At 34.8% G+C, this 72,089-nt stretch overlaps 1 pseudogene; it reads left to right on the forward strand.

Moving 5' to 3' along the window:
* Nucleotides 1-14,851: 14,851 nt before the first annotated feature.
* On the forward strand, nucleotides 14,852-15,333 carry LOC116633597 (annotated as a pseudogene).
* The last annotated feature ends 56,756 nt before the right edge of the window (nucleotides 15,334-72,089 follow it).

Raw genomic sequence — 72,089 nt, forward strand, 5'->3', positions numbered from 1 at the left:
AAAATAGACTCCAAATGGTTGAAAGACCTCAATGTGAGACAGCAGTCCATCAAAATCCTAAAGGAGAACACAGGCAGCAACCTCTTCGACCTCAGCCGCAGCAACTTCTTCCTAGAAACATCGCCAAAGGCAAGGGAAGCAAGGGCAAAAATGAACTATTGGGACTTCATCAAGATAAAAAGCTTTTGCAAAGCAAAGGAAACAGTCAACAAAACCAAAAGACAACCGACAGAATGGGAGAAGATATTTGCAAATGACATATCAGATAAAGGGCTAGTATCCAAAATCTATAAAGAACTCATCAAACTCAACACCAAAAGAACAAAGAATCCAATCAAGAAATGGGCAGAAGACATGAACAGACATTTTTCCAAAGAAGACATCCAAACGGTCAACAGACACATGAAAAAGTGTTCAATATCGCTCGGCATCAGGGAAATCCAAATCAAAACGTCAATGAGATACCACCTCACACCAGTCAGAATGGCTAAAGTTAACAAGCCAGGAAATGACAGATGTTGGCGGGGATGCGGAGAAAGGGGAACCCTCCTACACTGTTGGTGGGAATGCAAGCTGGTGCAGCCACTCCGGAAAACAGTATGGAGGTTCCTCAAAAAGTTGAAAATAGAGCTACCCTATGATCCAGCAATTGCACTCCTGGGTATTTACCCCAAAGATACAAAAGTAGGGACCCGAAAGGCTACGTGCACCCCGATGTTTATAGCAGCAATGTCCACAATAGCCAAACTGTGGAAAGAGCCTAGATGTCCATCAACAGATGAATGGATAAAGAAGATGTGGTATATATATACAATGGAATATTATGCAGCCATCAAAAGGAATGAGATCTTGCCATTTGCAACGACGTGGATGGAACTGGAGGGTATTATGCTGAGCGAAATAAGTCAAACAGCGAAAGACATGTATCATATGACCTCACTGATATGAGGAATTCTTAATCTCAGGAAACAAACTGAGGGTTGCTGGAGTGGGGGGTGGGGTGGGAGGGATGGGGTGACTGGGTGATGGACACTGGGGAGGGTATGTGTTCCGGTAAGCGCTGTGAATTGTGCAAGACTGTTGAATCTCAGATCTGTACCTCTGAAACAAATAATGCAATATATGTTAAGAAAGAAAAAAAGAAGAAGAAGAATGTAGCAGGAGGGGAAGAATGAAGGGGGGGAAATCGGAGGGGGAGAAGAACCATGAGAGACGATGGACTCTGAAAAACAAACTGAGGGTTCTAGAGGGGAGGGGGGTGGGAGGATGGATTAGCCTGGTGATGGGTATTGAGGAGGGCACGTTCTGCATGGAGCACTGGGTGTTATGCACAAACAATGAATCATGGAACACTATATCTAAAACTAATGATGTAATGTATGGGGATTAACATAACAATAAAAAAATTAAAAAAAAATGGACAGGAGTCCTGAATAGATATTTTTCCAAAGAAGACATACAGATGGGCAACTGACATATGAAAAGATGCTCAACAGCACTCATCATCAGGGAAATGCAAATAAAATCCACAATGAAATATCACCTCACATTAGTCAGAATGGCTAGTATCAAAAAGACAAGAAGTATCAAGTGTTGGTAAGGACTTGGAGAAAAGGAACCCTTGTGCATTAATGATGGAAATGTAAGTTAGTGCAGTGACTATAGAAAACAGTATGAAGTTTCCTCAAAAAACTAAAACTAGAAGTACCATACGATCCAGTAGTTCCATTTCTAGGTATTTACCTGAAGAAAATGAAGACACTAATTCAGAAAGATACAGGCACCCCCATGTTTATTTTAGTGTTATTTACAATAGCCAAGATGGAGAAACAACCCAAGTATCCATCAATAGAAGAATAGATAAAGGAGATGTGATATATCATATATATATATATATATATATATATATATATATATATATATGCACACACACTATGAAATATTATTTGGCCATAAAAAATAAAATCTTGCTATTCACAACAACGTGGATGGACCTAGAGGGTATTATGCTAAGTGAAATAAGGCAGACAGAGAAAGACAAATACCATGGGATTTCACTTATATCTGGAGTCTAAAGAACAAAACAATGAACAAAGGAGCAACAACAAAGAGAGAAATAAACTCATAAATACAGAGAACAAACTGGTGGTTGTCAAATGGGAGGGAAGCGGTAGGATGGGAGAAAGGAGTGAAGGGGATGAATGGGTACAAACTTTCAGTTATTAAAAAAAAAGCTCATGAGGAGGAAAAGTACAGTATAGGGAATCTAGTCAATAATACTGTAATACACTTATTGTGGTGATCATTTTGTAATGTATATAATTTTTGAATCATTATATTGTATACCTGGAACTAATTTAATGTTATATGTCAACTATACTCCAATTAAGAATAAAAATATTTAAATCAAAGCAATTTGAGTTATAAACTTTAAGAGGTTATTTTTTATAAAAATAATCCATGATGCAATAAATAGACAAAGAATAAATATATAGAGATATGCATAGCTAGATACATAGATAATACAAAACTTCTTGGATATGGCACTTGTTTTAGGATTATGTCATTTACTATAAAAGGGGGGCATTTTTAAAATTTTTTACAAAACAAAGATGATAGTATGTACCATATGAAGTGGTTAGATATCTTTTAATCATAGTAGGGGACTTTATCAAAGCATCATAGTACTTTAATTAAATGGGAAAATGAAAATGACTATGATAATTAAGTCACACCAATTATCAGAAAAGACTCAAAGTCTGAATATTTCTAAAATAACAATTACCCTTTTTCATTTAGAAATTAGTAGGAGATATATTCATTAAAACAATTAGTAACTTTGGATTTGCGTACATTTAAAGGAAACATCCAAGTATTTAAATATTGAGAAATATAATTTATGTAGCATATGTATGTGAAAATTATGGATAGAAAAAATCAAGCATATATAAGAAGCATATTTCTCCCCAGACTTACAGTGTCATATTATATTATATTTATAAACTTATACTTCTATTTTTCTATTTTTATTTCTTGTATTTGCAACAGCTTCAAGCTGAATATACTTACATTTATAAGGATGATAAAAATAGATTGTTAAACATTTTCTATAAGCTTTAATATAAAAAGCTTAATCTACTGTATTAGTTATATTCACTATCTTAAATATATAAACAGCTAAAATACAAAAAAATGTGTGTTCATAACATTTTGCATTGTATAATGCATATCTTAGAACATTTCACCTTACATGGACAAATATGAATAAATATCAATTGAAATATTTATTTTATATATGAAATTCAACTAATTATCAAGTCTCAGAGGAAGGCAATCTTTTTTTTTTCAAGAATACAAAAACTGCAGGAAAATAAACTTTAGAGTACACACACATATATAAACATTCAATAATTATTAATAAATCAATAAAAGTTTTAATAGATGAAAAATTCATAGAATTCTCTATAGCCATGCAAATCAGCATAACTATAAACTTACTTGGAAAAATTAACTGTGCTATTTTTATAATTATGTAAATTTAATTAGCACAACTTTCTCATTAAAATTGTTATTTACCAACAAAAGATTTTGGATGTGCCTAAATTGCTATTGCATTTGGCAAATGAAATTAATAAAATAAGACTGGGCAAATAAGAAACATAGTTTTATTCCTCTCTCTGAGTTTAATAGCAACTGGCAAGTGGCCTTGGCAAATCACTTAACCTCCCTGAACCTCAGTTTCCTCCACTGTAAAATGAATTTCTGTGCTAAATGCACATCACATTCACTCCTCTCCCTGAGACTTTCTGTGCCTCTGCAAAAGACCTCTGAATGGTAGTTTGTAAAAACTATGATAAATTATTAAAACTCACATTTCTATTTATTTTGTAATATGTTTATTTCCTAAAAATTTTAAACCATATTTGTAGATGTCTATTAGGTTTATTAACTGGATTTTCAGGGTTAAAATATCCTAAAGCAGCATTTTGAGCATGTGTATCTTCCTAGAGTTTGGAAAGTTTCTCTCAACTTCACTTTCATCTGACTCACTGTTGCAAATAATTAAATGTCTCAAGATGTCAAAACTAATTTGTTCACAGTAAGATGTGGTTTTGGTTGTTCAGGGTCCCTGAAAAGGGAAAGACTAAAAGGGCTGGCAAATGGATTGCACCGTGAAAAATGAGGAAACTATGGTCTTCAATTGCATATATTTAAAACTTTCTTGAGAAAATAAATTACTTTTTGTTGGAACTTTAATATGCTGTGTTACAGGTATGAGGATACACAAGTTAGAACAGTGGCATCTTAGGAAAATAATGTGTACTCTTAAAATGTTCTGTTATAATATGGATCATTCAGATTATATGCAGATTAAAGACAAAGTAACAGAGATTGTTTTAATTGTTTGGCCAAGCCATTTTCTTAGTGTTGGAATCACACAATTGGCATTATATTAAATGCTGGGAGGGAAATAGAATATAGTATACACTCATAAAAAAAACCCCACTTCCAAATATACATACCCAAATGTGGAGAGAGGTCCATAACCATTTTTTAAAAATCTATGGCTTTACTTAAAATAGGTCAACAAAGTAAAGCCCTGAAAACTGGAAACAAATTCTACTTTACCTTTTTGCAGTTTTCACATCTTATATCCATGTTTCTAAAATCTGTTATTTCACATATATTAATTAATTACAGTTTAAGTTTATTTCATGTTTCTAAACTATAAGTAGAAATTATTTATATACTAAAATAGTATATTTATTGCTTCAGATTCGTGAATGAATTAGACTTTATTAAAGCAATTTAATTCTAATGTTTTCTTCTGATCATATGAATATGAACATTCTATTGCTTTCCACTAGTCAAAGTAGAATATCATTACTTTGGTCCTTAAAACCAATATACCTATGGGGCGCCTGAGTGGCTCAGACAGTTAAGTGTCTGCCTTCGGCTCAGGTCATGATCTCAGGGTCCTGGGATCGAGCCCCGCATCGGGCTCTCTGCTCGGCGGGGAGTCTTCTTCTCCCTCTCTCTCTGCTATTCCCCCTGCATGTGTTCTCTCTCTGTCAAAAATAAATAAAATCGGGTGCCTGGGTGGCTCAGTCGTTAAGCGTCTGGCTTCGGCTCAGGTCATGATCCCAGGGTCCTGGGATCGAGTCCCACATCAGGCTCCCTGCTCTGCGGGAAGCCTGCTTCTCCCTCTCCCACTCCCCCTGCTTGTGTTCCTGCTCTCGCTACGTCTCTCTGTCAAATAAATAAATAAAATCTTTAAAAAAAAAAACAAATAAATAAATAAATAAATAAAATCTTAAAAAAAAAAACAATATACCTATACACAATTAATCTTGTGAAGCAGAATTTTTAAGGGTATTATTTGCTTTTGACTGACCAGAGCATAAAAGTTTGGTATGTTAAGGTTGGGGGGTTTCTACCCCTTTCAGGTTTCAAAATATGAGATTCTACCACTCCAAACCACATTAATATTACAATGATGATAATAAATTCAGCTACATAATGAGAACTAGGATCCTAAATATATCCACTTTATGGAGTTAATCATGTTATAGATATAATTTTTAATCCTCACAAAACCCTTCAAGTAGGTATTTTTCTTTTTTCATATTTCAGTTCAAAGTAATTAAGTAATCTACCCAAAGGCATGCAACTAATGGCTGAACCAGTATTAGAACTCATGATGTCCTCAATTAAACCCTCTTTCCACTTCCCAGATACATACACTAACATGAAATCACTATAAATAAAGTGGTCATGTAACCTGCTTTGCTGAGGAGAGTCCTGTTTTTCACCTGTTGCCTTAGAGAAATATGAATAGAGCTTCTTTTCATTATTAAAAAAATCTTGTTTGAATGATAAATTACATGGTCTCCCTAAATATAGAGAATATAAAATGGGTTTGTACTTTAATATCTAATCAACAAGGACTTTGTGAAAATCATTATATCAGTATAATATGTATTCTGATAAAGTCTAGCTGTCATTTTCTCATTACATCTGTGTAAGAATGCCAGTCTATTTTATCAGGAAACTTATTACTGAAATCATGATTGTTTATTTTATGTTGTTCCATGCATAGTTCTTTAAGTACCAAATTGTTCATAGATTTCTAAGGAAGACTGCAAATTGCAGGCTGCCTGCTCTTACAATTAAAGGGTAGGGGTAAAATTCAGCTTTCTGTTTAACAAAGCAGCCCATTTTATAATTGTTATAGTTGTACATTTATGGGGTTTTGTTTGTTTGGATTCTCTGTGTAGATACTGTGGGGTCAAAGTTCAGCATGCTTTTGGGATAAGGGGTATGTTTTAAATTTCTCCTTGCAGTGTCAGTTGAAAAATGGATCTCTCCTCACATAGTGCCACAAGTCTCTGAAAAACACCACTAACCCTCACCCAGTCGCAGCAGCTAAGGAGTAATACTGATTAATGACACAGTCACCTGCTTGGTGCAGGTTATCACATGTAAACCTCCATTTCTTGGAAGAAGCACTCTGGAGGTCAATTTTCTAGGCCTTTGGCCTTGAACAAAATTTATATCTTCACATTTCTTCTTAAAATACTTAAGATTCACAATTTGTCTAACTAAAGGATAAAAGCAGAATGCAGGGTATGAAGAATAGAGCGTGAGTCACATAGATATAATTGTTAATCTATGTGCTGCCACTTAGTAGCATGTGACCTCAGGTAAATTGCTTAACCCCCTTAAGCCCCTGACTTCTTACCATTACATAAACATTTTAATGCGTAATATATGATTGTTTGAGGAAAATGTGAGATAACGAATACACACATTTATCTCAGTACCCGAAGAGAGTACTTAATAAAATGTAGCTACTACAGTATGATTGTTATTGTACATACTCAGTGGGGTTTTTTTGTTTGTTTTATTGAGAGAGAGGTGGGGGGAAGGGCAGAGGGAGAGAGAGAATCTTAAGCGGGCTTCATCAGCACCGAGGTTGACACAGAGCTCCATGCAGGGACTTGATTTCAGGACACTGGGCATTGAAGAGAAGCCATATCCTTTAATTTGCATGAAAACTGGGATTTTTATGGAAAGAACAGGAACCTGCTCTACATTGTTATTCAGGCATTTTTGGAAACTATCATGTGTGATGTCTTTGCAGAGTGAGACATATACCAAGAAAGGAGCTTAAATACCACTTGCAATTTTGTTTGTCCAGTCTCCAACTTCGCACACCATTTCATTGCTTCTGTTCTCTGATGAAGAGAGTGATATGGTTGTAATAACTAAGTGTACTAGGATGGCAGCAGTGATACTTTAGGAGCCCGTAACCCCCTGTGAAAGCAGGTTGCAAAAAGAGGAAAAAGTCCAGATAGATAACGCAGCAACAGGGAACAGTGTTTAAGAGGCAATTAGCAGCAGCACTGGCAGCAACCCACGAAGAGCAGAATAATAATAATGTCAATGGAGCAGTACGACGCTCTTCTACATTCCTCCATAAAGGTCCGTATTTTCTGAGATTTCTAAAGAAATTAAAATAGAGTAAAGAAATAAACAAAATTTCCAATTTATCAATTGGAATATTTGATGTAAAGTTGAAAATTTTCTCCAAATTCATCTATAGATTAAATGTAAGCTTAGTTGAAATTGTAGCTGGATTTTTAAAAATATGAGAAACTGAATCTAAAGTCAGAGGTCCTAGAATACACAAAATGATTGGTGAATGGAAAATATCTGGAGGACTTATTATATTCCCTGATTATAATGCTCACTATACAGAGCAAAATAGAGTGCTGTCTGCATATGGACTCATACATAAATTAGTCAAACACAACAGAAAGTCTAGAAATACACTCACTCTTACAAGGTAAATTGGCATCCTACAAAGATACCAAGGTTTTTATCCATACCAAATGTTCGGCAATTTTTATAAGGCCAAATAAATATCAAATGACCTAACAATCCCACTCTAGGAACTTAACCAAGTGAAATGAAAACCCACGTGCACATGACACCTATACCAAAATGTTTATACCAGTGTTTTGTCACAGTTGCCAAAAACTGGAAACAACGCAAATGACCTTCAACTGAAAAGTGGAGAAGGAAATGATTGTGCGTGCATGCTGTCAGGTGCCATCCAACAACAAAAAGGAGTTGACTATTCATGCCCACAAAACACGGATGAATCTCAAAAGCAACAAGAAAAGTGGAAGAAGCTAAACTCAAAAAGCTACACACTGGGTGAACCATTTATATGGACACGGAGAAGGCAAAACTATAGGGATGGAAAAGAGATCGTCCAGGGTTACTTCCAGGATTAGACATGAGGAAGGCATTTGACGGTAAAAAGCAGCACAGAGCAATTTTGAGAGGTGACCAAACTGTGCTGTATCTTGAGTATGATAGTGTTTCATACAATTCTATGTACTTTCCAACACTCACAGGGCGGTACCCCTCAAGTAAGTGAGTTTTACCATACGTAAATTACAAGATAATTTTTTTAAAAGCAAAATATAATGCACATTTCTGCCTGTTCTATTTCTTGGTGTATCTTCCTCACACTCTCCTCCAGTTTCTCTATCCAAGAACAGGCAAATGTAATATATAAGATTTAACCTGCAGCGTCCTGCCACAAGAAAAAGACGGAGAGTTAAAGTTGTTCACAAAATGGTGGGTAGGATTTAGATAAAACAAGACAAATGGGAGACCCATTGCCACCTTTAGGCCTGAAAGAACAAACTGAGGCGTAGTTACCAGACTCGGAGAGAAAGTCATATGGCAAGTGATGCCTTACCAAAGCTGTGGTCTTCAGTGCAGGGGGTGACAGGGGTATCATGAGTTCACTCTTCTCACTGCAGGGGATTGCCATCGGCCAACCTTACCTGGAAATTACAGAGTAAGAGGTCTCGCCAGTGTAGTCCATGCAGGTCAGCCTCACCAGGCACCGAGAGGTAGAAATTGGGGATGTTTATCTTGATGGGCAAATGGAGGACATTCAGCATAAACCAGTAAGTTTTTGGAGGAAGAGAATCCATCTTATTTAAAAAAAAAAAAAAAAAAAAAAAAACTAAAAAAATTAATAAATATTTATTTATTTATATTAAGATTTTGTTTATTTTAGCACATGCACGTGAGAGAAAGAGAGAGAGAAAGAGAGAGAGAAAGAGAGATTGAGAGAACAAGAGAGGTGGAGGGGCAGAGGGAGAAATAGACTTCCCACTGAACAGGGAGCCCGATGTGGGACTCGATCCCAGGACCCAGGATCCCAGGATCATGACCTGGGTAGAAGGTAGAACTGTAACTGACTGAGCCACCCAGGCACCTCAAATATTTAACATTGAATTACCCCATTATTTTTAACTCCTAAGGAGCTCCTGGTATTTCAATAGTATCTATTCACAATAAACCTTGTATCACAAGGAAATTATGTGTAAAAATGCATACCACAACATTATTTTTAAATAAAAGTAAAATTTCATAAACAAATATTGAAATGATCAAATACGACAAATTATCGATCAATCATCTATCTATTTTTAGTGAAAGCTATTACTTGTATAGTAATTTCCTTGTACTTCTATTAAAGCAGACCATACCTTAAGACACTTTTTTTTTGGATAAATTTCTATCTAATAATAGATGTGAAGTTTCCCATGGTGTTTTTTTCTCCCCTTGGGCTATCACTTTTTATCCCACATCCATGTACTTTGAATATTTCATCAATTTCCATAGCTTTGATAGTGATCTGTGTGTGTGATGCATGAATCTTAATCACTCATCTCCATCTGTTTTCATTTTCAGGTCATAGCTCTTCAGTGGATGACATTTCTACCTGATGTACTGACGTCACATCCTTATCCAAACAGTTCAATACCAAGCTCATCGTATCTTTTTCCCATTAATATTTTTTTTTCCTTCTTCCTACAAATAGAGATTATTTCTCTAGCTTCTCTTTTCTTTTAATATTCTATAAATAAGACATGGGGCAACTATCTGTGGCATCTTTTCAGAAGGACTGCTATGAAGAATAAAGATAATGTATGTGAAATATTCTGCTAACACTAGAGAAGTTAAATATAAATGGTTTGAAAATTTAGATTCCATATTTGTAATGAATAATAAAGATTGTCTTGGGCTAGGGGAACTAGATTTATTTTTCAAACACATTCGGTGTCTTTAGTGTTTATTTTTATGTTGTTCATGCTTAAGACATTTCAGAATTTAAATTTCCAACATTTGGTATTTACTTAACAACTTATGTAATGTTTATAGTAATTTGCTCACCAAGAGGTAGTGGATATTTTTACACATAAGTCATATTTCTAAAATGTATTTGGCCATTTTCTATATTTGTATCTTACTAAATTTCTTTCAAAATTTTAATGAGCATGCTTATTTACAGAATTTTAGCATCTGTATAATATGGTTCTGTAAATATTTTATATTAAAATGTAAATAATAGATAATATCTTTAATAAAAATTAAAATATCTGTAATAGTATTACAAATTCGATATTTTCATGTTAAATTGGCTTTATTATGTTTCCAGATTATTTACTTTTTGTAAAAAAATTACATTCTATTTACTTAAGTTAAATTTGGTGTCTCTGCCTTGATTCCATGTTCTCTGCTGTCAATGTTTCCTACATTTGATCTTTAAAAAAAACTTTTTTTGAGGTGTCTGGGTGGCTCAGTCAGTTAAGTATCTGCCTTTGGCCCAGGTCATGATCCTGGGGTCCAGGGATCAATCCCCACCTCAGGCTCCCTGCTCAGCGGGGAGTCTGCTTCTCCCTCTCCCTCTGTCTCTTTCCCTCTGTCCTCTCCCTGCTCGTTCTCTTTCAAGTAAATAAATAAAATCTTAAAAAATAATAAAAAAATAAAAAACCTTTTATTTGAATTCCCAATGCTTCTAATTTTAATATGACTATCATAATTTCATAGCTAGTAGAATATTTTCCACATTTCCAATTTACTGTGCCCAATGGAATACTCTGGTTTCTCTTCAGATCGCATAAATCTTTCGCCTTTTACTGTGCCCAATGGACTACTGTTGAAAATTCTACGAGACTCTGAATAGTTTTAGGATTAAAACTGAAGCTCCTTCCAGTGGTATTTTTAACTAAATATCCTTCCCAGTTTTGTCTGTCCTTTTTCTCTAATCAACAGAGAAAGAAGGAGGAGAAGGAGGCGTTGGAGGAGGAGGAGGAGAGGAAGGAAGGAAGGAAGGAAGGAAGGAAGGAAGGAAGGAAGGAAAGAAGGAAGGAAGGAAGGAAGAAAAGAAGGGGAAAGATGGAAGGAAGGAAGGAGAGAAAAAGAAGGAAAGAAAAAAAAGAAGGAAGGAAGAAAGGAAGGGGGGAAGGAAAAAAGAAAAGAAAGAAACAGAAGAAAGTTAGTTCACTTGAAGTATACACCAATCACCAAGCCCATTATTTCCTGCCCTCAGCTTAGTGTCAGTTTTGTGATTCTCTATATCTCTCTTTCTTGGAATATGTACTTTCACACACTTCTATACCTATGAAACCCATTATATACTTCAAGGCGAAGTGATACCATGTCCTGTATTAAATTCAACTTTCTTTCTTCTAAAAACCAGATCATTTTCTACTATTCCCCTCATCATATATAGCCTACTATATAAAAGCCTCTATAACAGCTTATTGCCTAATAAAGCCTAAATTCCTTCAGTGAAGACAAAGTTTTCCCTATGTACATATTAAGACTATATTATAAATATACCCATGCATAGATATTTAACACAACTTGATCTGATTCAACTATAAATCATTTTCTACTACTTAAATGTGTATTTATTGAGATCCTACTCTCGCATATTGTTTCTTAAAAAATCTTATTCTTCTCACACGACTGAGCTACACATGGACAGTATGACTTATACAAAGTCCTTAAAGTCTTAATCAGAGAGGCATCTTGACTCTATGCTTTTTTTAAATTAATTATTTTTGATGTAGCGTTCCATGATTCATTGTTTGCGTATAACACTCAGTGCTCCATTCAGTACGTGCCCTCTTTAACACCCATCACCAAGCTAACCCATCCCCCCAACCCCCTCCCCTCTAGAACCCTCAGTTTGTTTCTCAGAGTCCATACTCTCTCATGGTTCGTCTCTCCCCCTGATTCCCCCCCTTCATTTTTCCCTTCCTACTATCTTTTTTTTTTTTTAAACACACAATGTATTATTTGTTTCAGAGGTACAGGTCTGTGATTCATCAGTCTTACACAATTCACAGCACTCACCATAGCACATACCCTCCCCAATGTCTATCACCCAGCCACCCCATCCCTCCCACCCCCCACACTCCAGCAACCCTCAGTTTGTTTCCTGAGATTAAGAATTCCTTGTATCAGGGGCGCCTGAGTGGCTCAGTCGTTAAGCGTCTGCCTTCGGCTCAGGTCATGATCCCAGGGTCCTGGGATCGAGTCCCGCATCGGGCTCCCTGCTCAGCGGGGAGTCTGCTTCTCCCTCTCCCACTCCCTCTGCTTGTGTTCCCTCTTTCGCTGTGTCTCTCTCTGTCAAATAAATAAATAAAATCTTTAAAAAAAAAAAAAAAGAATTCCTTGTATCAGTGAGATCATATGATACATGTCTTTCTCTGATTGACTCTATGCTTTTTAAATGCAATTTTAAATTAAATTTGGGTATGATACATTTATTTTTTGTAATAAAGCTTTTCACTTTTAGTCTAAAGTGACTCCCAGAAACTAAATTTTTGTTTACTTGTCATGTTTTTTTTTTTTTAAGATTTTTTTTATTTATTTGTCGGGGGGGGGGGCTGGATCCCAGGACCCTGGGATCATGACCTGAGCCAAAGCAGACGCTGAACCGACTGAGCCACCCAGGTATCCCCTACTTCTCATCTTTGATTGGATATGTTCATAATTTAGGAAATTATTTCTTCTTACAATTACCACTATAGAATCCCCAGCCCTCACAGCCCTGCACTACATTCTATAACTTTATTCCAGAATATGTAAACCTTTATATAGAACAATTTGTATTAAATATAACCTATAAATCTTACAAACCCATGAGTCAGATACTGGAAACAGAGGGAATAGTAGGTATGCTTAGCAGATATTCTTTTCAAAAACAGTCTGCTAATCTCCTAAATTTTCTTTACAAGGAGAAATTCTATTGTCTGGAGGTTCTGTGTTTCTTTTTTGTTAATACATCTATACACCTTTAAGATTCTTCTCTGAAATCCCATGCTACCCAGAAAGGATGCTGACCTTTTTGCTTATTTTTATTTTTTGTCTGACTTTACAGAGGTTTACATCTTATATCTAATGTTGATACCTATGATTGCTAATAATGCCAGACCATCTTTAAGACTCCTTTTTCACAAAGCAGCATTTCTAAAGAGATAGGCAATCTTAGAGTATCTTCCACCCTCCCTTGATTTTCCCTCTATACCAACAATACTAGATGAACAGCTGCTGAAGTGATGTCTATCTGTAATATATTTTGTTCATATTAGTATTCAAATCATTTCATATCACTTAATTATACCCATGTCTACATGGTGATGGCCATCATGATAGCTCCTAAACATGCTCGTCTGCTTTCTCACCTTGTCCCTCACCACTCAGGAGGCAGAGGCAGATTCTCTGACCATTGAGTTGGAAAGAAAAAAAAAAACATATTTTGAACAACAAAAATACTAAATATGCAAAAGTCATACATGCAACAAAGAATGTGAAAAATAGAGCAGGATAATGAATTAGAGAGTCCCAGGTTAGGACCTGATACAACTTTTAAATAGTAAGGTAGGAAAGTCTTCACTGAGTGAATGGCTTTCAAATCAAAACTTGAAGGAACTGAGAGAGCAGGCATATGGATATTTGGAGAGAGAGCCATGCATTTTGCCAAATTTTATTAATTTTGTTTTCTCACTAAATAAATTTCACTTAAATTTCTTTAATGTTTTTTTCCTTGCTTTTCTGGTACCTTTTTAAAGTTATTCTGTTTCTGACATGCATAATTGTTTATGGTGCCAATTATACATTGTATATATACAAAAATAAAGAATTATATATAAAATATATGTTCAATAAATATTTTCTTTTGTATATTAATCAATTCATTAGAAATATTAGGGGCGCCTGGGTGGCTCAGCCATTAAGCGTCTGCCTTCGGCTCAGGTCATGATCCCAGGGTCCTGGGATCGAGCCCCACATCGGGATCCCTGCTCGGCGGGGAGCCTGCTTCTCCCTCTCCCACTCCCTCTGCTTCTGTTCCTGCTCTCACTAACTCTCTCTCTGTCAAATAAATAAATAAATAAAATCTTTAAAAAAAAAAAAAGAAATATTGTAAATTCAGCTATTTTGTGTAGAACTGAATTCCAGAAAGGTAACATTAGAATTATCAAAAGCTATTAAAGCAGCTATAAGATGTGCTTACTTGCTCTCTCTCTCTCTCCCATTTGATTCAAACCTTCAAACTTATTCTTTGAAAAGCTAGGGAACAAACTCTAATTTAAAAAAATACTTAAGTGGGGTGCTTGGGTGGTGCAGTCAGTTGAGTGTCCAACTCTTGGTTTTAGCTCAGATCACGGTCTTGGGGTTGTGGTCTCTGGGTTGTGGGGTTCCACAATCTGTGCAGCCTCTGCTTGGGATTCTCTCTCCCTCTGCCTCTCCCCCACGCCACACACACATGCCCTCTCTCAAACTTTCTCTCTCTCAAATAAATAAATCTTTAAAAAATAAAAAAAAAATACTGAAGAAAATCATGCTTCCTTTTTTTTCCTTTTTCAAATATCGTGGACAAATCATATATGTTTACAAATTTTTAATTTATTGGTTTTGCAAAAGAAGACACTATCTTGGGGCACGGCTCCGAGCAAGAGCCAATATGGCGGCCGAGCGCAAGACGAAATTGTCCAAGAACCTGCTGCGCATGGTGTTCGTGCAAAGGGGACTGGACTCGGAGACCAAGAAACAACTAGAAGAGGAAGAAAAGAAAATCATTAGTGAAGAGCACTGTGGATTTGCCAGAGCTTAAAGAAAGAGAGTGTTTCATAATAGAAGAGCAGAGTTTCTCGTTATGTGAAGATCTTCTCTATGGAAGAATGTCATTCAGAAAATTTAATCCTGAGGTTGAGAAATTAATGCTCCAGATGAATGCTAAGAACAAAGTGGAAGAAAGTTAAGGTGAAGCAGTGGAGCTCGATGTGTCAGATGAAGAAATGGCCAGAAAATATGAGACCTTGGTGGGGACAATTGGAAAAAAGTTTGCCAAAAAAAAGAGACCATGCCAATTATGAAGAAGTTGAAAATGGACATATAAAACCAACAGTTAAAGTAAAGAAGATGTTTCTAAAGCCCCAGGATTAAAGTAAATGCTTTGAGACAGAGCTCAGGAAAGCCTCAAAAGAGTTAGCATATTGTGGAACTCATTCTGAAGGCTTCTCTGTAGTTATTAATACTATAATGTTTATTTGTAAAGAAATGGATAATTTTGGTAATATGCCATTTTTGAAACAGGTGTGGTGGATGTTATACATCCTTTACTCAACGGTGCTCATCAGGAATGGATTTTTAGCCCTCGATCTTCAAATATACAGAGGTATGTGGTTGCTTCCTAAAGATCTTTTTGACCTCAGATTTTTTTTTAATAGAGCTTTCCAGTCGCAGACCTTGAATTGACACACATAAATTAAACCAATGTTTAAGTTGCCCTTATGTTTATATTTTACTTTAAATCATTAATCATGTCAAGCCAATTTATCCATACATTTTGGAATCGAATGTCATAAGGACTTAGCATATATAAATTAAGAACAAACATGCCTCTCCAGCCTGAAGTACTTGCATGCTGCCAAGTCATTGTTAGTTTGTGGAATTATGGATTTTTGTTTAAAGCTTGTATTAATAAAAATTGTTCTGTAATAAAAAAAAGAAGACACTGTCTTATTCAGTATTTGTAAAAAAGAAAAATCATTTGTTTAAAAAGTAGTTTGCAGAAGACTCAGGTCATCTGTAATTCTCATTAAAAGAACATCTGGCAAATTAAAAAGGAAAAAATGCAGAGGGCTTGAGTGAAGCATGTTTGATTGTCTAGGTAACTGCAATGGAACCTGGGTCACTGGAGTAGATCAGGAGAGATGAGAGTCAAAAAATGAGATCAGGAGGTAACAAAAAGTTTGATTTGCAGGGCCCTGTAAGTCACTGTCAGGAATTTGCCTGTATTGTTAGAGCACCTGAGAGCCCTGGAGGAGTACTGAGCCATAGAATGACATGATATGACCCACCTTTTAAGAGGATCACTATGACTTTTATCTCAAGAATAGAATACATGGAGAGAGAGTTAGAGATTATTACAATCATACAGGCAAGAGAAGTGGTGTCTTCATCCAGGGGGTTAGCAGTTGAGTACTCAGATACAGATTCTGAATAAACTCTAAGAACAGAGACAACAGAATTGAATGATTTTATCAGGGACTTGAGAGAAAAAGAGGAGGCAGAGATGACTCCAAGGATTTTTCTTGAAAAACTGAAAGGATGGGCTGTCATAAAATATTGAAATGAAATACGAATAGTGCCGAAAATAATGTTATACAGCATTCATTAATAATGACATTAGTGTCTACTATAGTAATATCAAAGAGATGATCATCTTCCTATGCTAAATGAGTTTATAAAAGCTAATAAACCTTTGATACAAAAATTATAATAGAAAAACCTTAAAAATAAAAAGATGTCATTTATAAAATTTAAGCTATTTTCTTCTACATAAATCTCTAATTTATATGTGGACATTTTATACACACTATTAAATTAACTAATTAATCTATCATTCGTTAACCAGTATTAATGAGTACCTACTATAGGCTAGTATTCTGTGATCCAGCAGTAAAAATGCCTACCTAAACTCTAGTGAAGATAAGAGGTTACTTAGATAATTTTAAATAGATAGTTATACAGTGATTTCTTTAAAGATTTATTTATTTATTTTACAGAGAGAGAAAGAGAGAGAGAGAGAGAGAGTACACATGCAAGTGGGAGGAAGAGACAGAGAGAGAATCCCAAGCAGATTCCCCACTGAGTGCAGAGCCTGACAGGAGGCCTAATCCCAAGACCCATGAGATCATGACCTGAGCCCAAATCATGAGTTGGATGCTCAAATGACTGAGCCACCCATGTGCCCCATACAGTGATTTTTTTTTACACTTACATTATTAATTCTTGGAGTTTTGCCATTAATTATGTTAAATATAATGTGCATGCAAATATGACAATGAGATATTTTTGATATTGATAATTGATAAGAGCTTCAGGATTTACTGGATATTTAGGATGAAACAAGACAGAGAAGATAATAATTATGATAGACCTTGAATACCTAGGGGAATATCATGTTTCAGAAGATGATTTTATAATAAAAGCAGGGGGTAAGAACTGAAGAGGAATAAACAGGGAGCTGAAATGAGTAAAATTATGTTGAGAAATGATTTCACCTAACAACATAAAATATGAAGTGGTAGGGATTGTACTGAGACACAATACAAGAGCTCTGCTTAAAAGGTTACTGCAGAAAAAAAAAAAAAAAGACTGTTGCAGCAAAGCAGACAATATATTTTGGAGATCTCTACTGTCTTTTAGTGATTGAGTAGCTTTGGAGAAGAGATTACCAAAATGAAATGGAGGGTCATTGTACTTATCCAATTAAAAGAATAACTTTTTTTTTTTTTTTAAGATTTTATTAAATTATTTGACAGAGAGAGAAACAGCGAGAGAGAGAACACAAGTGGGGGAGTGGGAGAGGGAGAAGCAGGCTTCCCGCTGAGCAGGGAGCCCGATGCGGGCTTGATCCCAGGACTCTGGGATCATGACCTGAGCCGAAGGCAGATGCTTAACAAGTGAGCCCCCCAGGCGCCCCCCCCAAATCACTTTCTTTAGCAAAACATTGGGCATGTGGCATTGTGACTGATTCCTATATTTTGGCATAACTGACATTCTCCGGAGAAGGCTGATGGAAAGAATAACAGATTTTTGGAGACACTGGAAGATAACCTTATTCCTATCTCCTTTCCTTCTTTCCACATACCAAAATCTATCTGATAGTGGCAAATTGTATGGAACGTGAAAAATATTTTTATAACTGGTCTGAAGTACAGGCTCTAGTACCTGCTTATTTGGGAGAAAGAATAAAACTAGAGAATCACCTTTAGCAGCTCTTTTTCAACAGGGTCTATAAATAAAGGAATCCACAATCTGGGTTCTAATGCTGGCCCTTCCACTATGCAGATGATGAAAGCATTCATTTATTTTAGAAAGCTTGAAAACATTAGAGCTAAATTAAATTGTATGTGAAGTCGAAGCCCATGTTTGCTCCAGTGACCACTCAGATTATAGCTACAGTGTGTTCGCGGGAAAATGAAAAGAATCTTTAGACTATATTTACATACGTAGATGATACATGTATAACAGTTTCAACAAATACTTTTAAACTACTCTTCAAAATCTTCGAATGAGAATGAAAAATTGATCTTAAGATGGCTGACTTATTAATGATAAAACACTAAATCAGATATATTTAGAAATGTGTTTCAAATTGTATAATTCAGCTAAGGCTTTTAAAATGTGGCTGAGAATTGCTGCATGAAAATAAATGAAAAAGTATAGATACGTACTGTTGTGTAATCCCTGATTTTCATCACAGGAATTTAGCTGTTGGTATTTTCTTTGTAGCATTAAATTGTTTTGTTTAAAACACTTTGTATAATTTGTGTTTTTAATTTTGTAAACACCATCTATGTTGTGATGAGAAGTACTTGGAAAAATCATTAAAAAGTTGTTTATTAACTTGCCTTGACTTTTTGAAAATGCCTCAATATTCTGCACGTTAAGTGTGCTCAGAGCGATCAGCAAGCTGAGAGCATTCTGTTAGATATCAGACCAGTCCTGAACATCTTAAAGGAAACCTACTAATTAATTTAATCTTGATTTTTTTCATTTTCTCTTTAAAAGAGTTGTGCTTTACCAAAGCTTATAATTGTGCATATTTTTGTTTCCCGATTTCAATATACATTTGTAATTAATATGGTACCTGGTACATCTTGAAATAGACAGGAACAAAAACACAATGGTCACTACTCACTAAATTAACTGTTTGGATTTGGGTAGTTTTACAGGTGAGCAACACCTGAGAACACAGACACTAATTTAAAAATCTCACAAATAAATACAAAATCTCAGCTGGGATGCATGCCCTGAAATATAAGCATATGGTATCTTGAAACCTCATTTTAGGAGATATGACTTAAAGAATTTCTGACAGGACTCCCTAAGGAAATAGAAATTGATCTTAGAAAAGTAAAATTAGTACAGAAAGGGCAGGGGGAGATCTTCACACAGAAGATGCAGCATTTGCAAAACTCTGTGGCAAAATGGAGCATACACCAGTGCTGAAAGAAGGTCAGTATGTCTTGAGTTCATATAGTGGGGGGGGGGGGGGGGATATGGTACAAGATGAAATAAGGAGAAGCATGGAGCAGTCAGAAGATTAACATTTTTGAAGACCACGATTTCTTTTTTTTAATCTTGGAGAAGATAATACTTGCCTTATTACCACAGAAAAAATACAGCATAAGAAATTTTATAAGTTCTGAAATATATATAAGAAAAATGAAATAAAAAATGCTTCCTATTTCATCAGTCTCAGCCATTGTAAACAGAGCAGTTTTCTTAATAGTTTTACTACCTTGAGCATATTAGGATACATTAAAATGATCAAATCATTATTTTGATAATAATATTTTGTGTTGAAAAAAGAAAAACCAAAGAGATATAATGCTTCTAGCTTAGGAAATTAGTGAAGAGATAAATTTATTATTTCACAGAAAGCCAGAAGAGAGATGAGCTTCTGTTTGAACAAAATAGATTAGAGATTGGAATACCTAAATTTTCAACAAAAATGATGGCGTGATTATAGAATGGATAAATGTCTACTGAGTGGACATTGTATATTGTTGTATATGTAATTAATTACTTTAGGTCATTAATTTCATGCAGTGAGCTGGAGTGTGTGGGAAGAGGCTGAGGAAAGCTCTGATTTCTGCAGTGATGTGTCTGTGGTAGCCATGGGTAAAGATTTCATTCTTTAGTGTATAGATTCCCATAGTCAGGATGGCAATACTCACTGGAGAGACTCCTTCCAGACAGTGAAAAAAGAAACTATCTGAAAAACTTAAGAGTGGTCTTAGTATAGAGTAAATTTATCCAACTGGCCTAAAAAAGAGGAAGTACTGTTGTGACAAAGAGGTAATATCACAGAAGAAAAGCAGTGATATCACTAATAGTTACGTTGAAATTTACAGATCATTTGCTCATACATTATTTTAGTTGACTGTCAAAACAAGCATATAAGGAATGACTTATGTGGCCTCTATCAATTAACTTATTGTTACTTGTGTGCCTTTATAATATGCATTCTGGTAATAAATGAATAGCTTTATCAAGACAGCTCCTACAAGAGAGTGCTGCGCTATATAAGAATAGAACACCAAAGAAGAATATCAGATTGCTGTTGGCGGGGGGGGGAGACATATTTTCCCTAGGTAAGTTGACAATGTAAGAATCTCTTTGATGTCTGGAAATCCATTTCTTATAAAGCATAAAGCTAAAGTTTTCAAAACCTGTCCTTGGGCGCCTGGGTGGCTCAGTTGGTTAAGCGACTGCCTTCGGCTCAGGTCATGATCCTGGAGTCCCTGGATCGAGTCCCGCATCGGGCTCCCTGCTCGGCAGGGAGTCTGCTTCTCCCTCTGACCCTCCCTCCTCTCATGTGCTTGCTCTCTCATTCTCTCTCTCTCAAATAAATAAATAAATAAATCTTTAAAAAAAAAAAAAAAAAACCTGTCCTAATAACTTATCAATTTTTTGAAGTACTCAAAATATTTTTTTTAAATATTTCCCTGCTTGGAGACACATGATATCTGTATATGGTTGTATATGTAATTAATTACTTTAGGTCGTTAAGTGCATTTCATTTTCAAATTTTGGAGTTACTACTATAAAAAACAAATTCTTTTTTTTTTTTTAAGATTTTATGTATTTGAGAGAGAGAGAGATAGCACAAGTCGGGGGGGCAGAGGGAGAGGGAGAGAGAGAGAGATTGAGAATCTCAAGCACACTCCACACTGAGCCTAACGTAAGGCCTGATCTCATGACCCTGAGACCATGACCTGAGCCGAAACCAAGAGTCGGATGCTTACCTGACTGAGCCACCCCGGTGCCCCAAAAATCCAAATTCTTCATCTGTGATTTTCACCAGCAACCAGAATGATTTATTTTTCAATACTACTACTACTTTTTCAGTGATGATATACCATCAGTCATCTCTACTCTTACTATCAATATAAATGCTTCCTTTCCCTGACTTCTTCCCCTCAGCAGATGAGCAAAGTCAAAATCAACCTATGTTAAAATATCTTCCCCATCTTCTCATTTTGTGATTATATCCTTTAAAATCCTTTTCGAATTATGTTTATTCCAACCTCCCTCATATGTGCCACACTGGCCAACTGGCTAGTCCTCAAATGTATCCTGAAATCATGTTCTGCCCTTATAATGCTATTGTTCTTCCCTTTGGGCCCATGCTCCCTCTCCCCTCTCCCCATCTTGGCCCATTAGAAATTCATTTATTCATAAAATTCCAATTAAAATACACATCATCAATTAAAGATAACCATATATTCTCAACCAGAGTCAGTATCTCAAACACTCTAGTTTCATCATTTTGTTTCTCCACGAGGTAGCTTGATCCTCACTATCTGTTTAGAGTTACTGCCATTTATGTTTGATACACTAAGCAACAGGGATTCTGTCTTGCTTATATTTACGTAGGCTTCACTTGCTCACATAAGGTTCTTGCAAGAACCTTGCTCAAAATTGCTGCTGAGCAAGAATCTGCCATGTGGCATTGTATCAGTCTCCTTCCAGCTTTGAGAGTTAACATTCAAGAATGCTTCTTTATGTGCTTTTGTACTCAACAGCCAATTGTTCTTGGGTTCTGGTTTTGAGCCACATAGTCTTAGATTCTGATACTTATTTATTTATTTATTTATTTATTTATTTTAAAGATTTTATTTATTTGTTTGACAGAGAGAGACACAGCGAGAGAGGGAACACAAGCAGGGGGAGTGGGAGAGGGAGAAGCAGGCTTCCCGCTGAGCAGGGAGCCCAATGCGGGGCTCGATCCCAGGACCCTGGGATCATGACCTGAGCTGAAGGCAGACGCTTAATGACTGAGCCACCCAGGCGCCTCTAGATTCTGATATTTAAAGGAAAGAAAACATCTTATTCTCAATCTGAGAAACCAAAACACTGTGGCTTTCCAATGTTAAGTGTTTCACTGGGTCAAATATCTTAATAACTGCACAAACCAGTTAATTCAGCACAGTTAAGCAATACTTACGATTTTCTATCTAGAGAGTCATTGCTACTCTGACAAATGTTTCTCAAATAAAAATACCTCATGTGATACCTCAATTATGACATCTCAATGTGTTATTTTTATACTTGGGTTTCTAATGCTTTATTTTATTTTATTATTTTTTAATGTCTCTGTTCATTTATGTGGGATATCTAATGTAACACTTTATATGAAATGCTGTGTAAATATCTAGATCACTTTTGTAACAATGGTCATGAGGTGTGTTCTGGATTTAAAAATTTATGCATTTATTTTTCAAGAATATTTCAGGGTCGCCTCGGTGGCTCAGTTGGTTAAGCATCTACCTTCAGCTCAGGTCATAATCTCAGGGTCCTGGGATCAAGCCCCACATTGGGCTCCCTGCTCAACAGGGAGTCTGTTTCTCCCCCCCTCCTTTCCCACCTACCCACTCATGCATGTGCTCTTTCTCTCTAAAATAAATAAATTTTAAAAATCTAAAAAGAAAAAAAGAATATTTCAAATCCCCACTTGTTCATTCTTTATATGGACTTGTTATGTTTTCTCCCACTATTTCTCTTATTTGTTTTTGTATACTTGATTTATGTGGTTTTAAGGTAATTTACTTTCAATTTTAAGTTTTATTCAAAATCTAAAATATGAGTAATTTATGATCTCATATTCATAAATTCAAGCAAACACCATGTGTCAAAATACCCTAATTTGGACAGAACACTTTGTTTTTAATTGTACAAGTTGTTTTTCTTAAGTAACGAATAGAGAAAATTTGACATGGCATATGGTAGGTGGGTGGACACCCTGTAGGCACAAACTATCTTGGAAAACTAGACGCCATGGAGAGTGACTCTGGATAAATTGGCAATTAATTGGATGATCTATAGACAAAAAGACTGGTGTGGCATCAGAAATTTGAATCCAACATTGATGGAAATCAAGTACTATTTCTTAGCACTGCGCCACTGTTTTAAGCATGACTGAACCACATTCTTTGTTATATATTAATACCTTTTCATGATTAATAGCTTTAGAGATAGTTATCCATTATCCATATTTTTTGTATCCTCTTTCTAACAAAAGAAGCTTTGTAAAAGATAGTGGACTGTAAGTATATTTACTTGATCCAAAGAAATGTTCTATTTTAAATGTTTAAATATGTTAGGAAAATGCAGGGCTGTCAAAGTGTATACAAAGGGAATATATACATTTATGTGCAAGAGTTTATTTATGAAAAACATAGGGGCGCCTGGGTGGCTCAGTCATTAAGCGTCTGCCTTCGGCTCAGGTCATGATCCCAGGGTCCTGGGATCGAGCCCCACATCGGGCTCCCTGCTCTGCCGGAAGCCTGCTTCTCCCTCTCCCGCTCCCCCTGCTTGTGTTCCCTCTCTCGCTGTGTCTCTCTCTATCAAATAAATAAATAAAATCTTAAAAAAAAAAAAGAAAGAAAAGAAAAACATATATTTATATGCAAGAGTTTAAGGTAAAATAATCTAGATATGCTGTTAAAATTTTGGTCAGGTACCATATTTTTCTTTTTGATACTTTTCAGTTTCTTCCTGAAGAAACAAAATATTACTTATATTATATAAGGCAAGTATGTATTATCCCATGTAAAGTTCTTCGGGTAGTGCTTTCCTATGACCCATGCTCAGCCAAGTATTACTTATAATTTTTAATAAGAACACCAGGAGACTAAATAAGTGTTATAATTAGTTTTCTCTACACAGCTGAATATGAATTTAAAATATTTTAATGTTAACTCTGAATATATTTTTATTAAATGTTACTATGGCATAAAATATATAAGTTAATTTTGAAATATTAAAACTTCTTCACCCTTACTAGGAACAAAAATATCTGATGGGGCGCCTGGGTGGCTCAGTTGGTTAAGCGACTGCCTTCGGCTCAGGTCATGATCCTGGAGTCCCTGGATCGAGTCCCGCATCGGGCTCCCTGCTCGGCAGGGAGTCTGCTTCTCCCTCTGACCCTCCCCGCTCTCATGTGCTTGCTCTCTCTCATTCTCTCTCTCTCAAATAAATAAATTAAAAAAAAAAAAAATCTGATGATTTAGAGTAGTGGCTCTGGAACCATATGATCTTGTTTCAGATTCCTGATTTGTTACTTAATACCTTCATTATATTATATATATTATTTAATCTTTCCAAGTGTCAGTTTCCCATCTGTGACATTATGATGACATCAGTGTCTATTTCATAGAGTTGTGAGGATTACATATGTAAATATATGTAAAACACGGCCAGCCAAAGAGTAATCATGCAACAGATGTTAGTTATAATTTTAATTAATATTTCACTTTAAAATTTTACCGAAAGATAAATGAAGTTTCTTTTTTTAAAAGACTTTATTTATGTATTTATTTGAGAGACAGAGCGAGAGAGTAAGGGCAGAGGCAGAGGGGGAAGGAGAGACAGATCCCAAGCAGATTCCCTGCTGAGCACGGAGCCAGACACAGGGCTCTATGTCAAGACCCTGAGATCATGACATGAGCCGAAACCAAGAGTTGGACACTTAACTGACTGAGCCACACAGGTGCCTTGATAAATGAAGTTTTTATGTCCCTTTTCCATATTATATAAGAAGATCTGAATATTCAATATTTAAGAGCACGTTTATAAATGAATTTATTGAAAATTAGATTATTTGGCATTTAGAAAACTTGTCCTGAGAGGTTTTTGACACCAATTTACTGAGAGTAATTAAAACCAACAGAAATCGAAAACTGAAATTCACAAAAATTCTTCTATTAGTGTTTGGGTAGAAGAATTCCATAGTTTCTAAGTCATTTAGTAAAAAAACAAAACAAACAAAAAACACAGCAATTTCAAATATAAGATACAAAATAAATGCCATAAAATATAAAATATATGCATTGAGCATATGATATATTTCTAACATGGGAACACAAAATATTTCATTTCTGGAAATAAAATAGGAAAGATTAATTTATTGAAGGCCTTTAATATTTCTTCAATACTATGCAAGGAAGCCAGGAGTTCTAAGACAATAAAAAAATCACATATAGGAATTTGCTGAATATCTATTAGTTACATCTAATTTCTGTGTCTTGTTAATGTAGACATAACTTAAGCACTAAGTTTTGAAAGTAAAATAGATCAAGTGGAATCATATATCAAGACTCCAAATGAAAAAGAAATAGGGAAAAGAAATAGGGAGGAATGTGGCTAATTAAAGCTAAATGCTTCAAATTGAAATAGAAGTAAAAAAAAAGTTAAGCTACTTTATTTAGAGGAAATTGGTTCACTGCATTGTCTCTTTAAAATTTTTCAACAATCCATGAGATAGATATTATAATTATCATTCATGTGTTATAAGACCTGACATATACAAAGCTCAAATAACTTATTGAAAGTCATACAGCTACTTTCCATCAAAATGCAATTGCTACCAAACTCTGTATGATCGCTATGTTTTCCAAATAAATAGAAACTGGTAATACTTGTGGAAATATTTGAATATAAAGGTATAGCCCAAGGAAAAAACTGACCAGTTTCTTGAGTGTCTATCAATAATTCTTATCTAAAACAGAAATAGTGTATCTTAAAATCCAATAGCACATTTATTCCTATTATACATTAATTATTTCCTTCCTCATGACTAAAGAATACATTCATTATTTGGAATATAAGGCAAAGTATTTTTTAATGTTTAAATAAAGTACCACTGAGGAAAGAAAACAAAAAGAGAAAGTACATATCCAGTCATTTATACCATTTATTGAACCCTAGCCTATGTCCAATACCTAGGATACATAAAGAAGAAGCCACAATAACCTAATCAGGTCAGTGTCTACTTTATAGACTAGTAAACAGAAGTTTAGTGAGTCTAGACATTCCATGCAAACATGCACACAATGAAGGACAGAGATTTAAGTTTCAGAGATGTTTGATTTTACAGTCTATGGACTTTTCAATGACTATTACCCATGAAAAACTTAGTTTCTCCAAAGTAGTGCATTATAATAAAATATGCTCTGCAAAGAAGAACCTTACTGGTGCAATGCCTGTACTTTCAATCTCATGTAGTGATTGGTGTGATTAGAAGAAGAAATTATTGTACTGTCATTGTATCAAGAGTGGAAATAGATCCACAAGATTAGTTTAGCATGAATAACCTAATAAAAATGATTCTGTAGGTGAGAGAGGAAGTAAAGAAAGAAAATAATGATGAGAGGTAATGAAAACAAAATTCACATATTCAGCAGATTTGAACTAGAGGACCTGGGACACAGGAGAAGTTGAATATGTATTTGTATTCAGTGTAGAAATCATTACTTATCTGAAGTATGAAACTCCATTACCACCATCTTAGTTTCTAGAATTCCAAAGTTATTAATGATTAGGATATTATCCTTCCTTGAATTTCAGCCACAACATTTAACTCAATAACCCACAATGTCAGTTAAATACTGTATAAAGAAATCCTTGCCTTTACATGAACCATCAAAGTAAAGGAATGTTCCTTTACTTTGCATTATTACCCATAGCGATTACCAATTAATTTTATTATCATAGGCATAATTTTTAATTCTTTCCTATAAGATCTTCCTCAGTTTTCATCCTCTTAGTTTTGTGCTTTTTGTTGTACTTAAATTCAATTGACCCCCCCCATATAAGTAGTTCATTTCCTTTTAATAAAATATTTACTTGGTTTTTAAAAATATTGCTGTTTGATATTTCCATCAACCTAAATTAGAGGTAGTATTTTGCTTTTTTTAAGTTTTATTTAAATTCTAGTTAGTTAACATAGAATATTATATTAGTTTCAGGTGTACAATATATAGGGATTCAACACTTCCCTACAATACCTGGTGCTCACCACAAGTGCACTCCTTAATCTCCATCACCTATTTCACCTATCCCCCCTCCTCCCAACCCCACCCCCCACCTTCCCCTCTGGTAACCATCAGTTTATTCTCTATAGAGTATGTTTCTTAGTTTTCCTCTCTCTCTTTCTCTTTTTTTCCCTTTGCTTGCTTGTTTTGTTTCTTATATTCCACATACGAGTGAAGTCAAATGGTATTAGTCTTTCTCTGACTGATTTATTTCACTTAGCATAATACTCACCTTCATCCATGTCATTGCAAATGGCAAGATTTTGTTCTTTTTTATGGCTGAGTAATAGTCCATTGTGTATATATATATATATATAATATCTTCTTTATCCTTTCATTAGTTGACCGATACTTGTGCTATTTCCAAAGTTTGGCTATTGTAGATAATGCTGCTATAACCATCAGGGTACATGTATCTCTTTGAATTAGTATTTCTGTGCTAATTTTTATATTTTGGGTAAATACCTAGTAGGGCAATTGCTGGACAATAATTTTTTAAGTTTTTGAGAAACCCCCATACTGTTTTTCAGAGTGGCTTCACCAGTTTGCATTCCCACCAATGGTGCAAAAAGAAGATAAGGCCAAGGCCAGAGATCTAAGTGAAACAGATGTAAGTAACATGCCTGATGGAGAATTTAAAACAACAATCATAAGGACACTCACTGGACTTGAGAAAAGAATAGAACACATCAGTGAGACCCTTACCACAGAGATAAAAGAAATAAAAAGGAATCAATCAGGAGTGAAGAATACAATACACAAAGCTGGAAACAGGCTTGATGCAATGAATATCAGGCTGGAAGAATCAGAGGAATGAATTAGTGACCTAGAACACAAAATAATGGAAAATAATGAAGCTGAACAAAAGAGAGAAAGAAGAATTATGCAACATGAGAATAGATTTAGGGAACTCAGTGACTCCATCAAATGTAATAGCATTCATATTAATAGGAGTCCCAGAAGAAGGGGGGTGGGGAACAATAGCTGAAAACGTCCCCAATCTGGGGAAGGAAACAGACATCCAGAACCAGGAGGCACAAAGGACTCCCAACAAAATTAATAAAAGCAAGCCAACACCAAAACATATTGTAATTAACTTTGCAAAATATAGTAATAAAAAAAAAAAAAATCTTAAAAGCAGCAAGACAAAAGAACTCCTTAACTTACATAGGAAAACCCATATGCTAGCTGGAGATTTCTCCATGGAAACTTGACAAGCCAGAAGGGAGTGGCATGATATATGCAAAGTGCTGAATAGGAAAAATCTGCAGCCAAGAATACTCTATCCTGCAAGGCTATTATACAGAACAGAAGGAGAGATAAAGAGTTTCCCAGACAAACAAAAACTAAGGGAGTTCATGACCACTAAACCAGCCCTGTAAGAAATATCAAAGGCGACTCTCTTAGTGCAAAGGAGACACCAAAAGTGACAAAGACACGAAAGGATGAGAGAAAATCTCCAGAAGCAACAACAAAACAAGTAATGAAATGTCAATAAATGAATATCTATCAATAATTACTTTGAATGTAAATTGACTAAACTCTCCAATCAAAAGATATAGGGTGTCAGAATGGATAAAAAAAACAAGACCCATCTATATGCTCCTTACAGAGTCTCATTTTAGACCTACAGACAGCTCCAGATTGAAAGTGAGAGGGTGGATAAACATTTACCATTCAAATAGATGTCAAAAGAAAGTTGGAATAGCAATACTTACATTAGACAAAGTAGACTTTAAAACTAAGACTGTAAAAAGAGATGAGAGGGCATTACATAATCATAAAAGGGAAAATCTAACAAGAAGATATAAGAATTGTAAATATTTATGCACCCAACATGGGAGCACCCAAATAGATAAAACAATCAATAACAAACATAAAGGAACTAATTGATAATGCAGTAATAGGGGACTTTAACACCCCACTTACATCAATGGACAGATCATCTAAACAAAAAATAAACAAGGAAACAATGCCTTTGAATGACACATTGGACCAGATGGACTTAACAAATATATTCAGAACATTTCACCCTAAACAACAGATTCCACATCCTTTTCAAGTGCACATGGAACATTCTCCAAAAGAGATCACATATTAGATCACAAAACAGGCCTCAACAAATACAAAAAGACTGAAATCATACCATGTACCTTTTCAGACCACAACTTTATGAAACTAGAAGTCAACCACAAGAAAAAATTTAGATGACCACAAATATGTGGGGTTAAACAACATACCACTAAACAATGAATGGGTCAGCCAGGAAATCAAAGAAAAAGTTTAAAAAAAAAAATACATGAAAACAAATGAAAATGAAAACATGATGGTCCAAACCTTCAGGATGCAGCAAAAGTCATCCTAAAAGAGAAGTATATAGCAATACAGGCCTACCTAAAGAATCAAGAAGGATCTCAAATAAACAATCTAACCTTACACTAAAGAAGCTAGGAGAAGAACTAAAAACAAAGCCTAAAGCCATCAGAGGGAAGGAAATAATAAAGAATAGAGCAGAAATAAATAGAGAAACTAAAAAACAGCAACAACAACAACAAAAATCAATGAATAGTTCAGCGAAACTAGGAGGTGGTTCTTCAAAAAAATTAATAAAATTGATAAACCTCCAGTCAGATTTCTCAAAAAGAAAAAAAAAGAGAGAGAGAGAGAGAGAAAGACCCAAATAAATAAAATCATAAATCGGGGAGGAGCAAGATGGCAGAGTAGGAGACCTAAATTTCATCTGGTCCCAGGAATTCACTAGATAGGGATCAAGCCATCCTGAACACCTACAAACTCAACAGGAGATTGAAGAAAAGAATAGCAGCAACTCTTTGAACAGAAAAGCGACCACTTTCTGGAAGGTAGGACATGCGGAGAAGTGAATCCAAGGCGATATTCGAGAAGACAGACGGTGTGGGGAGGGAGCCTCTGTCAGCCGCAACTGGCAAGTGATAGAGCAGCAGAGCACAAAATTGGAATTTTTAGAAGTCGGCTCTGCTGAGGGACGTCGCTCCAGTGGCTAAGCGGGGTGTGGAACCCTCACTGGGACAGTGTGGTCTCAGGACCCTCAGGGTCACAGAAAGACTGGGGGTGCCTGAGAGCAGCAGAGCTCCCAGGTATCAGAGCAGGGAAGCTGGCTACAGAGATGGAGCTGAGGAGTGGGCTTTCAGCTCGGGGTTGCCATAAACCGTGATCCGTGGCACAGTCAGGCCACTGGCTCTTCCAGCAGGGACCCAACAAGCGGCAGATCCGGGGAGACTCCCCTTCCTGCCCCAGGAGGAGCGGCGCGGGAGCACACCACAGGGATCTGCTGGGTTTGAAGACTCTGCATGGGATTGTGTGACAGAGATAGAAACGCTCAGTCACAGGCGGGGTGAGCATGGACTGTGGCCGGAGACCGAGGAAACGGGAGTGATTGACTGCTTTTCTCTGGGGGCCCACTGAGGAGTAGGGCCCTGAGTTCTCGGCTCCTCCAGGGCAGAGTTGGGAGGCCCCCATTTTCACTCTCATCCTCCAAAGTTGTATGGAAAGCTTGCAGGGAACAAAAGCTCCCAGCCCAAACCGGAGCAGATTACTTAGCCCAGCCGCTGGCAAGGGCGGGGCAATTCCGCCTCCAGCAAAGACATTTGAGAACCACTGCAACAGGCCCCTCCCCCAGGAGATCAGCAAGAACAGCCAACCAAGACCAAGTTTACCAATCAATGAGACTGGCAGAACGCCAGCACTAGGGGAATATACCACATAGGGTTCATGGCTTTTTTCCCCCTGATTCTTTAGTCTTTCAAAGTTAATTTTTTTAATTTTCTTTTTTCCTTTTTCTTTTTTTTTTGAATTTTTTTTCCCTTTTTCAAACATCTTATCAATCCTTTTTTTAAAAATCTTTTTTTTATTTTTCATTAAAAAAAATAGAGTCATATTCTATCCCTTCAAAATAGTTAACCTTATATTTGGTATATATATAAGTTGTTCTCTCTTTAAAATTTTGGGATACAGTTTCCTCTACAGACCAAAATCTATCCTAATCTCTAGTGTATGGCTTTGTTCTAGTCTCCTGCCTGATCACATTCTCTACTTTTTTTTTTTAATTCCTCTTCTTTCTTTTTTCAACCAACTTCTTATCTTATCAATTCCTTTTACAAAATCTTTTATAGTTTTCATCTTTACAGTCATATTCAATCCAATCATCGTATTTACCCTTATTTTTGTACATATGTAAGTTTTTCTTTCTTTAAAATTTTGGGAAGCACTTTCTTCTATCAGACCAAAATATGCCCAAAATCTAGTGTGTGGCACTGATCTATGCACCAGCCTGATCATATCTGATCATATTTTTTTTAATTTAATTTAATTTTTAATTTAATTTTTAATTTAATTTAATTTAATTTAATTTTTAATTTAGAAAATTAGAAAATACAAAAATTGTAAAGAAATACAAACAATTATAAGAACACATTATGAGCAACTATATGCCAGCAAATTAGATAATCTGGAAGAAATGGATGCATTCCTAGAGATGTATCAACTACCAAAACTGAACCAGGAAGAAATGGAAAACCTGAACAGACCTATAACCACTAAGGAAACTGAAGCAGTAACCAAAAATCTCACAACAAACAAGAGCCCAGGGCCAGATGGCTTCCCAGGGGAATTCTACCAAACATTTAAAAAATTAACACCTATTCTTCTGAAACTGTTCCAAAAAATAAAAATGGAAGGAAAACTTCCAAACTCGTTTTATGAGGCCAGCATTACCTTGATCCTAAAACCAAAGACCCCATCAAAAAGGAGAATTGCAGACCAATATCCTTGATGAACATGGATGCAAAAATTCTCACCAAAATACTAGCCAATAGGATCCAACAGTATATTAAAAGGATTATTCACCACGACCAAGTGGGATTTATCCCTGGGCTGCAAGGTTGGTTCAACATCCGCAAATCAATCAATGTGATACAATACATTCATAAAAGAAAGAAAAAGAACCATATGATCCTCTCAATAGATGCAGAAAAAGCATTTGACAAAGTACAGCATCCTTTCTGGATCAAAACTCTTCTGAGCATAGGGATAGAGGGTACATACCTCAATATCATAAAAGCCATCTATGAAAAACCCACAGCGAATATCATTCTCAATGGGGAAAAACTGAGAGCTTTCCCCCTAAGGTCAGGAACATGGCAGGGATGTCCACTATCACCACTGCTATTCAACATAGTATTAGAAGTCCAGGCACAGCAATCGGACAACAAAAAGAAATAAAAGGCATCTGAATTGGAAAAGAAGAAGTCAAACTCTCACTCTTTGCAGATGATATGATACTTTATGTGGAAAACCCAAAAGACTCCACCCCAAAACTGCTAGAACTCATACAGGAATTCAGTAAAGTGCAGGATATAAAATCAATGCACAGAAATCAGTGGCATCCCTATACACCAACAACAAGTCAGAAGAAAGAGAAATTAAGGAGTCAAGCCCATTTACAATTGCACCCAAAACCATAAAATACCTAGGAATAAATCTAACCAAAGAAGAAAAGAATCTGTATTCAGAAAACTATAAAATACTCATGAAAGAAATTGAGGAAGACACAAAGAAATGGAAACAGACACATAGATCAAGGGAACAGAATAGAGAGCCCAGAAATGGACCCTCAACTCTATGGTCAACTAATCTTTGACAAAGCAGGAAAGAATGTCCAATGGAAAAAAGACAGTCTCTTCAACAAATGGTGTTGGGAAAATTGGACAGCCACATGCAGAAGAATGAAATTGGACCATTTCCTTACACCACACAAAAACAGACTCAAAATGGTTGAAAGACTTCATTGTGAGATAGGAGTCCATCAAAATCCTAAAGGAGAACAGTGGCAGCAACCTCTTCGACCTCAGCCGCAGCAAATTCTTCCTAGAAACATCGCCAAAGGCAAGGGAAGCAAGGGCAAAAATGAACTATTGGGACTTCATCAAGATAAAAAGCTTTTGCACAGCAAAGGAAACAGTCAACAAAACCAAAAGACAACCGACAGAATGGGAGATGATATTTGCAAATGACATATCAGATAAAGGGCTAGTATCCAAAATCTATAAAGAACTTAACAAACTCAATACCCAAAGAACAAATAATCCAATCAAGAAATGGGCAGAAGACATGAACAGACATTTTTCCAAAGAAGACACCCAAATGGCCAACAGACACACGAAAAAGTGCTCAATATTGCTCGGCATCAGGGAAATCCAAATCAAAACCTCAATGAGATACCACCTCACACCAGTCAGAATGGCTAAAATTAACAAGTCAGAAAACGACAGATGTTGGCGGGGATGCGGAGAAAGGGGAACCCTCCTACACTGTTGGTGGGAATGCAAGCTGGTGAAGCCACTCTGGAAAACAGTGTGGAGGTTCCTCAAAAAGTTGAAAATAGAGCTACCATATGATCCAGCATTTGCACTACTGGGTATTTACCCCAAAGATACAAATGTAGGGATCCGAAGGGGTACATGCACCCCGATGTTTATAGCAGCAATGTCCACAATAGCCAAACTGTGGAAAGAGCCAAGATGTCCATCAACAGATGAATGGATAAAGAAGATGTGGTATAGATATACAATGGAATATTATGCAGCCATCAAAAGGAATGAGATCTTGTCATTTTCAGCAATGTGGATGGAACCGGAGGGTATTATGCTGAGCGAAATAAAGTCATGTATCATATGACCTCACTGATATGAGGAATTCTTAATCTCAGGAAACAAACTGAGGGTTGCTGGAGTGGGGGGTGGGGTGGGAGGGATGGGGTGACTGGGTGATAGACACTGGGGAGGGTATGTGCTCTGGTAAGCGCTGTGAATTGTGCAAGACTGTTGAATCTCAGATCTGTACCTCTGAAACAAATAATGCAATATATGTTAAGAAAAAAAAAGAAGATAGCAGGAGGGGAAGAATAAGGGGGGGAAATCGGAGGGGGAGAAGAACCATGAGAGACGATGGACTCTGAAAAACAAACTGAGGGTTCTAGAGGGGAGGGGGGTGGGAGGATGGGTTAGCCTGGTGATGGGTATTAAAGAGGGCACGTTCTGCATGGAGCACTGGGTGTTATGCACAAACAATGAATCATGGAACTCTACATCAAAAACTAATGATGTAATGTATGGTGATTAACATAACAATAAAAAATTAAAAAAAAATAATTCACCATGATCAGGTGGGATTTATTCCTGGATTGCAAGGGTGGTTTAATATTTACAAATCAATAAACATGATACTTCACATTAATAAAAAAGGAAATGACCATATGATCATTTCAATAGATGCAGAAGAAGCATTTGACAAAGTACAACATCCATCCATGATAAAAACCCTCAACAAAGTAGGGATAGAGGGAACATACCTCAACATAATAATGAATTTCATGTATGAAAACCCCTCAGGTAATATCTACAATAGGGAAAAACTGAGAGCTTTTCCTCTATGGTAAGGAACAAGACAGGAATGTCCACTCTCACCACTGTTACTTAACATAGCACTGGAAGCCCTAGCCACAGCAATCAAACAACAGAAAGAAATAAAAGATATCCAGATTGGCATGGAAGAAGTCAAACTTTCACTATTTGCAGATGACATGATACTCTATATAGAAAACCTGAAAGATTCCACCAAAAAGTTGCTAGAACTAATAAACAAATTCAGTAGAGTCACAGGATACAAAACGTACAGAAATGTGTTGCAATTTTATATACCAATAATGAAGAGAAATTAAGGAATCAACCCCATTTACAGCTGCACCAAAAACAGTAAGATACATAGGAATAAACCTAACCAAAGAGGTAAAAGACCTGTACTCTGAAAAGTATAAAACACTAATGAAATAAATTAAAGATGACACAAATAAATGAAAAAAAAAAAAATACCCCAGGCTCATGGATTGGAAAAACAAAAATACCCCATGCTCATGGATTGGAATAAATGAAAAAAAAAAAAAATACCCCATGCTCATAGACTGGAAAAACAAGTATTAAAATGTCTATACTACCCAAAGCAAACTACACATTTAACGCAATCCCCACCAAAATACCAATAGCATTTTTCACAGAGCTAGAATAAACAATCCTAAAATTTGCATGGAACCACAAAAGACCCCAAATAGTGAAAGCAATCTTGAAAAAGAAAAGCAAAGCAAAGCTGGAGACATCACAATTCAGAACTTCAAGTTATATTACAAAGCTGTAATAATCAAGACAGTATGGTACTGGGATAAAAATAGACAGATAGATCAATAGAACAGAATAGAAAACCCAGAAATGAACACACAACTGTGTGGTCAATTAACCTCCGACAAAGCAAGAAAGAATATCCAGTGTGAAAGACAGTCTTTTCAACAAACTGTGTTAGAAAAACTAGAGGGAAACATGCAAAAGAATGAAACTAGACCACTTTCTTATACCATATATAAAAATAAATACAAAATGGATTAAATATGAGACCTGAAACCATAAAACTCCTAGAGGAGAACACAGGCAGTAACCTCTTGGACACTGGCTGTAGCAACTTCTTTCTAGATATGTCTCCTGAGGCAAGGGAAACAAAAGCAAAAATAAACTCTTGAGACTTCATCAAAATAAAAAGCTTTTGCACAGCAATGTAAACCATCAAAAAAACTAAAGGCCATCTATAGAATGGAAGAAGATATTTGCAAATGACATATCTGATAAAGTGTTAGCATTCAAAATATATAAAGAACTTATCAAACTCAATACCCAAAATATGAATAACCCAATTAAAAAAATGGGCAGAAGACATGAATAGACATTTTTCCAAAGAAGATATCTAGATGGCCAACACACACATGGAAAGATGCTCAACATCACTCATCATCAGGGAAATACAGATCAAAACTACAGTGAGATATCACCTCATACCTGTCAGAATGGCTAAAGTCAACAACACAAGAAACAGCAGATGTTGACGAGGATGTGGAGAAAGGGGTAGTATTTGTTTTTTAAATTGTATTTTAAATTTTGAGTTATTTTAAATATATAGTAAGGTACAGAATTTGATAGATATTACTATCATGTTCTAATGAATCAGAATAAAGAAATTTAAAATATTGAAATACATGTTTTAGATATGAAAAATCTTAGTTTTATCTAAAGCCATATGAAGTCTATTTCATATCAAGTCCCAGATCCATGATTATAAATAACAAGGCTAGATCGTGTTGGACCTTGTAAGCTCTTAAAAAAAAAAAAAAAAAAAAAGTTTAGTTTTAAACCAAAATACATTGGGAAAGTATTAGACAATTTTGTACTGAGCAGTGGTATAATCTGATATGTCCAATGGAACCACTATGCTATTATATTTAGAAAAGATTAAAAGTGAAAAAGGGAGGGAGAAGATTGACCAATTAGGAAGTTTATTGCAATATTCTAGGGAGACAATGGGGCTAAAACAGAATGATAATTGTGGAAATAGTGAAGAGTAGTCAAGTTAAATATAGGGATTAAATTATTTATTTACCTGATTGATGGAATCTGACACTAAGTAGAGGCTTAAGGAAATGATACAATTATAATTATAGTTTTTAGTTTTTTGTCTCATTTCATTTTTGTTTTGTTTTTTTTGGTCCTCTCAATCTGGAAGGATGGTGTTGCCATTAATTGTGATCGAAAAAGTTGTGGTTGGACCGGTTTATGAAAAAAGGCTTAAGAAAGCATTAAGATGTTTTAAATTCTTTTTCTTTGTCTTTTGGGGTCTTCAGTTTCTATAAAATATTTCTAAGTGAGATTTATTCTTCTGTAACCTGTCCTAAACTATGTGTTAAGAGAAATCTGTAGGGTAGAGCAATGTAAATCTAATCACCAATTATAAATAAAAATGAAGAGTGCTTGAACATGGCAGCATTTGTTGTTTAGAATGTATATGTACAAAAATACACAAATCATATATGTACTAAGATCTTTATGTTTTCCTAATAGATTTCTTTAAGGAAAAAAATCACTTTGTTGAGCTTCCTAAAAATGTTAACTTATGTCTCATATTCAGATTACTTTGTAATTATTTTGTTCCAAAAAACTGATAGCACATTAAACACATAAAGCCTCAGGAAGGAAAGAATATGTGCCATTCAAAAAATATATCTACAGAATACTTAACCACTAATGAGTGCAGCAGCTGTTTTCTCCATTTCTCCTCTCTGGATCTTCCTACACACTTATTTTACCTACCACCCCACACAACTGAATTCTAGGCATCTTCTACCATGTGAAAATATACATTATGACAGCTCGACATGAGGTTATTAACTTGTAAGTCTACATGAACTTTTGAGCTTGGATCTCTGCAGACAAAACTTACATTCTGAGGAATAAAATCTAATTAGCTCAGAGTGGCTGAGAAAGCAGTCTATAGTGGCAAAGGCAATAGGATAATGGGGTGCTTAAGGAAGGCAATTTTGCTAAGAAGGAACATAAGTGAGGTGCATGTTATTTTGTATCTCTAGTGTAAATTATAAGCAAAATAATTTTACTATAAAAATTAGCAAAAAAATTACTTATTGATTTTAGCATATATATGTTTTTAATAGTACTTTCAGAAGTATTATTGGTTATTAACTGTTTACCTTTTTCTTTATGAATAAACTCCCAGATATACAACCCAGGATAGTGCTTACCAATGATATAAAAATACCATTCTGGAGACACGAATATTAGAATTGCTACACAAAAGGTTAATTTTTCAGGTTGCTGAAAAATATGAGATAAATTTCTTCAGCCATTTTTGAGTTAGATCAACTGTAAAATAATTATAAGTTTCTCCAAGTCTCTATAGGAGTTTTGTCTGAAATAACTTAAAGTGGAAAAGGTCTAATATTGCAGATATCACATACACTTAATCTTCTCTAATCAATTGTGCAAACTTAGAGCAAAAACTATAACAATGTTGAGTCAAACAATGATTTCACACCTATATTCATAACAAAAGTCTAGTTTATAAATAGTATTTTAGTATTTGTAGAATACTGTCATGAAAATTATGATGTCTAAAAATCTTTCTTATCTTAGTGTTAGAAACATTCAATCATTTTTTAAATTAATACTTCAAAATCATAATAAAATGTGGGTATATAATAATATTAGCTTTCACTATTACTGCTTGAAATTTCATCATGCCATTAATGGTAAATTATTAATTTTAATTCTTCTAATTTTATCAGAATAAGTTGAAAATTTGCTTTAAAAAGGCAAAGATGATGTTGATATATAGCTTAATATTACATTAATTTCTTTTTATCATAGTTTTCTATTTATTTAAATTATATTTGCATAATATATATCACATAATTAATGTGACCTTTATAGTCAGTTTCATATATGTTATCCAGAGAACCATTCACCCTCACACTTTTCTGCATCATTATAGTCTCTTTTTGTATTGGATTCTTCCTTTCTGCACTTCATTATTTATGTTCTCAATATGATACAACAAAATTAAAAATCAAATCATTTAAAGTTGACAATTCTATATCTCCAACATTCCTATTCTTTAGTTGACAAATCTCGTAACACTGGTTTCCTTAACTTCCTATAATCTGGGTTCCATACCATTCTAAATATATATTATTTAATTCAGAATCAGATTTAATTCATCATTCAGATTCAAGTAACATTATTGAGCACTTACTTTAAACCTTAATGTATATAATATTATCTTTAATTATTATAAGTGCGCTTTATTATCCAAGTACCTATTAAATAGAAGAGTAAACACTCTCAGAAATTTGAAAGCATTTGGCTTAAGGGGAGCTATGTATTTGATTTAGGTTTTGATGTACAACAGTTAGAATCAATCATAAGAGAGAAATCACACCATAATTTGAATAGGGAAAGTTTAATATAAAGAATAATTATCCATAATAAGAGATTAAAGTGATAAGGAGTTATCTACTAAAAAGTAAAGAGAACTCTACAATTTTAGAAATTGCAGATATAAAGAGCAATCACTATTCCTAAAGCTAAGTTGCAGCACCCAAGAAAAGAGACTCCCTGGAGTAGGACGCAGACCATGTTAGAGAGGGAATTTGTGGCTCACTGAATGGCAGAGAAGTCACCGTGGTGCCATGTCAGTGTTAGATCTTGCTGAAAAGCCTAACTCTGAAGTTTGCTGAAGTCTGCTCTCTATGTTACTTTGGAAAGATATTCATGGAGTAGTGTATCACCAGAGACATTCTGCTACAAAACTGTCCAAGGGGGATGTGGAGGAAAGCTAATGCCTACTGGATGCTGCTATGGTCCATGCATTGTAGGAGCCAGGCATTGGAGAAGCTGTCAGTGCTGCAGGAGCCTGTGGCTAAACAAGCTGTGAGTCCTGCACTAGCTAGAGGCCCTCTTCCACAAAAGTGGTAGGTCTTCCAGGGAAGCTGCTGACCTGAGTGCTGCTGGCCTTGATGCCCTGTCAAAGCCAAACAATCGAGAAGCTGAGAGCATTTAAAGAGGCATGTGCTGTGGGAGCCTACAAGTGAGCAGGGCCCAAACAGGAGGCAAAACCCTTTCCTCCGGCAGTGCCTCTCCAGCATCCTCCACTGGCAAAGCGTCAATGCCAGCTAGTAAAGGAAAAACATTTACCAGATCAAGATTAATTTTTTCAAAGCAGGCCATATGAGGTAAATGTAGAGCTGGGAAGCAATGAATCGATAATTGACATTATTATACAAATCCAAAATCTTTATTTTCAGGTTAGACATGAATTTTAACTTTTCATCTCCCATTTCAGATTTATGTAATTGGAAATTTCTTCCCACCACAACACTCAATTCTACCTCATGATAATGTTGAACAAATATAGAGAAATAACCCAACTGAACCCATGCCACACCCCAAGGATCCATAATTATTAGGAAAATTAATGTGCTCAGGATCAATAATGGATGTATACATCACCTAGTTCTCTTTTTATTTTTAGATCAATACAAAAGGATCTAGCAGGGAAACAACACTTGGGCTATGAAAGTTTAAATCACATATTCAAAAAAGCACCAGCACTTCCTTCCATGTGATATTCATCATCAGTGTGACATGGCAGAAACTGGGCTCCAGACATATTCAACCACCTTAGCTTTTTTGTCCAAGGAAGTCTCATTCCCTCTCTGGCATGATTAGGAGTTGGAATTAAGCCATGATACTGAGCTGTTCATCATAACGGGACCTGTGGCCTGAGCAGATGCCTTAGAAAACTACAGGACTGATTGTTTTAAGCATTTCCTGTGGCCATTACCATGGAGATTTTGGGGAGGCCAAATTGCATGGAATAAAACCTGGACAAGTAAACTCTTAATTCTCACAGATTGGAGGAATTCTATTCACACTGGCTACTACAACTTCAATTTTTCTTAGATATTTCAGCCAAGATTTGCAGTTTTCCTTGTGGCCACCTCTTTTTCTTCATACCAATTATCAAAACTTTGTATGGTTTTGATCATCTTAAAGTTCTCCCATTTCTGTGGACTCCAAATATATATTTAACCCGTAACACTAGATTTTTAGTTTTATCAGATTCAGTTGAAGCTATTTTTATTTTTTAGTAGTGAAAGACTATTGAAAGCTAAGGAAGTCCTGCTTATGAGACTTAGCCCTATCACTTGTATATCAATATCACATTACTCCACATACATAATTTTCTCTTCCTAGATTTTAGTTTTCTCCTCTCAAAATGAGCATCAAAATAAGTATCTAAGGCAGTTCCAATTTCTAAGTAGTGGGGCAGAGAATCAATAGATAAAGTGGTACATATTATTACTGCTCTTCAATATTTCTGGCTCTCTTCCCCATCTGGGCATACCAGAGGACTGAAGTTTCTAGTCATCTGGAAGTTAGACATAGTCAGATGACTTTTTGACTAATAGATTGCTATCTGAAGTATGAATGCCATTTCTAGTTGACAGCAGTTATGATAATTCTTGTCATGCCACTCTGATCTTACACATAAGCATTCATATGGTGGTGCCTCAGATCAAAGCAGCCTGGAATGATAACCCAGTATATGGAACAAGTGCTATAGAGAGCTGCCCTAAACACAGTGGGAATTATGTAAATAAGAAATCAACTCTTGGGGGACACCTGGGTGGCTCAGTCATTAGGCATCTGCCTTCAGCTCAAGTCATGATCCCAGGGTCCTGGGATCGAGCCCTGCCTTGGGCTCCTTGCTCCACGGGAAGCCTGCTTCTTTCTCTCCCACTCCCCCTGCTTGTGTCCCCTCGCTCGCCGTGTCTCTCTCTGTCAAATAAATAAGTAAAATCTTAAAAAAAAAAAAAAGAAATGAACTTTTGGGGCGCCTGGGTGGCTTAGTCAGTTAAGCGTCTGCCTTTGGCTCAGGTCATGATCTCAGGGTCCTGGGATGGAGCCCTGCGTTGGGCTCCCTGCTCAGTAGAAGTCTGCTTCTCCCTCTCCCTCTGCTCTCCCCTGCCTCTGCTCATGCACTCTCTCACTGTCTCTCTCTCTCTCTCAAATAAATAAATAAAATCTAATTAAAAAAAAGAAATGAACTTTTGTTATTTTAAGTTAACTGGCTTATTTGATACCACTGCATAACATAAAATTTTTTTTAAAATATTAATGTAGCTAGCTAGGTAAGAAGCTAGAAGGATACTTACATAGGCAGATAGAACAAAAGAAGGTAATTTATTTAGCACTTACAACAATGCCAAGTACCACTCTAGGAGTTTTACTTACTATCTCATACATATTTACCCCAACCACTTAAAAAGATAAATTTATGATTCCTATTTTATAAGAAATCCTGAGAACCAGAAAGTTTAAGTAATTTCCTCAAGTTCAGAGATTACAAAATGAAATGACAAAACGCATATTCTGAAAACATAGCTCTTGTTTTCTTAGTCACTGAAGATAGCTAAATCGATGGGGATTTCTCTAAAGAGAATTTCAAATAATATATTTGAGTGGTACAGCAAAGGAATGTATTTTGTAAGAGGAAAAGTTTCTCATTTGTAACATGGTATGGATTTGGTCAAAAATGCTATAATGAATCATCAATATATTATAAGATATTTAATTTTCAACATCCCATCTATTACATGTTGAAATAATAGAAGATATAATAAAGTGGGCGCCTGGGTGGCTCAGTTGGTTAAGCGACTGCCTTCGGCTCAGGTCATGATCCTGGAGTCCCGGGATCGAGTCCCACATTGGGCTCCCTGCTCAGCAGGGAGTCTGCTTCCCCCTCTGACCCTCTTCCCTCTCGTGCTCTCTATCTCTCATTCTTTCTCTCTCAAATAAATAAAATTAAAAAAAGAAGATATAATAAAGTAAGATAATAATTGAGTAAGATAAATAATTTAATGCATACTGAATGGTCTTGACTGATGTTTTGAATTGTCCTCCCAACAATTCTTTCTCAGTACTCATTAAAATACTTCCAGTTGGCAAAGCCTTAATGAACTTAGCGAAATCTACTAGCCTGAAATACCAGACCAAGAACAACTCAACTGAAAGTCAAATCTGGGTGATAACCATGATGTTTATAATTGTATACTTTGAAATTTAGTTATCATTTTGAAATTAAAACAAAATTTGGTTTTGGCCTAGAAAATCTAAATCTTTCTGTATTTACAGTGAAGTACAATATGCTGTCACCTTAACTGAAATTGTGCTACTTGAATTCAACTGTAACACTACTCAACAACAGAGACCATAGTGCAATAAACTTCTACTAAATTAAATAGGCAAACAAAATGGGCTTTTTTCTCTTCCCCTTCTTTTGAACGTTATGTTGGGCTTAGTACATATTTTATGTTGAAACTGTTTCAACATATTGGCAAATTTCATTGCAAAGTATTTAGAGCTATTTTGAAACTTTCTGTAGAATTAATATAAAACAAATTTGACAGTATATCATTTTTTGGTCATTTTCATAAAATCAAATGTAAAAACTAAAATATACTAGGTGATCAAAAGTGCCAGCAATGACAGGAGAAGAAGAATGATAAAGAGTTACCAATAATTACCAAAGACATTGTTAATAGTGGTAAAGATGGTACCCTGATGATATCTTTGAGATAACCAATTTCACAGTTCAGTTTCCTGAAGGGTTGATAGTTTAGACTAGTTATACTCTAGATTAGAGTTGGGTAGACTAGAAAGAATACCTCATGACTGAATGCACTCCTGCAACTTCCACTTCCCTGATTAATTGAACTGTGAAACACACACATGCACACATGTACATGCACACACACACAATATACTAAATAGATTGGCTTCTAAAATATGTTGATAGAACACTAATAAATGTTTTGGATAATCTAAATATACAGACATAATCATCATGCAAAACACTATTGGCTTCTGAGGTTACTTCTTTATATTGTTAAAAAGTGCAGATTATTGTGAGAATTTAACCTGATGAAAATCTGCCTCATAAAGCATAATCTGTGAACAGGAATATTAATAAATAAAAGCTTATATTATTTCTTTGTAGTATAAAACTGGAAGTACAGAGCCACCCAGGTGCCCCTCATCACTGTTTCTTATGTAAAACACTATGGAGCAAACATAGAGACAAAATAGAAGAGAAAATAAGTCAAAAATAGAGACAGAAGCATGGATATGATTGGTAAATTCAATTATCTTATTTATTTTTTTTTTTTTTAAAGATTTTTATTTATTTGAGAGAGAGAGAATGAGAGAGAGAACACATGACAGGGGACAGGGTCAGAGGGCGAAGCAGACTCCCTGCTGAGCAGGGAGCCCGATGCGGGACTCGATCCAGGGACTCCAGGATCATGACCTGAGCCGAAGGCAGTTGCTTAACCAACTGAGCCACCCAGGCGCCCTCAATTATCTTATTTAAAAGTAGTTTATTTAGGAGTGCCTGTGTGGCTTAGTCGGTTAAGCGTCTGTCTTAGCCTCAGGTCATGGTCTCAGGGTCCTGGGATCGAGCCCCGCATTGGGCTCCCTGCTGAGCAGGGAGTCTGCTTCTCCCTCTCCCCCTGCTTGTGCTCTCTCGCTCTCTCTCTCTCTGTCAAATAAATAAATAAAATCTTTAAAAAAATAAAAGTAGTTTATTTAGCACCCATTTTCTTTTTTTTTTTTTTTAAGATTTTATTTATTTACTTGACAGAGACACAGCGAGAGAGGGAACACAAGCAGGGGGAGTGGGAGAGGGAGAAGCAGGCTTCCCCCTGAGTAGGGAGCCCAGTGCGGGGCTTGATCCCAGGACCCTGGGATCATGATCAGAGCCGAAGGCAGACGCTTTAATGACTGAGCCACCCAGGCGCCCCAGCACCCATTTCCTTCCTTCTCTCAAAAGACATTTGGAAATAATATTTAAAAAAAATCTTAGCATCACTGGGGCATAGGAGATGGTGTCTTCAATGACCAGAATTTTGAGGAATTTCTGGAAGACATGAAGCAGATGGGAACAGATGGAGGACAAAGCTGATCAGTGTGGAATAGCCTTGGATTCAAAGTAGCCAAAAGGAGAAAACCTGGAGGAATAAGCGAGCTCAGTTTCTAAACTGAGCCCTGAAAACAATCAAAGCTCAGAACAGAAGGGACTGGAAACAAGGCAAGCTGGGTAGAGAAGCTAAAGGGATTTAGATTCTAAGCTGGCTATTCCCATACAAGGTGGCTGGTACAATCTCAGTTGCCAGGGACTGTTTAAAAATGAACTGAGGGATATGGCACTGAAATCTGTCAGTGTGGGCAGCAGAGACAAAGAGAAGAAATTTATGACAGGAAACATTTGGGTACCATTAATAAAAATTGGAAGAAAAAAGTGATTTATCATATTTGAAAAATATCTTGAATCATCTGGTATTTTCTTTCCTATTGGACCCTTGGAACTAATACTCTAGCTGGACACAAACAACCCTAGTATCTCACAGTTTGGAAGATTGGGCAGCTTGGGGAACAGTCAGAGAGATGAAATACAGGACATTTGGGATCTCTTCCCATGACCAATACAATGAACAGAGCTAACCATGGGCTATACACTCAAATTTCACTTGGTGTGAAAAGCAGCTTAAAAGGGGATTGTACCATTTAAGGAACTCCACAGCCAATCTCCTGATTGAAGAAGCTTACCATCTGCTGGAAGGCTTCCAAATAGATCCAAACTCTCATGTCAAACATCCAACACACACATAAAAATTCCCATTGAGCAAAGCCCTTGACTGGTCACTAGTTTGGGACTACATAAACAGGATGGATAGGGAAGTAATCTTTTTCATAAACTCTCACTTAAATGGATGATGAAATAGGTCAAATACCTAGTTTATTAATTTTAGTTTTCTGAAAAGTTGTTAATATGATTTAAAAGGGGATTATGTAAAAGTTTTGCATATGGTATAACCCAGTAATATTTATTAACTTCTTTTCACTATATTGTACAAGGCAACCAGAAAATAATTTAGTTCTGCATAACTGAATAGATACTAAAATTGATTAAGCATTATGAGAAGAAAGAACTTGCTTCAAAAGAAAATTATCGGGACAATGATCCATAAGGGTAGGATTGGCTTACTGAACATTCTGCTCATTTTGATGACATCCTTTGCAATTAGTGTGTCATTTTTGCTTTTTGGGAACCAACATATTTAATGGAGACACAAAATAATGTCAGAATATATAGTCCAGTATGTGCAATTTACCTTCTAATTGTTGATGGGCTCAACTGTGCCAGGAAAATGAGAGCATTCTGCCTTAGGGACACGAGTGTGACATCAGTCACTAGACATTTACTACGACATCTTTGCTCACGTTGTTATCAGCAGTTAATAAGTTTAATCATAGTTATTAACTACCTTATGTTAAGCATGTTCTATCTATTTTCCTCTGAAAGGATGTGGAGAGTTAGAAGTAAGATTTCTTCCTTTTTTTATCAGCTTACCTTGAAATAAAAAATGTATTCCTGCCCCTCAGAATGTTGAACAGTGACATGATTCTTGAAGAATACTAAACAAGCCATCAGTACACATCAATCTAGGTTTTCTTTTCCAAAAAAAGAACATACCTAAAAAAATAATAATCAGGCACAAGAGGAGGAATGAGAAATTTTCAAAAAGGGTGTGTAATGAGTGACTTACTTAGGATAATTATCTAACAATAAAAGAAGCTGAGTGCAGAAAACAAGAAAGGACTTTTAATAAAAACAACTCTACCTAAGTACTTTTCTCAAGAAGCAACCACTACGTAAGTTTGGAGAAAAAGAGTATTTTTGGAAGTAAAATGTATGGTGGTCAAAATAATGGGAAAGAACTTGGCAGAGGAACTGAATGGGTAATACTGAATAGTGACTGTGATTTTGAAGATCAACATTAGAGATTATACTGGCATACAGAACAAAAACACAAAGAAGAAATTTAAGTATTGAGCATAAAAACCATGACACATGAGATCTAGAACATGCAAATCAATAGAATAATAATTCCAGGATTACAAAATAGAGGATGAGGAAGTATAAAATAATCAAATTAATGGTGAAAACTGAAATAAAGAGTTAACTTTTTAGGGATGCATGGGTGGCTCAGTCAGTGAAGCATCTGCCTTCAGCTCAGGTCATGATCCCAGGGTCCTAGGATCGAGTACTAGGATGGAGTCCTGGGATCAAGTCCCCCCCCCGCTTGTGCTCTCTCTCTAACAGATAAAATCTTAACAAAAAAAAAGAGTTAACTTTGAATACCAAAAAGGCCACTGAATAATGAACATTAGGACTGAAAACCAAACATCACTCAGTGACAGTCACATATTCTAAGAACTAAAAGGAACCTTACAAGCTTCTTGACTGGGGGAGAGGGTTACAAAGGAAAGAGAATCAGCTTAGCATTAGAAATCTCCTCCAGAATATTAAACTCTAGAAGATAATGTAAAAGAAAAATTATAAGGTCTTTACTAGAAAAACATTGTGACTTTCAGATTCCATGTTGGCACAAATGGGACAGGATGTAGAAAAGATCTTCTCATATATGCAAAGACTAAAATATATGTGATCTATAAGTACAGTTTTTGTTATGTTCTGTCTTGTAATTATTCTGGTAGAACGCTGGAAGGAGGAAAGTTGCTCTATTCTACTTCAGCCATAGCTGTGTTGAGAAATATTATCTCATTAGCTGTCCAAAAAGTCTCAGGTAACACAAGTAGATACAATTATACCACCCAACTTACCAGATAAATTATTCCAGGAATGAGCATGGACTCAAGCTAAACGTATGCCTTAGTATTTTTTCTCATTGAATTTGATGGAAATATTGTCTTTTAATTTTTTTCCACCATGTAATATTGCCAACTGAGGAATAATAGTTCTAAATTTGTGATGAAACTTAAAATAATAAAGTCAACAAATGAAGAGAAGTATAAAATAAAGAAACACATATTGATAGCTAGATGATAGATACATTGACTAAATAATTTCTGTGACAAATCTATACCTCTGATATTTCAGATAATAAGGAAACTATTTATTCATTTTTTTGGGTTATCTCTTACTTCATGGTGAATTCTCCACCCATTGCAACTGAAATATTCTTTTTTTTTTTTTTTAAGATTTATTTATTTATTTATTTGACAGAGAGACATAGCGAGAGAGGGAACACAAGCAGGGGGAGAGGGAGAGGGAGAAGCAGACTTCCTGCTGAGCAGGGAGCCCGATGCGGGGCTCAATCCCAGGATCCTGGGATCATGACCTGAGCTGAAGGCAGACGCTCAACCGACTGAGCCACCCAGGTGTCCCTCAATTGAAATATTCGTGACACATCCAAAAATATACTTGAAAAATAAGTTTGGTAAAACAAAAACTAAATAATAAAATGCAAATCAAGAAATGGAATAACGTAGGGGTGCCTGGGTGGCTCAGTCATTAAGCATCTGCCTTTGGCTCAGGTCATGATCCCAGGGTCCTGGGATCAAGTCCCGCATCGGGCTCCCTGCTCAGCGGGAAGCCTGTTTCTCCCTCTCCCACTCCCCCTGCTTGTGTTCCTGCTGTCGCTATCTCTCTCTCTGTCAAATAAATAAATAAAATCTTAAAAAAAAAAAAAAGAAAAGAAATGGAATAACGTATATAGGAAGAAATGGGAAAAACCAAACCAACAAAAATAATATGTAGGGCTCTGGTTGGTGATGTAATTTTTTAAATTTGATGCAAAAAAAATCCAAGTAAAATTCTTTTTTATTGAGATGTAGTTGATATCTTAAATCAAAAGTTTTATAATGATAAATATGAATAAAGATTCTATATGGTTTTTAATGTAATTATTTAGTGAATATTAAAGAAATTATGATCAAATCTAATTGATAAATATTTCTGAGTGACTGATGTTAGAGAAAATATAATTAGATAAAATATTCAAAGCAATAGTAACAATGAACTAAAACATTTGATTAATAAATGTGAAATAAATTGAAAGGGAAACTACAAAAATGAAAATGTACAGATTATAAGAATAAAGCTGAACTTATTTATAAATAAATAAATCACAAGTGAATAAAACCCACGAGTTAAATGAGAAAATGCACAAATTGTATAAGCAAACCAAAATGCAGACAAACCAAACATGAGTGTTAAGTTAATATTAAATATCACAAACAGTTGAAAATGGAATTGACCAGGATATACAAAACAAATGCAAGCAAACAAAATGCAGAAAGAGAAATATTAACATTATGCAAAGATTATTTCAAGAAAACAATGGTTATCTTGGGAAGATAAAAACATAGTATTGAAAAAATGCACTATACCAAGAAGATAAAATAATATATAATATATATATATATATATATATGTATATATAATATTGCATGAAATTAATTTTAAGGTAGAAATATGGGGATTTTTACAAAACCAAAATCATAATGAAAAACTCACTCTTCCTTAACAAATCAAGAGATCAATTTCACATTTCAGTCAATAGATACTTGGGCGGCTTCCATAATTTGGCTACTGTAGATAATGCTGCAATAAACATTGGGGTGCATGTATCCTTTTGAATTAGTATTTTTGTATTCTTTGGGTAAATACCTTAGTAGTCTGATTGTTGGATTGTAGAGTATTTACATTTTTAACTTTTTCAGAAATTTCCATAGTGTTTTCCAGAGTAGCTGCACCAGTTTGCATTCCCACAAACAGCACAAGAAGGTTCCCCTTTCTCCACATTCTTTCCAGCACCTGCTGTTTCTTGTGTTGTTGACGTTAGCCATTCTCACAGCTGTGAGGTGATATCTCATTGTAGCTTTGAATTTCATTTCCCTGATGATAAGTGATGTTGAGCACTACTAGGTATTTACCCAAAGAATGCAAAAATACTAATTCAAAAGGGATACATGTGCCACAATGTTTATAGTAACATTATCTACAATAGCCAAATTATGGAAACAGCCCAAGTGTCCATCAATTAATAAATAGATACAGATGTGGTGTGTATATATACACAATGGAATATTACTTAGCCATAAAAAAGAATGAAACCTTGCCATTTGTAGCAACAGAGTTGGAGGTAGAAAGTTTTATGCTACACAAAATAAGTCTGAGAAAGACAAATACCATATGATTTCACTCATATGTGGAATTTAAGAAACAAAACAAATGAACAAAGGAAAAAAAAAAGAGAGGGAGAGGCCAACCAAGAAACAGACTCTTAGCTATAGAGAACAAATTGATGGTTACCAGAGGGGACTTGGGTGGGGGGGATGGGTGAAACAGATAATGGGGATTAAGGAGTACATTTGTTGTGATAAGCACCAGGTGTTGTATAGAAGTGTTAAGTCACTATATTTTATACTTGACAATAACATTACACTGTATCTTAACTGAAATTTAAATAAAAACTATTTTTTTTAATTTAGGGGCGCCTGGGTGGCTCAGTTGGTTAAGTGTCTGCCTTCTGCTCAGGTCATGATCCCGGGGTCCTGGGATCGAGCCCCGTGTCAGGCTCCCTGCTCGGCGGGAAGCCTGCTTCTCCCTCTCCCACTCCCCCTGCTTGTGTTCCCTCTCTCGCTGTGTCTCTCTCTGTCAAATAAATAAATGAATAAAATCTTCTAAAAAAAAATGAATAAAAAAAATAAAAACTATTTTTTTAATTTAAAAAAGAGATGAATTTCATAGGAGTTGGGAAAAAGTACTACAGAGCATAATGAACAAATAAATGATAAACAGACCCAATAAACCAGAAGACTCAAATCTAAATGACTTTATGAAAAGAAATTTAAGTATTGCTTATGCTATATTAACTACATGGTTCTACTATGCAGCTTGTCTGTTCTTCATTATTCAGGATTCAAAACTAAAAAATATTCAGTCTTAACATAACTTTCTGCTGGTGAGGCAGAAAGGGGAAAATGGCTAATAATACACTCACCCTCAAAAAAATCTACCCTGAAGCAACGAACTTCACTTCTAATCACATTTTATTATCTAAAACTAATTTCCATGGCTACAGCTAATTCCAAAGAGGGCAGGAAAGTTTTATTTGTCTTGAAAGCAGAGAGTGAGAAATAATTCATGAACACTAATGACTAACACACTCCATCTTTTTGGTCATCAAAAAGATGTCTCACTCTCCATTCTGAAGACAAAATAAACTCAACTCTCTCAGAGAAATACAATCCCAAAGTCCATTTAGACAGCTTAAAGCTCAGCAGCTTAAAGCTCAGCATCTTTGAGCAACACACAGTTCACTTCTTGACATAATTTTCCTATCTATTGTATTTCTTTGCTTTTTGTCCCCAGACCCTGCCCTCTTTGTTTTTCTCTCTTCATCTATAAATTTATTAGGCTATGGTAAGAGAGTTATACACCCTTGGCCTCTTTTCCATAAACTATTTTTGTTTAATTGGTAGACTTTAATATGGCACTGGGTGTTATACGCAAACAATGAATCGTGGATCACTACATCAAAAACTAATGATGTATTATTGTATGGTGACTAACATAATAAAATAAAATTTAAAAAATATTGCCACTTTAATTCATTTTTTACAATATAATAATGAATTCCTTTGATTTGATCTCATAACCAATTCTAAATTTTCATTGGCTTTTGATGTTTGAAGTCCTCCTCAGTTTATTTTTTCCTCTGGGAGTTGAACAGAATTTGTCTTTTAGAAATCTGCAAGTCCTTGCATTTCCAGCCTTTTTCTTTTCTGTTTTCATTCTTCTTCAAATTTCCCATATATTTTATCCTGCAGTCATCTTTTTTTTATAATAGTATTTAATCTATTGAAACCATTGGTTTCATACATCCAGACTAAGTTTATGTTTTCTAACATCTTCCCCTATAAATAAAAGCTCAGTAGTACATTACAATATTCCACTTTATCACAGGGACAGTTTTATCAAATCCTCTGTCACTATATAATATTTATCATTCTCCTTCTAGACTCCATTATTAATTTCTTCTAACCCTTTAAACCAATTGACTCAAACCATTGTTATGGTTATTATGTGTGTGTTGTTTTTGCCATAATAGCACCTACTTCAAGCATCAATTTTTTTTTATATCAGTCTTGCTACAGTAACAGATAAGCCTAAACCTCATGGCATAATACAGCAAATAGTTCATCCGTAGTCATACTACTCCCTGTCACAGAGGCTCTGCTCATGTTAGTTGGTTAGTTAGCAGGACAGCTTCTACTTTGACACATGCATCCTAAATCTCCATAGAAAGAAAAGGCTCTTAGAGCTTCTAAGAGACAAACATCACATATGCTCTCATTTTACTGACCCGAAGAAGTCTCATGATTTAATCAATATTGTTGAAAGGCAGTAGAGAAGTACAATTCGAGCATGTGACAGATGCTATGCTAGGATTCAAGTATAAGGAAGTAAACCAAACAGAAAAAGTTCTTAACATCTTTGAAATTTTTTCTTTTATTTAAATGAAGGCAAAGTGAATTTGCTTTTGATTTTTTAATAAGGTAATTTTAGAAGTTTTTTTTTTAATTTCTTATGTTTTGTTTCTTTTATTTAAAACTTCTGGTTTTTTAACAAATTTCTTCTAGATTCAATATGTCATACTCAGCGAATGCAATGGGTCATTGCCTAATTTTAAGTGCATTATTAAGTGTATTAGTTTTCTTTTTTTTTTTAATTTTATTTATTTATTTGAGAGAGAGAGTGAGACAGAGAGAGAGAGCATGAGAGGGGGGAGGGTCAGAGGGAGAAGCAGACTCCCCGCTGAGCAGGGAGCCGGAGGCGGGACTCGATCCTGGGACTCCAGGATCATGACCTGAGCTGAAGGCAGTCGCTTAACCAACTGAGCCACCCAGGCACCCAGAATAGGTGTATTAGTTTTCTATTGCTACATAACAAATTACCATAAGTTTAGCAGCTAAAATCAATACACGTTTATTATCTCACAATTTCCATGGGTCAGGAGTCTGGGGTTCTCAGTCAGGGTTTAAAAAGGTTGCCGTCAGATACCGGCTTAGTTGCAATGTCATCAAAGGCTTGAAGGGGGAAAAAATCTGCTTCCAAACTGCAAGATTTTGGCAGAATTGATCTTCCTGCTGCTATGACCTGTCCTCTTGCTGGCTATCACCAGCTGCTGCTGTCAGCTCCTACATGTCACCAATGGTTTCATGCCACACGGCCTTTGCCCCAGGCCCTTGGAGAAAATGGTGTTTCAATTCTGCAAAGTCAACAAGCCAAAGAAGCTCCAAGATGGTCCAGTTCCTCTTTTAACATTTTTCAATTTATTAAGTCAGTCCCAGACATGATCATTTTGATTAACATAAAATCAAAAGTCAAAAAGTAATAGGATGGGACTAGGTTACAAAAAAGATTGTGACTTTCATTTTGATGGCACCATCTCTGGTTCTCACTTACTAATTCTGATGAAACCAGCAGCCATGTGGTGAGCTGTCTCAGAGGCACAACTGGCAAGTAATTAGGGCAGCTTCAGGTCAACAGCCAGTGAGGAACGGAGGCCTTTTGTCTAAGAACCCGTGAAGAACTGAATCCTTCCAACAAGAACATGAGTAAACTTGGAAGTTGAATGGCCTGGCCTCCCAGGTGAAACTCCACAGGCACTTTGCCTACAGTCTTGTGAGAGACCCAGAGATGGAGGATTCAGCTTAATCACATTGAAATATCTGACCCATAGAAACAGAAGGAAAATAAATGTTTGTTTTACTAATCCTTTAAATTCTGGGGAAATTGTTACACAGTGATAGACAGTTACAGAATCTTTTGCATGATCATTTTTTTTCCAAATATGTGTCAAACATATATTTCCCTGCATTAATTGTTTCCAATAGTACATATCTCAGTCTGTCTATAGAGCAATCATCAATGTTCAGTAGATGAGTAAACAAACTAATATCTAAAATGCTTCATTGAGCAAGAATCAAGGTTTTCAAAAGTGAAAGCATAGGGCGCCTGGGTGGCTCAGTCGTTAAGCGTCTGCCTTCGGCTCAGGTCATGATCCCAGCGTCCTGGGATCGAGCCCCACATCGGGCTCTCTGCTCCGCGGGAAGCCTGCTTCTCCCTCTCCCATTCCCCCTGCTTGTGTTCCCTCTCTCGCTGTGTCTCTCTCTGTCAAATAAATAAATAAATTCTTAAAAAAAAAAAAAAAAAAGTGAAAGCATATAAATGAATTCATTAAGCTCAAATAATTATACAAAATTTGGGAATTATTTTTAGTATTTTAATAAATATAAATTTATGTATATGTTATCCATGAAATACTTTTTAATTTCTGAATCAAATTATAATAAGTAATAAAAATTTATTCAGAAACATGAAATGCTTAAGATACAAAAAATAAAATTAATCTGAATTACATAATTAAATTTGTTTTCTTGAAACTAAGAGTATTTAAAAATAAGTTAAATTGTTCTACTAAGCCAAGTAGACATATATCTACTTTAAAATACAAGGAGTAGTCAATAAGTAAATACCACGGAAATATTCTTTAATCTGATATTATTTATTTACATTTTAAGATTTTACTTATTTATTTGAGAGAGAGAGACGGCATGAGCAGGGGGAGGGTTAGAGGGAGAAGCAGACTCTTGGCTGAGCAGGGAGCTCTATATGGGGCTTGATCCCAGGGCCTAGGATAACGACCTGAGCCAAAGGCAGACGCTTAACTGACTGAGCCACACAGGCGCCCCTCTAACCTGATGTTATTAAAGCCAGTGTTTTCTTATAGAGTAGAAGTATGCATTTAAATTTTACCCTAGACTCACTCAGTGAAACTGGTTTACTATATCGGGAATTCCCTCAGCTCTGAGTAGGTTTATTTCAAGCTATTAAACACTTGTGCTCATTTCAGCTGACATTTAGTAGTGTGCAAGCTCTAACAGCTCAGTAAGTCACATGAAAAGTGCAATTGCAAACATCCAAAGAGTGGAATTTGCCATGATTCATAAGAGCAAATATTGTATGCCACTAAAAATATAGGAACATTGCCAAAATAATATAGCTGATGACTACTCTTATTTCCCAACGCCTATAAACTGTGTACTATGGGAATTACTAGCAATCCTCACATTTTTATTCTCTTGCTGAATATCATTGTGTAAAGTTCAAGAACTAGTAATCATAGAGAAGTTAAGAAAGAGACATCCTGGCATAAATATTACAAGTACTTCTCATGACATTATAGGGATGATTTTGTACATGATGATATTCATAAGGAAAAACTATAGGAAACTATTCTGTACTTAATATCAATCCATGTTGAAAATACTACTTGGCATATTTACATAAATATTTCACATAGTTATTTGGCAATACATAAAATAAAGCTATACATAATACGAACATATATTTGTACATTTTGAGGTTTTCTTAAACTCAATGTGTATGTGCAATGTTTTATAATAAGTAAAATAGTTAATTTAGTCATATTCATAGTATCTGATATACAACATAATAGTTATATTTTGTATATTTTTTTAAAGATTTTATTTATTTATTTGACAGAGAGAGACATAGCTTGAGAGGGAACACAAGCAGGGGGAGTGGGAGAGGGAGAAGCAGGCTTCCTGCAGAGCGGGGAGCCCGATGGAGGGCTTGATCCCAGGACCCTGGGATCATGACCTGAGCCGAAGGCAGATGCTAAATGACTGAGCCACCCAGACACCCCTATATTTTTATTTAAATATTTATATTTATTATCTTCTTCATATACTATTCATCACTGTACATCCTATACATTTATGCATGTACTATTTATAAAATCATATACTAATACCCATGAGTTCCTTTATTTCTACTATATTATTTTTGCTTCAGATGGTGACCTTATTTATTTATTATTATTTTAAAGATTTTGTTTATTTGGGGGAGGGAGAGAGAGAGTGAGCATGAGTGGGGGGAGGGTCAGAGGGAGAAGCCGACTCCCCACTGAGCAGGGAGCCCAAAGAGGGGCTTGATCCCAGGACCCGGGGATCACAACCCCAGCCGAAGGCAGATGCTTAACAGACTGAGCCACCCAGGTGCCCCCAAATGGTGATTTTAGAACATAATATAGGAATAAATTCTACTATAATTTCTTCCAAAATGTTTACTGTAATTTAAGTTTAAAAAATGTATCTCAGGACACCTGGGTGGCTCAGTTGGTTAGGCGACTGCCTTCGGCTCTGGTCATGATCCTAGGGTCCCAGGATCGAGTCCCATATCGGACGCCCTGCTTGGCAAGGAGTCTGCTTCTCCCTTTGACCCTCCCCCATCTCATGCTCTCTCTCTCTCTCTCTCTCATTCTCTCTCTCAAATAAATAAATAAAATCTTTAAAAAAATAAAATAAATAAGTAATGTATCTCTGGCATAATATGGATTTGGTAAATTCTCATAAGAAAATATATAATGCTTCATTTTCAGGTAATACTATATAGCAATGTTACAAAAATATCTAGATGAGGCATAAGTATCGATCCTTCATTTTATGCCAATGCAATATATATTATTACATAATGATGAGCTGCAAGATGATTGGAGATGAGGGCAAAAGTATGTAATTATGTAGTGGAAAAAATTGAAAATCAAATAGAGAAGCATGTCATGTTCATAAGACATACACATCAAATTTTATATTACAAATTGAAATGTGCATATCATTACATTCTTGTTTTTCTATCATTTTCTTCTAAATCTGTATGTTCAAAAAAATGTTTTCACCTCAGAGTCCTTGAAATAATTTTCATTCTTCTACTTTCAGTACAGGCCTAAAATTAGAGGTTGAAAAATTTTTGAGGGTCAATGTATATCTGAGATTCTTTCTACAGAAGGAAAATATTATTAAAACATATCATACTCACTCATCATTAAAACTGCAGAATTAATCTCAGTGCTCTAGAGCATTCTTATTTAACCCTAATATCCTTTCAACCAATTATCTATTACGACAGTATATTTTATAGCTAGATTTTATATAGGGTACATGAAGCATAGTAACAACAAAAAAGTTATTAAAAAATATGAGGGGAATCAGGATAGTGGTCTTCTCTAAAAGGGAGTCAGCAGAATGGAATGAGACAGATGTTTATGTGGGTTTATAGATGAACATATTGTGGCGGATTGTTCATTATATACCTATATGTTGCCTGAATTTTAACTAAATATTAGTACATTTCTATTATTTCAAAGTAGGACAAAAATCCACAGTTAGCTGTGGAAAAAGAATGGTTAAGGTTATTCACACTAACTAATGGAGTATAAAAATAATTGCAGCTAGATTTCAACAGAGCCCTAGTTCCAAAAGCTTCTGTAGATGGCCAAACGCTTCATAACGACAGGGGCTGCCATTTACCCAGGCTACAGTATGAGTTGTAACCCCCAGAGTTGAGCACTGCAGTGGTCTACTAGTTGCTACTCTACATGAGCAGTAACTAGTTCAGGAAAAATTCAACCACTCTATGTTGAAGAAATAAACAAAAAATAATGAAATAACACAAATTAGTAATGACATAATTCCAATAATTCCAGAGATTAAATTTAAAAAGCATACTAATATTGATTCATTAAAATGATACAATATGTCCCAGGAAAAATTGTGCCATATTGGCTAATGGCTCAAAATAAACAAAGGCATCTTTAAAGCACTTAGAAAACTTGAGAGGAAGAAAGGGAATTTTTCTGCAAAAAAGCAGAGTTCTCAGAGTTGTTCACAGCATAATCAACAAAAGTCTTAAGGAAAACAATGTGTGTGAAGATTTTAATCCAGCCAGATTCTTAGCTTCTCCTTGTAGTTACACAGGACTCTATCTCTTTAAATACAAATACCGGGGGTGCCTGGGTGGCTCAGGTGGTTAAGCACCTGACTCTTGATTTCAGCTCAGGTCCTGATCTCAGGGTTGTGGGATGGAGCCCTGTGTCGGGCAGGGAGCCTGCTTAAGATTCTCTTTCTCTCCCTCTCCCTCTGCCTCTCCCCACTCCCTCTCTAAATAAATAATACAGATACTGCATTCTCCATAAAAACCAAGATTTTAGGCAAGAAAATCTATAAATGCTCATTGATATGCTCTGTTTCATCTTGTCAGGGACTGTAATGATCAACATAGATTATTTCATATTTTGTCACTTCTTGGTCCTTGACTCTGCAAATTGTTGATGGGATGAATGGAATGATCTTAACATTAATAACCAAGATATTATCCCCATAAAGACTTCAGAGATTAATAATTTTGAAGGTAAGAATTTGGAAGAAGAGTTGTCTGACAGATTAGTCAGATATCACTTCAAAAACTGTTATCTTTTTTCCTTACAATTTGTATCATTAATATGCCTTTTTTTATATTCTTCCACTATCAGTAACTGAAAGCCATGTGTTCTAGTTGATGCAAATGAGTATAGATGGGCACTATGCCTTATTTGATGGTCCTGCTATTGTATTATCACAGAAATGATATGTTATGATCAAAATATCTGAAACCGTTATATGAATGGTTGCCTTTAAATCTTTTGGGATTATGATTGATCTAAATTTATGAATTACTGGTGCTCAACTAATTGTACTTGCCTTTCTATGAGACAATTATCCACTAGAATTCACAGAACAGAGCAGTCTTATTTTAAATTTGCCACCTCCAACCACCTGATAACCAAGAAGTATGCATGCGTGTGTGTTTGTGTGCATGTGCCCACAGACATGTTCTTTGTAAAATTTAATTGAGATAATTTTCCAACTTCTTCAGGGTAAATGGAACATTTGCTTCAAACATTTTCAAGCATAAAATTAATATGGACATATTTAATGTTAACAATCTGTATAACTATGAATCCCAAATTTCCCAAGTATCAAAGTGGACTAGGAATTAACTACTTTATGAGGAAGATGTTTGTACATATCATAGGTATGACTTCAGATCACTTTTCACTAAAGTTGGGGTGGCAATCTACTCAGAATCATGTTTTTGTAAGACTGTTTCACATTCTCACGAAGGAATTGAACTCAATTTTCTGGCTGGATTCTGATTAAAGCCAGAATGCTTTCCTAAATTTATAATATTGTGTAATAGCACTGTAACATTTCACCAGCAAATAATCTTTGCACAGAACTATTTAAAGAAATATTCATGGAAGATTAGCATATACACATATATATGTCCACTATGGGACAAATGAGAAAATAGAATAAAAATAAAATAATTTCCACGGCAAATGGTAACATTTCTGACAATTATATGATGATTTAACATTTACTCTGCTGTTTTTAGCAAGTGACAGAGAGAAAAATAAAATGAAATGGTGAATAGAAAAAAGAAAGGATATGAGAAAGCACGTTATTTTTATTTGGTGCTGGAGCATACAATGTTTGCTTCTAGTAGACAAGTTTTGGATACCATTCTTGTTTATTTAATGCTCCTTCTGACTTTGTTCACCATTAGAATGATTTAGGAATCCTTACATAACTGCCATCTTCTCAGAGTTTGATGATAAGGACTGAAATATATGATATTATTCATATCATGAAGGTGAAAATTGAAATGGAGAAAAAATAATCTAAGAATATGTGAAACCAGATAAAAGAGATCCAACATTGTACTTCATAATTTAATGTACTAGTGAATAAATTCGTTAGCATTTCAATCACATTCTGTGCATATATGAAGTACACAGTTATAATTTTTATAAATTTGCATAATTTCAAATACACCAGTATTATAAAAAGATAAATAAAATTTCAGATTTAATCTCTTTAAACACCCCTAACACCAATAATGTCTTTTAATTTTTAATGGACTGTGTAGGTAAAGGTAACTAGAAAAAATATTTCGAGTTAAAATTTTTATTAAATGTTAAAGAATGATTACTTAAGCTATATTTAAATTTATATTAAAATAATACGTATCAATTTAACCAACTATTAGAACAATCACATTGTTAATCATGTTTTTCGGTTGGCAAAAATGGCATGTATATTTAACTCAAAAATATTTCAACAAAAAACTCAGTAAATAAAAAAACAGTGATTTCCTATGATGAAAGAACCTATAAATTCTAAAACAAACTTATATTTATTTACAAGTTATTTCACATGCTATTACTATTTCCAGATGGTTTATGTGCTGTAAAAAATTTTTAACTTTGCTCCAAGCAGAATATTGGCCTATAAAGATATAAATTCTATATCTGGAAGATTTTAAAAATAACTTCAAAACTGAAACTATTTAAAAATATTTTATTTTAAATATGAAAACTGAGCCAATGCATAAAATCCTATGACTTCTTAAGAAATAAAGGATGATAAACACCAAAGAAGGATAAATACCTAGATATTTCATGTGGCCTCTCAACTCCCCTCTCCATAAAAACATCTCAGTAAATCATGTAATGGAAAAACAATTTCTTGGGAGCAAGGTTTATATGGAAAAAAATTCTAATCACATATAAGTGATTTTATTAGGGCTACAGAAACAAGCCATTATTGAATGCCTACTATAGATTGCTTTAGTGCTGAACAAAATGCATGTGTTATCCTCACAATTGCATATTACCTTAATCTATTTTACAGGTCAGAGAACTGACACCTAGGTAAAAAGGTTTGTAGTCTCACTCCTAATTACTACTGAAGCTGACACTCAAATGAAGATAAGTGAATGTAAAGACTATATTCTTAGTCATGAAACTATAATGTAGTATGTTATACCACCGTTCCTGATTTTTACCTTTATTATTGTTACCCAATAAATAATATGAGTTATTTCCTGTTGTATTGCAAAACTTCTTAAGTAAAAGATATATGATGAATCAAACATTAGGTTTTGCTGTATTGTTTTATAAATAATACTCCTTATAATTATTATACTACATGACACACCTGAAAACATTATAGCTCAGATGTAATGGTCTTACAAATATGGTCTTAACCTTTGAATGGTCTTAACTATGGCATAATGTAATATAATAAAATAATTATAAAACCTATATAGAAATAATATCAAAACATTTAGTACTGTTTGGTTCACTTTTTTGTAATTATAAAGATTAATGTAAAAATCTATGATGGAAATATTATATATGACAATATTATCTTATTATAAATAGAAAATAATAAATTAGCTACAGATTCAACGCAATCTCACTCAAAATTCCAGAAAGTTATTTTTGTGGACATTGATAAACTGATTCTAAAGTTCATACAGAAAGGTAAAAGAGGCAGAATAGCCAATGCAAAATACAAGTAGAAGAACGAAGTTGGACAACTGACACTACCCGACTTTAAGACTTACTATAAAGGTGCAGTAATCAAGACAGTGTGGTATTGGCAAAAGAATGCACAAATAAATCAGTGGAACAGATTAGAGAAGAGAGAAATAGACCCCTACAAGCAAAGTCAATTGATCTTTGACAAAAGAGCAAAGAATACAAAGGAGAAAAGACAGTTTTGTCAACAGATGGTGCTGGAACAACTAGATGTCTGATGGATCACAGACCTGAATGTAAAATGCAAAACTATAAAACTAGACTATAACATTGAGAGAAAGTCTAGATGACCTTGGGTTTGGCAATAAATTTTTATATAGAACACTGAAGGCATAATCCATGAAAGAAAGAACTGATAAGCTGGGCTTCATTAAAATTAAAAACTTCTCTTCTGCAAAAGACAGTATCAAGAGAATTCGAAAAAAAGCCACAGACCGGGAGAAAATATTTGCAAAAGATACATCTGCTAAAGGACTCATCCAAAATTTACAATGAACTCTTAAAACTCAACAGGAAGAAAATAAACAAATCAATTAAAAAATAGCCCAAAGGCCCTGAAAGACACTTTATCAAAGAAGATACACAGATGGCAAATAAGCATAAGAAAAGATGTTCCACATCATGTGTCATCAGGGAAATGTAAACTAAAACAACAATAAGATACCAGTTACACACCTATTACATGGCCAAAATCCAAAACAATGACAACACCATATGCTGGTGAGGATGTGGAGCAACAGGAACTCTCATTCACATTGCTGTTGGGAATGCAAAATGCTAAAGCCACTTTGGAAGACAGTTTGGCAGTTTCTAACAAAATTAAACATACTCTTACCATTTGATCCAGCAAGCTCACTTTTTGGTGTTTACTCAAAAAAGCTGAAAATGTACGTCTACACAAAAACTTGTACAGAGATATTGAGAGCAGATTTATCCATTATTGCCAAAACTTAGAAGCAACCAAGATGTCCTTCAGTAAATCAAGTGATTAAAAACAAACAAACAAAACTATAGTACAATTATACAATGAATTATTCTTCAGACCTAAAAAAGAAATCATATAAAGACAGGGAGGAAATATAAATGCATATTACTCACTGAAAGAAGTCAATTTAGAGGGGCGCCTGGGTGGCTCAGTCGTTAAGCGTCTGCCTTCGGCTCAGGTCATGGTCCCAGGGTCCTGGGATCGAGCCCCGCATCAGGCTCCTTGCTCAGCGGGAAGCCTGCTTCTCCCTTTCCCACTCCCCCTGCTTGTGTTCCCTCTCTGGCTGTGTCTCTCTCTGTCAAATAAATAAATAAAATCTTTAAAAAAAAAAAAAAGAAGTCAATTTAGAAAGCTTGCATCGTATTTGATTCCAACTATATGACATCCTGGCAAGGGCAGAACTATGGAGATAGTTAAGAGATCAGTGATTGTCAAAGGTTTGGGGGAGTGGTGAGGGATGAATATGTGGAACATAGAGGATTTTTAGGGCAGCCACATTTCTCTGTATGATCTCTAATGGTAAACACATGTCATTATCCATTTGTCCAAACACACAGAATGTATAACACCAAGAGTCAGCCCAAATGTAACCTATGAATTTGAGTGAAAATGATATGTGAATGTAGGTTCATTAATTGTAACAAATGTACCACTCTGGTCGGACGAGTTGTTCATGGTGAAAGCTAGGTGTATATGGAGGCAGAGGGATATATGGAAAATCTCTGTACCTTCCACTCAATTTTTCTGTGACCATAAAAACTGCTCAAAAAAAGTATTTTTTAAAATAAAAAGAAATAAATTAGTTGCATTGACAATCTATTCTCAATTGGTATACATATAAAAGGATAAAATTTTTCAAACTCAACCTGTATATAAACTTGGAGTAAATTTAAATATAACTGTCATGAAAACTCATCAAAAAGAGCAGATGGTATACAGCCATTATTTTTAGAACTTTAGGGTGCCTATAATTTCAGCCTTAACATGGGTATCGAATTTTATTAACATATATAGAAGACTATGAAAACTCAGCTGACAGCCAGAAATTATAAAGAGGCTTGGGGTAAGTAGAAATATCAACTGTGGGGCTTCAGATGTTTTGTGAAAAAAAAAAAAAAAAAGTCACTGAAATGAAACTTTTTGAATAACATATTTCATTTCGGTAATGTAATAAAAATTAAATTCCATAAATAAACTGATACCCTTTTAATTGTTCTTTGTATTTATCATGTGGTCCTATCTGCCATGTTAATGTATGCAAAAGAATCTATTATAGTGCTTGACACAGAGTAGGCACTCAAAAATGGTTCTTTTATTTCCCTGCCATTTCTACTGGTTGTCATCAGTCCCCTGATTTTGGTCTCTCCTGTTAGCCCTTATTTTGCTAAAATATACATGTCTCAGTATTAACAAATAATATTTAATCACCTTTATTGTGATATTATTTGCAGGTAATAAAATTTACCACATTATAGTATACAACTTGGTGACTTCTGAAACAGTATATAGTTGTGTAAACACCACAGTTAACTCAAAAACATTTTGGCTCCCTCAATCCCTCACTGATCCGGACTCTTCTCAGACCTCTAGAGTTTTCTCTGAGTGGAGCTCTCCCCTCTGGCACTCTGTCCTGTGAACGTTAGTGCCTGGGCCTCCCAGAACTCCAACTTCATTACCATCTCTCAGGAAGTCTGCAGGAGTCGGCTTGGGTCTCCCCATGGCCTGCAGCACAACACGGAAACCCTCTTGGGACAGTAAGTGGGGCAATTTAGGATCCACCATTTTATTTCCCATCTCTCAAGGATCCCTTTTCCCTATTGCCTGATGACCAGTGTTTTAAAAACAACTATGCTATTTATTTTGTCTGTTTTTTGTTTTTTGGTTGTTTCAGGTAGGAGGGCAAATCTGGTCCCTGTTACTCCTTCTAGGCAAGAGGTGGGAGCAGTTTATCATACAAGCTAAACTAGGCTTGCCTTCTCAGGAAGGCTTAAATGCCATCTCTAGTATCACATCTCATTCCTCAAGTTTAAAATCCTTCACAATAATTCAAATATATAAAATGGACGACTTATACCATGGGTTATTAGGAATAGTTTGGAAGTAAATAGGGACGACACCTATTTCCATGACGGTGTCTAAAGAAAAATAAATTCTGAAAAATGCTTCCTACCCTGCCCGATATATATGAACTGACTTTGAAAGAGAGCAGGGATTTTCTGGCACAACTAACATTGGATGCTTCTAAAGAAGGTACTTAGAAAATATGTTTTCTAAATTGTCTTTTTTTTTCCGTCATCTTCTATATTAGGAAATATTTATCTCCTCTATATCATTTCTATTATATTTTTGTTCTTTAGTTATGCCTCTGAATTTGAATGTGAGCAAATTAATTATATCTATGCTCTTTGCTTTCCTCTCTTCTATTTTTGCATTTGATCCCTGTATTCTATTTCTATTACTCTATTTGCCCTATGACTAAACTCTGACGCCTACCCATTTGCAACTGATCACTACTATATACTTCTACTTATATGTAAACATATTCATAATGCATTAAAATATATAGTAGGAGGTTTTAATGGGACCAATAATGTTGCTCATATCTTCAAAAGTTAACATGCTGTACTATAGTGATATGTAATTTGTATTTCACATTTCAGGAGTTACAAATCAGCTGTTTTAGTTACACTATTTTATATCGAAAATGAACACTCTACAACCTGCAAAATGCCTACTTTCATCCTATAAAATTATACTACAAGAAATTAAAAGATTTTTATGAGAGAAATAGAATTATTGTAAATTATAACTAATATACATCATAAACACATATATAACTAAAAAAGTTGTTTTTACAGATCAATTCACTGTGTTATCCTATTTTTTAAATTATCACTTTCTTTCATATGCCATTTATATGATATGCATTATTTCCTTAGAGTAAATGCTAAAAGCTGCAATAAAGTACTGGTTAAGGAAATTGAATAAATGTCAAACTTGGTCTAGTAAAGCAGTAGACAGCTATAACTCAAACACATTAACAAAGCTTTTTGCTTGGGAACAAACTTTTATTTATTTATTTATTTATTTATTTATTTATTTATTTATTTATTTTTGTAACTTATGAAAGTTGACCAGGAGAGAGAGAGAGAGAGAAAAAAAAAAAACTTAGACTATTATCTTAAGAGATTAAAATATTTTGAGCCACACATCTATATTCATACTGTATGTTAAAACAATCCAGATTGGGGTGCCTGGGTTGTTCAGTCAGTTAAATGTCTGTCTTCAGCTCAGTCATGATCCCAGTGTGGGGGTCTGCTTGTCCCTCCCTCTCCCTCTCCCTCTCTCCCTGCCTCTCTCCCTCTGTTCCTCTGCCTCTGTCCCTTCCCCGCTTGTGCTCTCTAGCACGCACACTCTCTCTCTCAAATAAATAAAATCTTAAAAAAAAAAAAATCCAGATTTATCATGTTTGGTACGTGATAAGATGGTTTTTAAAATAGTATAAAGTGAATTTTAAAAGTCAAATAAAATGGTTACTCTAGTTTTTCCTTGCCATGTTTAATACATACTGATTTTCCTTTAGATTTATAAAATGATTTAGTACTACTGATTCTCTCTGCCTCTGACTTAATCTTTCTACTTCTCTAATTCTTTAATCTCTGTCTCTTGTTTAGTCTCTTTGGGTGGTGGAATCTTTTTCTCTCGGAAATTACTTTTCTATTTTTGTGTCTATTTCTAGGTGTGTCTCCCATGTTTGTCTATCATATTAAGCACACTGAGTGGCTCAGCCTCTCAGCATGTGTTTTCTTGGCCTGCATGTTAATCAATCTTCATACTACATTTATATTCCATGTTGGCTGACCATCCAGATTCATCTCATCCTTCATATGTCTTTATCAGTAGGCTAAAAAAAATTCATTTTGATTCGATATCCTATTTTCTAGAAATATTAGATTATCTCTCTATTAATAAACTAAATATAAAAATGAGGTATGTATAAAGCTAATCACAAGAAAGCATATACATACACACACCCATAGACACATATATATACACATATATGCACACTATGGTAACTACTTTCTACATAATAAATTGATTAGAGGATAGGTTTTCATTATTCCAGTGATTTTCTGGGGAGTAGAGAAACAGAATTCCACAGGGAGGTTGGAGTGCAGATTTGGGGACACTGGAGGGGCAGGTAACATTGGAAAACTTGATTATCTTTTTTTCTTGAAAACACTAATATGTGCAGTTATAGCTGAATTAAAGACTAATTAAATCACCTAATTCAATATGCAACCTTTATAAAAAGAGATAAAATTAGTCATTTATATAGTGAATTTTATTAGCCTCACCATTACACTAAATTAGCATTTTCTCAAAACTGAACGCATTCAAAACTGAAAACAGTTAATTCATTTTGTCATAAGCCACTGAAGGAATATATGTGATTTTAAATGCTTCCTTGTCAATGATGTAGAAATAAAAGATGTTATTCAAATGAATAGACAAATTGCTTATAAAGAACATAGAGAAATTATGACTAAAATATCAAAACTGGTAATACTATTTATAGAACTTGAAAACTACTGAGAAGAGCTATCATGATAGCATTTTCATACATATGAAATATTCCAAGAATTAAAGCACTAACTTCAAATGGTGAATATTTTACTTTTATAAAGGCAGCCATCAGAAAAAATAACACAGAATATTATTTTGATTCATTTTTATCATTACTGTATTTTCATCAAATTGTTTTGTACCTCACTGTGACTAGTGCATTTAATTCTTCACATGTTGGATGCAAACATTTTGTGCCTTCTAAACGTGCCTCGGTGACCTTTATTCTCTTAGCTGGTATGTGACCTATGCCGCATGACTTTTTCTTTTTTTTAATTACTTACAGAGGTGAGTGAAAATCTGCTACTGTTCCTCTGTGTATATTTACATTTTAATTTAGTTCTACCAATTTTTGGCTTAAGACTGTATTACTAAGTATAATTCAAATTAGAATTTTTGTAACTTTTTTGGATAAACCTTACTATTACAATAAAATATTTCTTTTTATTTTTATTATCATTTATTCATTGTTCTACCTTTTTTTTTCAATCTCTTGGGTTTTATTTCTGTTATAATCCAATCTAACAATATTACTTTTGTAACGTATTTATTACTTTTGTAATATTTAGTTCATTTACATAAAATGTAATTACTTATATAAATATATTTATATTATATTTGACACCATTGTTTAATGTTCTTTTGTCATTATTTATTATTTCTTGATTGGGGATTAAATAAACATTTTAATACATTTTTTCTATATGAAATTGCTTGTTCTATATTTTATTGGTTCCTTTAGATATACTATTTTTCCTTGACTTCTCATGTTTATAAAAGCAATCAGTACTTTTACAGTGTCCCTGATATTGCTAGTGCCATAGAACACTTCACCAGGCATATTGTTCCTGGGTTTGAATTATTTGTTGTGGATTTTTATTCTCCACACATTTCAAATTTTATAAGACATTACATTTATTTTTATACTGCCAATAATCATTTATATTTTCCTACATATTCACCCTCTCCAGTATATTTCAGTTCATTTTTCATTTCCCTATTTCTATTAGGAATCATTTGCCTTTTGCCAGAAGGTTTCCCTTAAATATTTATTTTAGGCCAGGATGACTCACCAGGCATTTTTATCAGTTTTATGTATGTCTAAAAACGTAATTTTTATAGCTTATTTTTCTGATTAGAGAATAATTTGTCAGCAGCAAATTTTCCTGTACTATAATGATGTCACCCTATTTTGTTTTGGCTTCCTTTTTCTTTTCTTTTCCCTTTTCTTTTCCTTTCTTTCCCTCCCTTCCTTCCTCCCTTCCTTCCTTCCTTCCTTCCTTCCTTCCTTCCTTCCTTCCTTCATTCCTTCTTTCCTTCCTTCCTTCCTCCCTCCCTCCCTTCTTCCCTCCCTCCCTTCCTTCCTTCATTTCTTCCTTTCTGCATAGAAGTCAGGTGAAAATCTATAGTTGCTTTTTTGAAGATAATGTGCACTTTTTACTCTGGCAGCTTTTTAAGATTTTCTTTTTAACTTTAAGTTATAGTGTTTTGGTACAATAAACATAGTTGTGGCTTCCTTTGCATTTTTACTACTGTATTTCATGGAACTGCTTGGACAAAAGATGTCTTTCATCAATTTTGGAAAATTCATGGTTATTAACTTTTTTCAATATTGCTTCTGAATCATTCTCTCTGCTATCTCCTTCTGGGACTAATTTCTATTAAAATGGCTGTCTGTCTCACATTTGTCATAAACTCTTTTCCCCATTTTTCTCTTTTTGCTTCAGTTTGGATGTTTTCTATTGACCTGTGTTTTAGTTCACATATTCTGTCTTCTGCTGTGTCTAATTTGCTCTACAGTCTTTTCCAGTAGTTATTAATTCCATATATTGCATTTTTTAATTCTAGCAGAATCAATTTCATAATTTTTTTTTTTTTTTTTTTACATTCTAAAACTGTGGAAATCCTCCTCTTATCTAGCTGGTTTACTTTTCCATCTTTCTTTCATTTCTCTTTTCATCACTTTCCTTTTTTCCTTGTTTTCTAATCTTAAAGAGATTTTTCATTTTAAATTTGCTTTTAATGGTAAAATGTAACAATACAGAAAATGAGAAATATTGAATGAGGCCATACAAGAGAAAGAAAAAAAATATTGAATAGTTCAGCTATTACCAGCATGAGAACTCTTCAGATATTTTTCTGACAAAACAAAAAAAATTCTAGCAACCAGAAAATTAGTCAACTAAATGAACAAGTTGATTTCAATTTGAGCAACACAATTCTCATTAGTCAGTATAAAATCAAAGGTTATTAAATTTAAATGTAAGCAAAAATTAGTATTCCCCTTGATCAAATTAATTCCATTTGGAATTTAAATAATTCGATCCTCTCTTTAAGCCAGCCAACAGATCTTGGATTCAACTAAGTATCACTAACAGTTTCTAGCTGTGTCATTTTATTATCAAAGTAAATTCATCTAATCTAAAAATAGATAAATAGGTAAATCAGAAAAAAAAAATCCAATAAGGATATATGTTCATTTCACTAAGGTTTCAATTACCTTCAGCAATTGAAAAGATTGATGCAATTCTACTGACATTCCACCTAGCAGCAGGTAGCAAAAAACCTAGTGTTTACAGAGTGATTTGGATCTTAAAAGTTCTCACCTAACTTGATGCACAAAATATCTCCTATAGGGGGGATTACCACTACCATATAACTAATGAGAATTCAGAGAAATATATTATCTATACCACATGGCCAAAGAGCAGAGATTACTATATCAGAGACTAAAGCTACTTGGATTAATTGTAATTCTCAATCTAAGGTAATGCATCTATCACTAGTACTCAAAATACTCCCCCTTTCCTTCATGAATACTGCCTTTCACTGCATTGTCATATGCTTTATTGTTCTGGAATTTATCATGGGGTATTTTAAATTTGTCTTATTCTTTCACATCTATTAACCTCTCTTTTGTAAGTCCACTTTTTTTTTTACTTTTGTGTATTTTCCTCAATATTATTTTCCAATTCATATAACTATTAGGAAGACAATGTTCAAAGAGTTAATTTACCCTCATTCAATTTCCACTATTCTTAATATCTTACATGTACGGTATATCTTAGTGTGATACATTTGTCACAACTAATAAGCCAATACTGATAAATTATTATTAACATAATTTCCATCATCTTTTCTTTGTTCTTCCTACTTACCCCTTTTCATTCCAGGATCTCTTCCAGGATATCACATTACTTTTAGTACCAGTATATCCTCAAGATCCTCTTGGCTGTGACAGTCTATAAAACTTTTGCTATTTTTGATGATCTTGACATTGTTTGAGGATACCTGCCAGGTATTTTGTAGAATGTCTTCAACTGGAATTCATCTGATGTTTTTCTCATGATTAGACTGGGGTAATGTGTTTTTGGTAATGATATCACTGAGATAAATTGCCATTCTCAACACATAATATCAAGGGTACATACTATCAATAAGGTTTGTCGTTGTTAATGTTAACCTGATCATCTAACTTAAGGCAGTGTTTATCAGGATTCTCCACTGTAACGCACCTCTTCCTCCTTTCCTTTTTTTGGAAGGAAGTTACTACATGCAGCCACACTTAAGAAGTAGCTGTGCCTGTCATCTTTGTAAACAGTGTATCTATATATATTATGTGAAATTCTTCTGCAAAAGAGATTTATCTATTCTCAATTTATTATTCAATCAGTTATTTATATAATATGGCATTAGCTGGGTTGGTTCATTCTGGAGGCTCTGAGGGAAAAATCCATGCCTCTCTCCCAATCTGGTGGCTACTGGTAATCCATGGCATTCCTTGGCTTACAGATGCTTTACTTCAATCTCTGCCTCCATTTTCACATCATCTTCTCCTATGTATGGTCTTTCCCCTTCTCTTGTGTTCTCTTGACACTTGTCATTAGATTTAGGAAGCACCCTCATCCAGGGTGACCTCATCTCAAAATCCTTATGTTAATTACATCTTCGAAGACACTTTCCCAATAAGGTCACATTCACAAGTTCCAGGTGATCTTTTGGGGGACCACCATTCAATCCACTACACTGCTGATTGGACTCATCAAAATGGAAAATGATCATTAAATATCATCAAATGCCATTTCCTTAGCATTACTGAATGATAATATGTAGCAAATTATAGTAATAGTCTAATTGGTAAAAGATTCTTGCTACACTGAAATAAACCATACTTATTTATTGTGCATTTCTGTTTAAAGCTTTTATTTGATAAATGATATTTTTTCATGTATATTAAGATATGAGACGGGTTTATAGTTTGTTGGGAGAAAAGGTTATCAACAATATTTTGTATTATGGCTAGGCTAGGACAATAAAATGATATATGGGACTTTCTATCATTCTATTTGCTCTGAAACTGTTTAAATAATATTAGAACTGTCAACAAGTTTTCAGAGGTTTAGCTAAGTTATGTGATAGTTTTCAAATGTATTTTTGCTTATTTTTAAAATTTATATATGTGATAAAGATATTTATGGCCAATGGAAAGGATGGTTGTCAGTGATTGATAGTATTACAGATGATATTTATTTTCTTCCATATGCAATTCTAAAGCTTCTAAATAGCTTTTGAAGAAAATGTTTATTTTTGCATTTTGAGTTAGCAAAGGATAATTCAAACTTCAAATGTGAGAGTTAGTAATAAATTAAAAAGTAAAATCATGAGGGACTAGAAGAAACCCAGTTTCACTTTTTTGATAAATTACCATATGATACATCTGAATTCTTTTTAAACTAACCCTGATGCAATATTTAGTGATCATCAATAGGCAGATTTCTACATTGTGCTCATGTAGCTTAATACATAGCCAATTCTTAACTCAAAAAATTAGAGCCTAGAAACTGGTCAATTAGTTTCAAACAAACTTATATAAATTTTAATGTATTGTGCTACAAGAAAATAAATGTTACTGTATGTAAGAGTTCAGGCTAAAAAAATAAATAAATCACTAGTATTACGTTTCAGCATGATTAACGGGTTTGGAACACTATACATCTTTTGTGAGAATGTAACATAGGATAATCTACAATGCCTTTGCTATATATTTTAAGTGTTTAGTGTAACAATTCTTAAAATCTTAAAACTGCAATCTCAGAACTAATCTGTGTGTGTGTGTGTGATTGACAACATAAATACAAATGAATCACAAGCTAATTATTTGAAAAAAATGATGCTTAAAGTATTGTTTCTAACTTAATGAAACTAGTACTTTCCAGTGAAAAACCTTCACAGAATACTTTTTCTTCTCTATTTCTAAAATAACTGTACAAAGAAGTAATTTGCTATCTGGAATGACTAGTTGAATATTAGAGACAACCAAATGCAGAAACTTCAAAAAGCTATTTGAGTTCCAGATGAAAAATATATGTGTGATTTCCCTCCCTCTGAGGTTATTATAACAAAATACTGTTGAAATCTCTTGTTATGCTTCTATATTATTTGAAACATTCCTAGGTTCCAAAAAAAAAAAACTCAATTAGATTGTCCATATCTTAATCAATAATTAATAACTTAAAAAGACCAAATAAAACAATTAGATACAAAACAC

Source organism: Phoca vitulina, unplaced genomic scaffold (genome assembly GCF_004348235.1).
Source record: "Phoca vitulina isolate PV1807 unplaced genomic scaffold, GSC_HSeal_1.0 scaffold8, whole genome shotgun sequence".
Taxonomy (NCBI): Eukaryota; Metazoa; Chordata; class Mammalia; order Carnivora; family Phocidae; genus Phoca; species Phoca vitulina.